This window comes from Oryza glaberrima, chromosome 11 (assembly GCF_000147395.1).
Source record: "Oryza glaberrima chromosome 11, OglaRS2, whole genome shotgun sequence".
Taxonomy (NCBI): domain Eukaryota; kingdom Viridiplantae; phylum Streptophyta; class Magnoliopsida; order Poales; family Poaceae; genus Oryza; species Oryza glaberrima.
The window spans coordinates 9445849-9517937 of record NC_068336.1 but is presented as its reverse complement, the minus strand read 5'-3'; the positions used below and the strand labels follow the sequence as shown (position 1 = coordinate 9517937).

General features: G+C 41.6%; 3 protein-coding genes and 1 pseudogene across 3 annotated transcripts; 2 read left to right on the top strand and 2 right to left on the bottom strand.

Moving 5' to 3' along the window:
• Positions 1-14405: 14405 nt before the first annotated feature.
• On the bottom strand, positions 14406-21079 carry LOC127753979 (protein NRT1/ PTR FAMILY 4.5-like). Its single transcript, XM_052279426.1, has 5 exons — positions 20784-21079; positions 18450-18667; positions 16151-16639; positions 15620-15744; positions 14406-15462 (listed from the first exon to the last, which is right to left on the bottom strand). Exons 1-5 carry the CDS (start codon positions 20872-20874, stop codon positions 14574-14576), a joined length of 1812 nt encoding a protein of 603 aa, XP_052135386.1. The 5' UTR covers positions 20875-21079; the 3' UTR covers positions 14406-14573.
• Positions 21080-31665: 10586 nt separating this feature from the next.
• On the top strand, positions 31666-33510 carry LOC127755671 (glutathione S-transferase T3-like). The gene is made up of 3 exons (XM_052281355.1): positions 31666-31799; positions 32351-32621; positions 32713-33510. The coding sequence occupies exons 1-3, from the start codon at positions 31666-31668 to the stop codon at positions 33508-33510; spliced, it is 1203 nt and encodes a 400-aa protein (XP_052137315.1).
• Positions 33511-34178: 668 nt separating this feature from the next.
• On the top strand, positions 34179-35668 carry LOC127755670 (uncharacterized; annotated as a pseudogene).
• A 12316-nt stretch (positions 35669-47984) lies between these two features.
• Positions 47985-49419, bottom strand: LOC127755452 (uncharacterized). Its single transcript, XM_052281132.1, has 2 exons — positions 48741-49419; positions 47985-48530 (listed from the first exon to the last, which is right to left on the bottom strand). The coding sequence occupies exons 1-2, from the start codon at positions 49357-49359 to the stop codon at positions 48451-48453; spliced, it is 699 nt and encodes a 232-aa protein (XP_052137092.1). The 5' UTR covers positions 49360-49419; the 3' UTR covers positions 47985-48450.
• Between the last annotated feature and the right edge of the window lie 22670 nt (positions 49420-72089).

The following is a 72089-nucleotide window of genomic DNA, read 5'->3' as shown; positions in this document are numbered from 1 at the left end:
CAGGCGCTTGACGGCAGGCACGAGCTAGACACAAAAGCCTTCATCTTCTAGGAACCCCTCTTCTGAGTTTGGGAAAAAAATTGAGCAAGATTGAGTACAACCACCGTACTCAACAAGACACACCCACAAGTGCAGAATAAATGCAAGGGAGTACAAGGGGATTTTAATATAAGGGGTTAGGGTTTGCAGTAAACAGCATTAAAAGACACTTAGTTGCTCAAAGCTATTTTGTAAATACGATCCTAGAGCTATCCAAAATTATTAATCAAGGCCGTGAACCCACACGAACCTACCTTAACCCAAGGCCTACGAGGATTCAGACCGAACTGGCAACCCGACCCTGGGTCCCAGCTCATCCCAAGCCAACCCAGGCCAACCATTCCACATTTTAGTTGTTAAGCAGGTTTTAAGAATTAAAACACTAACTTGGGTACATTGCTCGGCTTGCCCATAACCGAGGGCGCGGCTATTCGAATAGGTTATACTCTGATCAGAGGTGTACATCTTTACCCACAAGACATATCTTCCTCACGTGTAACCACGTGCCACATACCACCACGGTATACGGACGGAAGATGTGACATAGTTTCCAACCCATCCTAGCCATAAACAAGAGTACCAACCCAACCCCACCTACGGCCGGAACCTCCGGGACAGGTAGGCAGGACTGAGCCCCTAGCAGCAGGACACCGGCCCTGTGCCATGACATCTCGACTACCGGGCCGCAGCTCGTGTAGCCTTCATTTGCCCTAGAGATGTCCATCGACCCCCAACTTCGTCCATCTCCATCCGTGTATTTTTGTTTATAACCAGACTGAGCCACAAACTAAGCCTTACCCACTAGACATGTGGAAGTACGGTAGTGCTTTGCAACAGAGGCCTGAAGACCGGTCCTTATATGGTCAAGGTGCTACTATCAAAACCATGCACCCTGAGCCCAGCCTAAAACCATTTTGAGGATTTTGAATAGAGGGGGAGGGGTGAATCCAATTCCACAATAAATCAACCATTCCATAATGTCCAAGTGATATGAATATTCCCAAAGTCTAGAGTTATAAAACCACCTAATGTTGCCTAATTAATCAGCGAAGCATCTACCTAAATTCATACTAGGGGAACCTTGAGTAGAGTGCCCACTAGTTGGGGTTTTGTTTATTCTAGGGTGAACAAGGTAATAATATCAATAACAGTAATAAGGTCATAACAATGATAAATAGGCATGGCTAAATAAAACAGTGATAACGCGGGAATTTAAATAAAGCGATAATGCATTAATTTCAATCAAAATAATTTTATAAACTGGGATTCAATATGTTCAAGGATGATGTGACTTGCCTTGCTCGCTTTCCCAAACGTCGGCTTCAACCTCCACGAAGAGCGGATCTTCCGAAGCTGCAGCGTCTACACGACCAACGGAAAAGAAAAGGGCTTTTACTCTAATAAACTCCATATAACAAGCAGGAACAAAGCACAAAAATGGGTTCTTGACTTCTTAAGGAAAAATTAGAGACTTGAACGGCCCAATTCCGAGTTCAAATGGCCAAGTTATGGCCATTTGAAGTTTATGTGCTCTTTAAATAAATGTTTGCGATTTTCTTCATTTAAATTTTAATTTAAAAAATAGGGTTTATTGCGTCAGCCGAGGGGAGGGGGCGCGCGGACCGGATCCACGGGAGTGGGGCCCACGCAGCAGCCTCACGGTCCACGGTGGACCGGGTGCACCCGGGCTCGCACCGGCCGGCGCCGTGGGCCCCACACGTCAGCCGCGCCCGAGGGCGCGGGCGGCTGACGGCCGGGCCCCATGCGGCAGCCACTCGGCGCGCCCGGGGACGGCCATGCCGGTGCGGTCGGCGGGAGGCGGCGCGCCCGCACCCCTATAGTCGCCGGCGGCGGCCATAGGCACGGCGGAACGGTGGCCGAGAGAGGGGAAGGGAAGGGGGAAACGAGGCGGCGGTCCACGGCTCACCCCGAGGCGATGGCGGCGACGGAGGAGGCGGCCAGAGCGGAGGAAGGCGGTGGCGCGGCTCGGGTTGACGGGGTCGGCGGCGCTCCGGCGGTCGGCGACCGAAACAGAGGGGTGGACGAGGTCGGCGAGGATGCGGCGAAGCCGAAGGAGGCGGTGCCGAGGTGGGAGGCGGTCCGGGGCGACGGCGGCGGCGGACCGGAGCTCGGCGGCGACGGCGGAGGGAGAGAGCGACGTCGTGAGCTCGAATCCGGCGAGGAGGAAGGGCGGCGAGAGGCGGAAACGGACGGTAGAAGCGCGGGGAGGGTTTAAATAAGGTTGGAAGGGGGAGAGGGCGGCCGGGGAGGAAGGAAACCGGCGCGGCGTTCTCGGGCTCCATCAATGGCGCCGGCGGGATTAGGGGAGGGGTTTCCAAACGAATCCAAGGGAGAGAGGGAGGGAAAATTCGGGGGAAAGGGAGAGGGAATCGGGGGAAACATTTCCCCCCACATTAATGCACACGGGGACGGCGGGATGCGGCGGATTCGGTGGCGGCGGCGGCGCTTGGCGCGGGCGGAGCGGCGGGAGCGGCGGGAGGTCGGGGATGACGGGTGGGCCTCGCCCGTCAGCGAGGGTGGCGGGCGGGCCCGCCCGTCAGTGGCGCGCGCGCGGGGAGGGAGGCCGAATGGGCCGCGGGGGGAGAGGAGAGAGAGAGGGGGGGGGGGAGAGATGGGCTGGGCCGGCCCAAGGGAGGGGAGGGGGACTTTTAGGGTTTTTCTTTTTATAAAACTTTTTTCAACTTTGTTTATTTCTTAACAATTATTATTTGTGCTATGAAAATTCCACTAAAATTTATTTACACATTTTAGGCTTTGAGGAAATATACAAAAATCCTCTAAGCCTTATTTGACTTTTACTTTGCACATTTTAATTTTTGGAGGCTTTCACAAGGATTTTAATTATTCTAGGCATAATTTTAAAGGATATATTTTAGGGTCGTTTTGGGACGTGACATTGTGTTGCTAAATCTTCTAGTTCTAACAATGTGTCTACACAACGTGAAAAATATACTTGTTCTTTTTGTGGCAAAGATGAACATATTGTTTGTTTTTGTTCCAGATTAGCTCATAAACAGAAAAAGGAGAGAGAGATTGCTTTTGCAAAATCAAAGTGGCAAAAATCTGGGTTTCCCTCGAGGAAACCGGTCAGACCCCAGTGGGTCCCGCGGTCAGACCGGCGACCGGTCAGACCGGCTGAACTGCCTCGGTCAGACCGACCACCGGTCAGACCGGCGGTGAAGCCTCGGTCAGACCAGGCCCCGGTCAGACCGGCTGCACACCCTCGGTCAGACTGGCCTCGGAGGAATTTTTCTGAAAATCCTAAAATTGATTTTGTACGTGGATATATGCCTATTGGATCTACTGGTCGTGTGTCTCAGTACTGGATTCCTAAATTTTTATTATCAACTAACCCCAGTACTGAGGCTTCGACTTCTGCTTGTGTGGAGGCGTTGGTGGCAAGGAAGGAGAACGTGTGGATCATGGATTCCGGTTGTTCGTGGCACATAACTGGTGATAAAAATTGGTTCTCCCTCAAAAAGGCATCCAAGACTGAATCAATTATCTTTGGTGATGCTTCTACAAGTGCCGTTCTCGCTACAGGTTTGGTTAAGGTAAATGAAAAATTTGAATTGAAGAATGTCTTTGGTTGAGGATTTAAAGTATAATTTGCTTTTGGTTTCACAAATTGTTAATGAAGAGTTTGAGGTTCACTTTAAGAAAACTGGAAGTAAAGTTTTTGATTCTCGTGGTGATTCTGTGCTGAATATTTCTCGATATGGAAGAGTGTTTAAAGCTGATTTTGAAAATCCTGTTTCACCTGTGATAACATGTTTGGTTGCTAAGTTTGATAAAGATGTGATGTTTTGGCATCGTAAACTTGGATATGTTGGTTTTGATCATCTCACTAGGTTAAGTGGTTTGGATCTTGTTCGCGGTTTGCCTAAACTTAAGAAAGATCTTGATTTGGTTTGTACACCGTTTCGTCATGCTAAGATGGTTTCTACTTCACATGCTCCTATTGTTTCTGTGATGACGGATGCACCGGGACAGCTATTACATATGGACACTGTTGGTCCAGCTAGAGTGCAATCTGTTGGAGGAAAGTGGTATGTGTTGGTTATTGTTGACAATTTTTCTAGATATTCTTGGGTTTTCTTTATGGCAACTAAGGACGAATCTTTTCAACATTTTCGTGGTTTGTTTCTTCGATTGGATCTTGAATTTCTTGGTTCTTTGAAAAGAATTCGAAGTGATAATGGTGGAGAATTTAAAAATGCTTCTTTTGAACAATTTTGCAATGAAAGAGGTCTTGAACATGAATTTTCTTCTCCTCGTGTTCCTCAACAAAACGGTGTTGTTGAAAGGAAAAATTGTGATTTGGTTGAGATGGCTAGAACAATGTTGGATGAATATAAAACTCCTAGAAAATTTTGGGCTGAGGCTATTAACACTGCTTGTTATATTTCAAATCGAGTTTTGTTGAGATCTAAACTTGGAAAAACTTCTTATGAACTTCGATTTGGTCATCAACCCAAGGTTTCACATTTGTGTGTTTTTGGTTGCAAATGCTTTGTCTTGAAATCTGGAAATTTGGACAAGTTTGAGGCACGTTCTACCGATGGATTCTTTCTTGGTTACCCCGCACATACTCGTGGCTATCATGTACTTATTTTGGAGATTAACAAAATTCATGAGACTTGCGAAGTTTCTTTTGATGAGGCTAGTCCTGGTACTAGACCCGAAGTTGCAGGTACACTGTCACAGGTTCAGGGGTAGGATGGTCGTATTTTTGAAGACGAGAGCGACGACGACAATGTCGACGATGACGAGGTCAGCTCGGCCGGTCAGACCGGGCGCCAAGCCGGTCAGACCGCCGGCATACCTCCGGTCAGACCGGCGCAGGATGTGCGATCAGACCGGCCAAGATCATCGGCTGAGGGTTCTGTTGATGCAGATCTAGATGGTCCTCCGGAGATTACTACTTCGACCAGGACTGATACAGAACGTGGATCAACTTCAGAAGTCACTGCTCCTTTGCACATTCAATGATGACATCCGCCGGAACAAATAATTGGTAATATAGGTGAGCGGACTACAAGGTCTAAGGTAACGATTCATGATGTTTGTACAAATTCTGCATTTGTTGCTTCTTTTGAACCAAAAGATGTGTCACATGCATTAACTGATGAATCGTGGATTAACGCCATGCATGAAGAACTTGAAAATTTTGAGAGAAACAAAGTTTGGACTTTAGTTGAACCACCTTCTGGGCACAATATTATTGGAACCAAGTGGGTTTTCAAAAATAAACAAAATGAGGATGATTTGATTGTGAGAAATAAAGCTAGACTTGCTACTCAAGGTTTTACCCAGGTGGAGGGTTTGGATTTTGATTAAACTTTTGCTCCTGTTGCTAGAATTGAGGCAATTAGACTTTTGTTGACTTTTGCTGCTTCAAAAGGTTTTAAATTGTATCAAATAGATGTTAAAAGTGCTTTTCTAAATGGTTTTATACAGGAGGAAGTTTATGTCAAACAACCACCAGGTTTTGAAAATTCTGATTTTCCCAACCATGTTTTTAAATTGTCTAAAGCTTTATATGGTTTGAAACAAGCTCCTAGGGCATGGTATGATAGACTTAAGAACTTTTTGCTTGCGAAAGGTTTTACAATGGGAAAGGTTGACAAAACGCTTTTTGTTCTTAAGCATGGTGATAATCAACTGTTCGTTCAGATTTATGGGGATGATATCATTTTTGGTTGTTCAACTCACGCTTTGGTTGTAGATTTTGCTGACTATGCACAAGGAATTTGAGATGAGCATGATAGGTGAGTTATCGTACTTTTTGGGATTGCAAATTAAGCAAACACCTCAAGGTACTTTTGTGCATCAAACGAAGTATACGAAGGATCTTTTGAGAAGGTTTAAGATGGAGAATTGCAAGCCAATTTCAACACCAATTGGTTCTACAGCTATATTGGATCCTGATGAAGATGGTGAAGCTGTTGATCAAAAAGAGTATAGAAGTATGATTGGATCTTTGTTGTATCTAACTGCTTCTAGGCCAGACATACAGTTTGCTGTGTGTTTGTGTGCGCGTTTTCAAGCTTCTCCTTGTGCTTCACATTGTCAAGCCGTCAAGCGAATTATGAGGTATTTGAATCATACACTTGAGTTTGGAATTTGGTATTCTATTTCATCTTCTATATGCTTAAGTGGATATTCCGATGCTGATTTTGGTGGTTGTAGAATTGATAGGAAAAGTACTAGTGGAACATGTCATTTTCTTGGTACATCATTGATTGCATGGTCTTCTAGGAAATAATCTAGTGTTGCTCAATCAACTGCTAAATCTGAATATGTTGCTGCTGCTAGTTGTTGTTCCCAGATTCTTTGGCTTTTATCTACTTTGAAAGATTATGGTCTTACTTTTGAGAAAGTACCTCTCTTTTGTGACAATACAAGTGCTATTAACATTGCTAAGAATCCTGTTCAACACTCACACACAAAGCACATTGATATTCGCTTTCACTTTCTGAGGGATCATGTTGAGAAGGGAGATGTTGAATTACAGTTTTTGGACACAAAGTTGCAAATTGCTGATATTTTCACTAAACCTTTGGATTCTAATCGCTTTGCTTTTCTTCGTGGTGAATTGGGCATAATTCATCCTTTTGGCATGGTTTGAGGGGGAGTTTGTACCTCATGGTTTTATCAAGCAATAATATGACAATGAGAAAAATTGAGAAAAGAGAGCTTTGTTTATGCATATGGTATTTTCTTGTGCATGCTAGCAATATTTTGAAGGTTTATTTGTCTCTAGCATAGCTTGTGTGTATTCTAGTCTTTTCATGAGATTTAGATTTTGCTTTTAAGGGAGATGATGCATGACACTTAAATTCTATACTTGAATTAAGCAAATATGCAATGTTGATGCTAGCATATAGTTTGATTTATAAATGCTCTATAATATATGCTTTATTGAATTGTTATTCCTCAAATAGCTTTAATTGCTCATTGTGAAAAAGAGAATAAAAATATGAAAAAAATGAATACCGAATCCTTGGAAACAGTCTTGACGACAAGGATGTATTCGATGTGAGCAAAATAATGGGTGCCGAATCCCTGGAAACAGTCTTGACGACAGGGACGTACCTGGAATAAAAAAAGGAGAAATATGAGCAAAAAGACTCAAGAAAAGAAAAAGTTTAAAAATTCTCTTTATTATTTTGTGCTAAAGGTTATTTGAGAAAGAGTGATAAATGCAATAGGTATATGTGTTTAGTGTTTATTCTTCAACCTATGTGCTTGTTAAGATGTTGCATTATAAATCGTACGAAATCATGAATTTTGATTGTTGATTCAAGCTTAATTGTAAAATCTTTGGTTCCTAGTTATACTTTAATGCATGCTTGTTGTGTTATAGATGGGTTCATCTTCTTTTTATTGCAACACATGACTTGATATGCTATATGTATGCTAAGCTCTTAAACATTAATGAATATAATTCCTATGCTTGATGAGATCATTGTCAAAAGGGGGAGAAGAGATGAGTTTTGGAAGAAGCAAGATGAATTTTTGGAGTTGTTGAGAAGTGCATATTGGGAATTTCTTACTTGAATTTCTTTATTTTAAAAAGGGGGAGAAGTTTTCTTTTGGATTTTTGAGCACGATGTGTACATTTGTACGAAGTGTGCTTTTTACCATGTGCTTTTTACCACTTTTGTTTTTCTTTTTTCAAACACCAAAACATTTTTAAAGGGTTTGCCAATGTGTTCATCAAGGCGGAGATTGTAAAATCAAAGGTATTTTTTATTATTATTCTGTGATGAACAATTGGCATCGGAGATTATTGGTTTTGTTATTTGGAATTTATTCACGAAGTAGTTTTGGAGATGATTGGATTTACAGGTGAATCGCAGGTTCGTTATTTTATGTGGACCGGTCAGACCGGGTAGTGTGTGCCGATCACACAGACGTGTATCGCGCGGTCAGACCGGTGCAGCCCGCGGTCTGACCGGCCGACGCTGTGTCGGTTTCGGTTTCGGGTTGTTTGTTTGGATATCCGTGATTATTTCATGATTGTGACTTCTAGATGGATACTATATGTATGTAATACTGTTGTTTGCTACTAATGAGTCAAGTTGGAGATAGCTTGGTCTAGGAATATGGTTTCTTTGTTTGTTCCATGTGTAGGTTGAAAGTGCATTAATCCCCCTAGTGGGTTTTGGTGATTAATGACAAATGTGGTTAAGGGACTAATGAGTTCATTGAGTAACTTTCAGGTGCATTAGTCCAAGGTGTGGAAGATGGATGCTTGGAGACCCCCCAAAAGTATAAAATCAAAGCGGACCGGAACTCGAGAAGTGCATAGGATAGTTTATTTATTGCAATCGAGTTTTTAGGAAAAACCGTACTATTAAGAGGGGTTCCAGGTGATGCTCTGAGATATGTCAAGTGCTCTTAGTGTGAACCAAGTGTCAAAGTTTCTCTAGGAGTTATTTTTGCAAATACTCCATCTGTCCAAAAATGCAAGTCCGGAACTTCCTGTCTTCTAGGTCCAGAAGTTCCGGTATGATGAGAGAAATTTTCCTAAGTGTTATCCGGAACTTCCTGTCTTCCAGGTCCGGAAGTTCCGGTCTGTTGAAAGAAAATTTTCCTAAGTGTTACCTCGAAGTTCCTGTCTTCCAGGTCTGAAACTTCCTGTCTAGTTTTCAGTTCAAAATTGAGTAACGGCTAGATGACGTCACCTAGCCGTTATACATATACAGCTCGTTTCCAGCTCATTTCTTGGCCATTCAACTTTCACTTTTCATCCCTAGAGCTGTTGCTACTGAAAGGACCTTGATGTCGCCTAGAGGGGGGGTGAATAGGCGTTCCTAAAAATTATCACAACTTCATAGCATATTAGAGTGATGATAACTTTTGATTCAAATCGAAACATCCAGTATGGGATTGGAAGTTCCGGTCTCAATCGAAAAGTTCGGCGGATAATGGAATAAACACTAGCTATGAACTTGTAGCTCAAACAAACAAAATATATATGAATCAAAAGGTGACAAATAAGGTATCTAAGCAAGATATAAGGTCACCAACTAAATCAAATAAGCATACAAGTAGATCGGGTAAAAACAAGCTCAAGCACAATATCAGAGAATGCAAGAACGGGCAAACCAAGAGGGGAGACGCGCGATTTGTTTCCCGAAGTTCGGATCCACGGATCCTACGTCTCCGTTGAGGAGCCACAAGGGCCGGGCCTATTTCAACCCTTTCCTCACGAGGTTGCACAAATGCACTCCTTGGTTTCACTCTTGATTTCTTCCCTTGCGGAGGCGAAATCGAAGCCTTCACAAACTTTCCGTGGCACACCACAACCTTGGGTGCTCACCGGCAACGCCTAGCCGTCTAGGAGACCTTAGTCCCCAAGAGTAACAAACACAATCGAAGATTTGCTTGCTATGAACTCGAGTGCTCAAAGTATGGAGTGAAGCTCACTAGCTCTCAACTTCTCAATCACTCAATCCAACTCTTTTCCCTTCTCAAATCCCTCTCACAAAGAGGCACCACAAAGGATGGAGTGAAGCTCACTAGCTCTCAACTCCTCACTCTCTCAATCCAACTCTCTCCCCTTCTCAAATCCCCCTCACAAAGAGGCACCACAAAGGTAGGGAAATGGGGATGGCTATTTGGCTTTGGATGTGTCTAATACTCCCCAAGAGCAGCAGCCACTCAAAGGAGGGGTGGAGGAGTTTATATACCCGAGCCCCTCAAAAACTAGCCGTTGGAGGCCAAGACTGTAATTTTCGGAGTTTCCGAAAAGCATTTTCGGACAAGTCCGAAAACTTACAGAAGCAAATCTCAGATTCGCAGCCATTCTCGGAATGTCCGAAAATTTTCGGAGTTATACGAAAAATTTTCGGAGTTTCCGATAATTTTTTGGACTTGCCGAAAAGCACAGAGTAAAACGACTATAACTTTTCGCTCGGGAGTCCGTTTTTGATGAACTTGGACTCTATGGAAAGCTCACTCAGAGGACTACCCAACTCAACCAAAAACAAGGTCTAAAAACACTCAAAGGATAGGTTAAAGCTTGGGTTTCTCTCAAGGTAGCACTATGATAGGTCACTTTGAGCACCGAGACATACACAAACACCTCGACGTTGCATCCCTCTTAATAGTACGGCATTCCTAAACTCAAATGTAAATAAGAAGAGAACTACACCATTAGGAATGCCCTTTTTTTTCATCTTTCTTTCATTGTCTTGAGGGACGCTAATGCCGATACCGTTTCACCATATATTCTTCAAATGATTGATGCGGTTACTTGTAGCTTTAAATGGTCTCGAACGGTCCATCATGACAAAGCCGTCACTCGCCCTTCACCACCGGATTTGGTTCTTCGGTGCCAAGCCCTTTGCTTGCTCTTCACCGCCGCATGGTCCATCGCAACCGAGCATCGCTTGCCCTTCACCGTCTCGCCATAATAGCCACTTCGTATCACACATCTTCAATATCTTCACTTTGTCATTCTTGGTATTGTTAGATGTAATGATATCAGTTGAGCATCAACACCTTTGTAATCCTTGGGACCTATTTCTTTCATTCAACTCAATAAAATTATTAGTCCCAATGATCCGGTTGTCAACCTACACATGTTGACCAACCGATCGCATGTATAAAAGGATATGAATAAATGATGAGTATTAATCAACACCACAAGTGTCATATACTCAAATATATGTTCAAGTGTAAAGATCCCAATTAAATGAAGGTGAATAATTTGGATCGATTACATGCATAACTAAAGTATAGGATTTGCTCCCCCTAAATGTATGCATACAAAATATTTGTGTGAAGCGAGAGTATGCATAACAAGATATTAAACATTGAGAGCTTATCCTATATAAGAATAGAAGGCATTTATCAAATATAGACAATAAAATAAAAACATACCTTCATCATCTCCACGTTCTCAATGTAAATAGACTAAATAAGAGATTATACTCAAACAAAACATTAGTCTCACATGCATATGTCAATCACGTGGAAATATTATATACGAACATATCAATATGTACATGAAGAGAAAGAGTGATACATATAGCTTGATCTCCATGTATTTCATCCTTGTGATTTAGGTCCACCAACACTCCACTTTCATATCCACATGAGACTAGGCAAAGAAATGCTTATAAAAACATTAGTCTCACAAAATTGGATTTGTTATTAATCATCAAAACCAAATCAATGGCACTTGAACTTTCAGCTACCCTCTCCCAAGTGTTTCTTGCCTTCTCCACTCAATCTAGAGCCTAATTCCTGCGAGAAAGAATGATTGAGAGGGAGAGAGGAAGATTTGGAGATGTGTGAAGACTAGGAACTAGGGTGAGCACTTGGAATATCTCGTGGGCTGTCATCTCGGTGCTTATTACTCTTGGATATGATCTCTTAGACGGTTAGGTGTCGCCCGCGAGAATCCGTTGCATATTATGGATGTCCCGGGTAAGTTTGTGAAGGATTTCCTCTCCTTCGAAAGGGAACGAGGTAAGTTAATGAAATTCTTGTGCTGAGATTCTAGAGGTTTTCCAAGTAGAGCAACCTACACTTGTGGCGGATTTCTATAAGGAGGTTGAGTTGGATCTTGGTGGTCACTCAATTCTTGAAATTCGCCTAGGAGTGTTTGGGGTTGAAGGCTGTGGATTTCCTCTGGGGTTTTTGCACAAGTGAGGCAAGGGGTCAATAGAGACCCAGCTCTTTGGAGCTCCTCAACGGAGAGTAGGATCGCAAGATCCGAACTTCGGGAAAAAAATCTCTCTTGTCTCTTGTTGTGTTGTTTCTGTGGATGTTGCTGTGATCTATCCCCTGCTTAGAATACCTGTGCATCATCTTGTGAAGATTGGCTTAGTCTCTTGATTCGAAATTTGAATTTCATTCTTGTTCTGCGACCCGGAAGTTCCTGTCCTAAGAACACCGGAAGTTCCGGGCCTGGCAGGCCGGAAGTTTCGGAGTTCCTTACCAGGAAGTTCTGAGTCTGTTTGAATTTTACCGCTGCGATTTGTTTTTAAGTTTTCAGGGACAACCTATTCACCCCCTCCCCCCTCTAGGCTTCATCAGCACGTTCATAGGTGACTCGATGTCTCTAGAGAGTATTTGCGGTGATGGACCGTGAGTCGGCTTGGGGATAAGACGATGTCCGTGGTGGTTAGAGATCATGCGGGATACTAAGGCTAAAGTTGATGCACGTGGTTTATGGAGATTTCATATGGCATACGATGGAGTTATTATGTGTGTATGGGATGCGGAGTCGAATTTGGAAGGAGTCCAAATTTGGTACGATTGATTATGTAAAGTTTCTTTCTTGTACTAGACGGTTTGCTAAGGTGTTTAAGACTCCTAGTATGAGTTTGGTTCGTGGCTTTAGGCTTCCTACCTCGGGTATAAATAGAGGGGGAGCGTGAGGCTTCCCGGTATCGCTTTTTAGAGCAATTGGGTTGAGTTTTGAGTTAGGGTTTCGAGTTTAGTCGAAATTTTTGTAACGAGTGCTGTTGGTGCACTTTGTAAACACAGAGAGAAGTAATAAAGTTGTCATCCACTTTAAGAATTCTTCGATTTGTATTTCACCGGATTTCGGCGGTCCAACCGGCGACATACCGGCGGTTAGACCGGTGGCATCGCGGCGGTCAGACCGGTGGGAGCACGGCGGTCAGACCGGAGTCGCCGACAGGCGCGGCAAGCGACATCGGCGGTCAGACCGGTTGATTTATATCGGTTAGACCGGCGGCATCCACTCGGTCAGACCAGCAGATCAATCTCGGTCAGACCGATCTCCGTCGAATTCGAGGGTAACTTTTATTTCCGCTAAAAGTTTTCCGTTTTTGGGTATACCAACAATTCACCCCCCTCTGGTTGGCTTAGTTTTTACTATTCGATCCTACACAACGTGCTTCGCCCGGCTCCCACAAGTGCGATGTGTGCACGTCCCGTGGCCATGCTCGGCTCCTACGCCCGCGGCTCCCGGCAATCAGCTCCTGGAAGTTCCTATCTGTTGGTTCATATAATCGACGAAAGGTGGAGCCGTGGAGGGCAGCGATGCTCCTGATCTATGCTGATGGACGGATCTATGAGGTTGAGGTGAAATCTTGCACCCATCTTCTCCGGTGGATATTGATGGTGAAGCCAGAACGTGGACGATGGGAGCCACTGCCACCACCGGAGCACACACACTGCAGTTCCTGCCCCACCTGCGTGTGGCCTTGCCGGCCGGTGATGCAATATGTGCTTGATCATACTGGGTCTTTGTCCATCTATCATCGCCGTATGACTTCATCATCGTTAGGGGCGCTGTGTCCATAACTGAACGCCGCGGTCAGCGGGATGAAGTGTGACCGATGCAATCTGTCACCCATTATCTAAAGAAATCCATTGTCAATGCTGAGGACGTTAATGAGCAGCAAGACCTGGTAGTAATCTACGCAACACAGGAACCGACCGATGAGGAAAGGTGGCAGCCGAGCGACTGGGTGAGGGAATACCACGGCGAGGAGTTGAGACAACGCCGTGCAGATTGTAGGATTGTAAACGACCTTTTCCACTCCAAAAGGTAGTTAATGAGGTGAGGGCTCCCCACTTATATATTAGGTTTCTTGTCCTTCCACAATCAATGTGGGACTATTCAACATAGATGAAATAGTCGAGGGGAAAGATGAAATAGTTGACGGGAAAGACCGGAAGAATATAATTAATCCAGCCAAGACGACAAGTCAAGATCCTCCAACGGGGCGTGCCTCGGGAAGAGGATGTAGCCTAGGTGGGCGGCAACGACGCCGGTGTGGTCCGGCTCGTACTCGTCCATCAAGCCATGACAGTGTAGGTAGAAGTGGAGAGGAACGGCGGGGAGTAACTGCTCTTGGGCGCCGATCTCTGCTAGCCGCATGCGCACAGATCGCACTGGAGTCAAGTGGAGCGCGCTGTTTGATCCATAATTTATCCGCGCGTCGTCACTCCGAGGCAGGGCTGCAGACGACTGGGTTGGTAACCCGCTGCCCAGGCAAGGAGAACGGTGGCGACTAATTCGCAGCTGCACAGTGAGCGCGGCGAAGCAGAGTGCATGGCGGGGAGATTAATTGAGCATCATTTGTAAATTGAGCATTCAGTTTCATTTCAGTTGAAATAGACACCGAAATTGCCCCAAAACTCTCCCACAAATAAACTATCCCACAATTTCTTTGTTTTTGGTTGTTCTGTTTCTCTGCTTTCTCTGAACTTCGTCCCTGCTGTGCCGGACAGCTACAGGGCGCCCACAAGGTGTTCGACTGGTGTTTTTAGCTAACACGAGGTACGGGGAGGGGCGGATGGGTGGCGGCGGCGGCAACACGGGCGTGAGGACATATAGTTTTCGTCACACACAGTAGCTTATCCATACCATGGATAGACCATTTCTATTCACAATCTCACATGCTCTACAAGAATCAAGAATTCCAGAACATAAACCATTTTTTCCACCATATTAATTAATTCACACTGTCAACCACAATGTACTTTTTCTCCCACGCATACAGTTCAAAAATTACTCAGATCAGATTAATTTGAACCAAACTACCATTCGATGCAGCCTTCTTGTCCTCCTGTTCGTCAACAGCATCAGCAGCAGCAGCAGCAATCGTCTGATCATTCCTGTACACATACCTCCACGCAAACAGGAGGTACGCCATGAACGCCACCAGCTCGATGCCAGACACCAGCCAGTAGAAGAGATCGAGCCTGCTCTCGTTCAGGTTCGCCCCGTCCAGCCACCCGCCGCCGCCGCGCCGCCGCGTGACGCGGTTGACGAGCTCGATGAGCATGGTGTTGAGCCACGCCGCCATGCCGAGCATGCAGTAGAAGATGGAGCTCCCGATGGACTTCATCCCGTCGGACGCCTCGCTGGAGAAGAACTCGAGGAGCCCCACGAAGGAGGTGACGTCGACGACGCCGAGGAGGAAGAACTGCGGCGTCAGCCAGAACACGGACATCATCGCCGACGACGACGACGACGCCACTAGTCTCCTCCGCTTGACCTCGACGGCGGCGGCGACGGCGCAGGACGCCAGGGAGGAGACGAAGCCAACGCCGATCCGCTGCAGGTGGGTGACGCCGCCGACGCGGCCCGTGGCGCGGCGCAGCGCCGGCACGACGGCGCGGTCGTAGACGACGAGGATGGCGAGCTGGAACACGGTGGGGATGACGAAGAGCGTCGCCGGCGAGACGCGGATGGCGCCCATCCGGGTGTCCATGATGTTCCCCTGCTGCACCGTGAAGGTGAGCACCACGGACACCGGCATGTACCCCAGCGCCGCCGTCAGGAAGATGGGCACCATCCGGAGCACGATCTTCGTCTCCTCCACCTGCGACACGCTGCACACCGACCACGCTCCGCCATTGCTGCCGCCGCCGCGCACAATCGCAGCCTTGTCAAGGCACCTGCAAAACATCCGAACAACATTTTTCATTTGATTTGCTTCATTTGGTTTAGTATATTTTGGGGGAAAATGGAATTGAATAAATTTTGATCAAATTTGAATATTTTTTGCTAAATTAACAAAAAATTGACATTTTCGGACGATTTTGCGGAGCTTACTTTAATCCTCGTGTTCGCTGAAGAATCTCAAGGCCTTTAGCAGAGTCATCGTTGGTTGGCTGATACAGCTCATCAGGGTTCTCAGGCAACTGAAGATTTCTTTTCTTGAATGCTACCACCAGGACCTGGATTATGCAAAGTCAGTCAGTGTAAAGTGTTCTCAAAAGCTTCTGCTTTACCAACTTTGTTCTTTTATATGAAAGTAAAAGTCCATGCAAATTGTCAAATGTCAAAAATTTAAATGTGTAACAAATAAAATTGAGATTTTACTCCCTCTATTTCCTATGGAAAGATATTCTAGTTTTTTTCCAAAATCAAACTTCTATAATATTAACATACTATAAAAATATATTTAATCATAGATTCAATAAAACTAATTTGATGTTGTAGCCATCCCTATGTTTTCCTATAAACTTAGTTAAACATAAATAAGTTTGATTTAAATCAAAACCAAATCATCACATAATACAAAACACAACCAGAATACTGAGACTCTTGACGCATGAAAAATTCCCCAAAACATATTTATACCTGCAGGATTCTTGTGATGGGGCTCCCGGCCGGCACCTTGTTCCGGTAGGTGGGCATGCCGGCGGCCCAGACGAGGAGGCCGAGCAGCACGACGGCGCCGCAGACGGCGAAGCCGGCGTCCCACCCCTTGTTGTCCTGCACCCACACCACGGCCACCAGCCCGACGAGCGCGCCCAGCGACACGGCGAACGCGTACCAGTTGAAGAAGCTCGCCGCTTGCCGCTGCTCCGCCGCGTCGCCCTCGTCGAACTGGTCGCCGCCCAGCGCCGGCAGGCACGCCCGCACCGCGCCCTCCCCCACGCAGATCAGGTACAGCCCCAGCATCAGCAGGCTCAGGTTCGACCCGTGCACCGCCTCGCACGTCCCCGGCGCCGCCTCGGTCGTGGCGGCGGTGGCGCCGGCGCCGGCGCCTGCAGCGGCGCCGGCGAGCTCGCATGGCGCCGGGTGCAGCGAGGGGACGTGTGCTTGGATGGCGAGGAGGATGTAGCCCTGCAGAGAGGGGGAAAGCCACGCTTCAAAATGTATTTTTATTAGATGCTTGAAATTATTAGATGTTTTGACTTATTTTCTAATAAAATCCTTATATGTTTGATTTAAGTTTATCGATAAATATAGTTATATTTTTAACATAAACAGAAGTATTATCAAAATATTATATTTTACAATATTTAATGAAACTATTTTGATATAGATATTGCTAAAAAAATTTAAACTTTGTGAAACCCAGTGAAATTTAATTAGAAAAATGTTAAAATGATTTCTAATATGAATATAAAATGGAGGAAGTATGTAATTGTACTGCAAATAAAAAGAATTCCATTTTTTTTACAAGTTCCTGGATATGTCGGTTTAGTTGAAATTTGTTTCGAAAACACTAATTTCTGCAATCAAGAGTTCGAAGGACTTCGAAGAGAATGTGAAAAATTAAAAATGATGAAAGTGCATATAAGTTACCTGTAAAAATATGATTCTTTAATTACTTTTGAAAATATAAAAATCAATATTTTTTTAGTTGTTAATTTCATGATACAACGCATTCCAGTTTAAATATGTTTTCTTATGAAATATAAAATGTGGTAAATTAATTCGCCATATTTCCGGAGTTATGGTGAGCCCATGTCAAATATAATGCGCCTGTCCTTTTGGACATCCTAAATTACTTTTTTTTTTTTTTACAATTCGTAGTTCATGTCTTTTTTGTGTCGCTAGCTAACAAACACATCTCTTGATGGCTTTGGATATACTTTCCTTCCGGTTGTTTCTCACAGTTTAAATAATCTTATTTTCTGGTCGGGTTAATGGCCGGCCATGAGGCCATGATTATGATTTGCTAGGGCTAAATTTGATGTCAATTTTTTGAAAGGGAAACTAATTAAACGTCATTTTGTTATATATTATTAAACTGTAGCAACATATTATTAGACCACAAAATGACAGACCGCTTAACCAAACACCAGTGCACACGACATTGCACCAATAAAGCGACCAAACTTTTAATGTGCACATCAGCATATAAATCATTACAGTGACATATATAAATCATGCATGATATAGTCCATTTTTCTCTTTTTGCCCTTTAGAAAAAATTACTGGAGTTTACTGCACGAGCCTTTTCTTTTCAGGTATATGAAAAATAGAGCCATCTCAATATGTCGCATGTATGGTTCTTTCTGTCAGCAAGATCCCGTTATCACTAAGACTTCCCTTCCGAGTTTTCTTTTTCTAAAAAAAATAGGGCTGAAACTTTTTTGGTCCATTAAAATTTGGTTGAATATTATTTCAAATTCATTTTTCCCCTCAATCTGAACTTCCATTATACAATCAATCCAAACCCTTATCTTTTCCAATCTAATGGATCAAATCTCTATTTATACCATCATCATAACTACTGGTAACATAGTCACTACCAGATTTTGTTAATCGAATAATATAATATTTTTCGAGTTCTAATAGATCATATCCCTCCCATGTATTTTTCCATGTTCCCAAAAAACAGTTTTTGACTACTCGTGAGCATATACTCTTCCGCATTTTATAATCACATCTGAATTGCTCATATTTTCTAATGTAATATATATATCATATCTATCTATACTACCATATCAGATATAATGTACCATATATATCAATATTACCATATTACTACTACCTATATGATAGTATAATAAACTTCTTTTAGCAATAGTAGAACTAATAAATTAATTGTTGAGATCACTCCTACCAATAATAATAGTACTAGTGGTAAAACAATTATTGTTGTGCTAAAATTAACTACTACAGCAATAGTAGTAATACGAACCAAGATTTCTATTGGGGCGAAGAAGAGGACGGTGTAGACGCGCTTGAGGTATGAGTCGGCGAGGAAGGCGGCCGGGATGGTGAAGACCTGCATCATGGCGACGAAGCTGGCGGAGGTGGTGGAGGCGGCGGCCACCCCCATGTTCATCTTCACACTAAGGTAGCTCACGATGTTCGTCATGTTGCCGATGTTCGACACGTTGCTCAGCCACACAAGCACTGCATGCCAAATTGGGCATAATTAGTTGTATACAGATGCATGTTGGGACGATACAAGCATGGTTGTCTAGTCTTTCCATGTAAGATGCATATAAAGTTTAAGGAGAGAACTAATTTAGATAACTTTCCAAATATGCTTACGGCTTGTTTGATAACTCGAGGGAAGGGGATTGGGAGTTTACACGAGGAATTGATGATGAGATTAAGATGAGAATTTGATTTTTAATCCCAATATCTTGTTTGGTAGAGGTGATGGAAATTGATAGGGAGTTTAGTTGGAGATTATGTCATTAATAAAAAGGGATGGCTGAGATTTGCTTAGAAAAAGTAAAGGAGGAATTCCCTCCCAATTACCTGCCCCTACCCAGGTATTGAAAAGGAGGGAGTTCCTTCCTCAATTCCCCATCTCATCCCACCAAAATTCACATGTCTCCCAACCAAACAAAACTCTTAATAGCCTCATCCCTCTAAACTCCCAATCCCTCCTAAAAACTCCCTCCAACCAAACAGGCCGTTAGGAAAAGTGCAGGTGTGTCTTGAAACTAATCATTTTGACTGGTAGGTTGCTAAAAGCTGAAGTTTTCCCCACAACTTACATCAGGCTAACGGTTGAAATAAGCATGCATGTATCATTTGACTGGTAGCTAGGTTGGTTGCAAACAAAAAAAAATGTCTCCGTTGAGCTGAAGTCCCCCCACCCCCACATTACCAAAAGTATATTGTGCCCAGTGGCGAAGCCAGAACAAATTGAAGAGGGTGCACCACTCAACTGTACGTGTAGTGGCACATAGAATTTTCAAGCCATGGTATACAAAGCGTATGATGGAAATGTGATTAAAAATTCCTACTTAAAAATGTAAAATCAAGGGAGCCATAATAAAAGAGATACTCAGTATTGTAAGACACATCGAACCATTGAATAAGGGTGTGTTTTTGTGAGGAGAGGAAAGTAGAAGAAAGCGTATGATTAATTAAATATTAATTGTTTTAAACTTGAAAAATGAATTAATATGATTTTTAAAGTAACTTTTCTATAGAAGATCTTTGCAAAAACACACAGTTGGGGAAGTATGTGCGCAAAAAACAAGGGATTTTTCTCCATGCTTCAAAACAACGCACCCTAAAACTGGTGGAGTATGAGTACTACATATTAGAATGTGATAAAATTCAAAAGTCAGGGAGCTAGTGCCATAACTTCTCAAATTGAAATTTTAGTACTTAGGATCAATATACAATTACTCCACTTTCCTAAATCCCAATGTAAATCCTTAACTAGTATGTAGAACCATTAAAATAATAACTGAAATTGAACTCTATATTTAAACTTTAACTATTTAAGGTTTGAAGTGAAGAATTAAGGCAAATTGAGGAAATACGATGAGGAAGATCTATGCCCTTGCCTCTATGTCATTAACATAAGCACATACGGGAGATACACATGATCAGTAAAACGAAAAAACAAAAGAACATGCAACAAATTGGGCACCAACTGAACGCGTGCGGCCAAGTGACCTCGCGGCCGTGCGTCCGTCCTGCCGCGCTTTGGCCAGCCGTCGGGGGGTGCATGTAAGGGAGCTGAGGGGGGTGCACATGTGGTAAGAACAGGATATCAAGCACTGTAAACAGAAATGCAGGGTGCACCCCCCTCAGCCAATATAACTTCGCCCCTGATTGTGCCGAAGGTTGAAAGCATTAATTAAAAACCCTCTATGGTTATCCTAATCAACAATTGGCATGCATTAGATATTTCAGGATCAGATCACTGGACCATTATGGAAATCAAGAAAAGCGATTATCCAAAAAGAGAAATCAAGAAAAGCAGATTATTTATGGGTAAAAGCAATTATCAAGAAAAGAAATCACTTCACTTTTGCTTATGCTTTTCCTTGTGGCTTATTAGCAACCAAGTTTAAAATTAAGTTTATGGGTAAAACTTTTGTACGTGTCTTTCGTGATGAAAAACAAATACTATAAAATAAATTACAATGAAAAACCACAAAATCAACTTCACGATTAAGTTTTAAAATTCAATTTTTAGTTTATGAGCACAAGCGCAATCGAAACAAAAATTAGTGGGAGAAGGATCCAAATAACCAAAGCATAGAAGGAGCTTTACTGTGGATGTAGATGGACGCCCTGACTCCTCCATGCTTCCTGGTGTCCACCGGCCTCCCCCTCCAATCCACTAGCCCTGATGAGCTGCCCATCACCTCTACTCTCTCTCTCTCTCTCAACTACTGAATTAGATTGTGCTCTGCTCTGCTCTGCTGCTTATATATTTCTCCACATGCTTTCAGAGAATGATTCAGAAAGAAAGAGAGGAAGATGAGAGCTAATAATTAGCAGAGCAGAAGAATTATTGGTGTGCTATCAATCCCATCTGACAACGATACAGCATAAGGCAATAGCGTTTGCCGGTTGGTGCCTGAAATGGATCGAACAGTGAGCATATATATATATATATCCATGTCGCAGAGCAGAGAATATATCTACTACGGCAGAGGCTTCTTCAAGTAAGGTGAGAGCAAACTGTCATCAATTTTTTTTTTTGTCCTTTCTTTTCTTTCTGTAACAGTAGTGCATATCTTGCAAGGAGGATATTAATTATATTACCCGCATGGATACGCTAATAACCTGTCCAGGAAATTGAGGAAGGTCAGGACAAAAAAAAAGTTGCTTTTTCTTCGAATAATATTAATTGTATTATACGTATGGATTATGTTATTCGATGATCACCTGATCTGGTGGATCGAATCGTCAGTCATTCAGTTGTTTAGCCTAAAATGGACATGGGCGACTCCGGTTCATACAGCTGGCCACTATTTTTTAATAGATGTGCAAGACAAAAATTGCACGGAAGAATAGTAGATATGAGGGGTAAAATTGACTTTCTTTATTGCAATGTACTCCCTCTATCCCAAAACATAAAGCATAACATCTTTTTTACATGTCTCATAATATAAGACATGCATGCATAAATTAACTATCACCTCTTAATTACTTAAATTTGGTTTATTCTAAATTCTCTACAATTATGCCCCTCAATCACAGTATGGATGTGATCCAATCAATGAGGTGATTAAATTCTTTCTTGGTCTTTGTATTAGTAGTGGTTGAGCTTTATATTTTGACTTGGTGGGAGTAATTTAATTTATTTTATCAGCTTTCTTTTATCTTTATATAAGTTATTGTTCTCAGACTATTTATCTCCAAGCTATGAAGAGTTCAAGTCCATTGTTCCCCTTATTTTTCCTAACCTTGTATGTTTTTTAAAATCCATTTACCGAAACATAGTTACCCCGCAGCAACACGTGGGGTATTAGTAAATATATATTTCTTCCCTGCGAGCTACTCATTTTGTCCTAGAGGTTTTGAACTCGAAATCTTCAGCGGATTTTGCTAGGCCTCTGGTGAGATTTATGTTCCTTCTCTTCCATGGATATCCTTCTAACATGAGTGTTTCCGAGGATCTTGTCACTCCCTCCCCTCCTGGAGGTTGGAATTTTTCTGCCGGCAATATGAGCCTCTCTTGTTGTTTCTCGTAAAAAAAGAATTAAAGGATAGGCACATACTTTCTTATACTAGTTATGTAGTTATACTTTCTTATACTAGTTATGTAGTTTTCTTCCATTTCTATCACCCTCCCGAGTAGAAGAACTCGTTAGTTGTAGTTGTTCCAAAGGGACAAGTTGCTCCTCTCGGCTGACCGGAAATTTGGATATGATGGATCTATGTACGTTATATATATAGTAATTTCATATGGCATGGCATGTCATGGCACAAAAATTACTATTTTACTAGTTAGAGCTTAATTTGGATCATATTTATGTAGACTATCTTTGTTCAATGTTGTATATTCATCCCTTAATGGGTAAATGCAATACTTTTATAGACAAAATAGGTAATTTTTCGCCCGTGTGAAATATTGTTAGGAAAGAATAAAGGATCATAGATTGGATATTTATTTATATTCGTCATCCCCTACTAAGAAAATTTGAATTTTTTTTAGCTAAAATAGGTATTAAAATGCAAAAATATGTAGATATTTAGTTAGGAGGTGCATGTCACGTGTATTGTTTGAAAATTAATTTTTTAGATATTTGCATGGTTAATTCTAGTTATTTGTTATATATTTATTGTTACAACATTAGGTGGTGTTTGAATCTCTTGAAAATGAAGATGAAGATGAAGAGTAAGTGTTTTACATAAAACGAAGTGGTAATAACGTGTGATTAATTAAGTTTTAATTATTACAAACTTGAAAAATGGATTAATCTGATATTTTAGAACAACTTTCATATAGAAAGTTTTCGTAAAAAACGCTCCGTTTAGTAGTTTGAAAAGTGTGCCACAGAAATCCAAAACTTCAGCCAATGTTCTTAGAGGAAACGAACGGGGCCTGGTGGCAGGCGGAGCGTGTGGCCATCTGCGTAGATCCATTGAACGCTTACGAAAATGATTTTCATAATCGTGGTCACAATAAGAATATTAATCATCTCTTACCATAAAGTTATAGCCCACTAATTTCTTAAGCTTAATATGCAAAGATGTCATATTATTATCCACTAACAATTATTATATTTAAGCATCATGCAATCGTTATATATTATCTATAATTTAATATTTTATTAAATTTTAGAGGTTTGTAATGTAAGCATGTTAAATCATCCCACATAATTCACATAATATTTCAATATATCTCTCCATAATTTTTTTTATAATATTATATATATATATGAGTAAATTTCACAAAACTACAGGTATTTTTACCAAGTTGTCACAAAACACATATTTAAGGATTTGTATCACAAAACTACACATTTAGCACCAAATTTATCACAAAACTGTAGATTTTAGGTTAAGTACCACAAAAAATGCATATTTAATATTGAACTTATCACAAAACTACAACTTTTGGAGTTTAAATCCCTAGCACCATTGTTATGGTGGAACTATAAACATTATTACTTTGTGATTAAATTGGTTCTAAACATATAGTTTTATGATAATTTAGTTACTAAACGTGTAGTTTTGTGACACTTCATCTTAAATGTATAGTTTTGTGATAAATTTGGTGTTAAATATATAGTTTTGTGATACACCGAGTTAAATCTGTAGTTTTGTGATAGTTTGGTCATAGTATCTGTAGTTTTGTGAAATTTACTATATATATATATATATCTATATAGTTCATCCTAAATTAGTTTATGTTATTTTTGTTTTCTCTCGTTAAGTCATATCACATCAATTGTATTTAGTAGATTAATTTATGATTCAAATTATCTCTCTTCTTTTCTTCTCTCATTAAAGCATATCATCTTAATTTTTTTAGCCCTTAGATATAATTCTAGATTATCTTCCTTCTTTTTTTCTCTCATAAAGCCACATCATTTTACTTTTACGTATGAATCATCATTATACATACTATTTAAATTTAAATCACAACAACTTATGTAAACTTACGTTGTTTGAGCTATTTTACACATTACTTTTTACTTATTATTTTTATAGTAAACTTCTGCAGCAACGCACAGGGTTTTACCTAGTTATATTATATGCATGGATACATTAATAACCTGTCCAGGCAATTGAGGAAGGTAACACAAAATGGTTGATTTTTCTTCAGTTTTGGGGGCATATATTATGGTATTCGAGGATCACCTGATACGGTCGATAGACTAATCCGTTATTCTAGCTGTCTAACCGTTTCATATATACTGGCCACTATTTATTAGGAGTAGTAAATATGCTAGCTGTCTAGAAGAATAGTACATATGAGTTGTATAATTTATTTTCTTGGTTGCTATACAATTTTATATTATCTACTTTTTATATCTTGCATGTATTGATGAGTTATTCAAAGGCATTAAATAATTAAGATGTATGGTGGGGCTCGTTGGGAGAAGAGAAGCAATTTTCACCTTAGTTAATCATGTAAAAGCTAAAAACTATTGAGGTGAATTATTAAGACGAACTCAATTATTGATGGAGAGCAACGTAATTTATAGTATATATAGGATTACCTTTTTTTCTTACTTATCTTTGTTTTTATTTCCTAGATAGCTAAATAATTTTGTGGTCACTATTTGAGGGTACAAATAAAACTAATTCCCCGCAAAAAAAACTAATTAAATATTATAATATTGAAAAATAGATTTAAAATATTTTTACGTATTTAGACATAGAAGCTCAACAACTTAAGTATGTCACGTTAATTTATTTTTCCTCGTAGAGTTCTAGAAGCAGAGCAGAGGCGGCAACAGGTAGTAGCTGGTAGGAGGGGAAGGCTTGGCCTGCAACTGGCTAGCAGTACGTGGAAGGTTTTGGTCGGCGTAGGCAGCGCTGCATAGTCCTGGACTCTCTTTAGGGCGGATCCACTATGGAGGCTGATGAGTGGCGGGGTGGAGGAGGCTTAAGCCCGTGCACAGGGGAGTGACGGTGGGGCAGAGGGTACTAGCGATGTGGTACAGTGGTGGTCTTGCCAACGGCTAGCCTGGGCGTTGGCTAGGAGAGGGGTGCCGGTGCGGTGTGGCGAAGACCGCGTGCTGCTAACATTTTCAGTGGCTGCACATTCCGGCGTCGTAATGTTTGGGTTCTTTGCTCTGTGGTGCGGTTGTTGGCTCTGCGCCGATCGGCCTTGCATAGAGGCGGTTGATTTGGTGCTAGGTTCCCCTTATGTTTGTGTGGTTGGTGCATATATATAGTTCGTAGATGTGCACTCGTTGCACAACCAATCTGGACAGTTTTGTCACGTTTTCTTGTCAATTTTTTCTCCATAATCTTAATAACATTCGGGATGCCTCTTGCGGCCATTGGAGCGAACATATTAATTGCTCATAGTATGTTTCAGTAAACAAAATATTTTTTACAGGTACCTTTATACTTGCACACAATGACCAGTAGCATAAAAATGTAAACCCCCCCCCCCCCCAAAAAAAAAAAAAAAGAGTAAAGGACAACATTTGTTTACTCCTTCAACAAGCAGAACACAAAACAAACAATAGACAGAGATGTACATATATGCGTACACAATAAGAGATGGCCGGCATTGTCTATATAGCAGGAGCTAGCATATTTATTGTCTTGATTTGTTGTTCTCAGAGCCTCTCCAGCATACATCGACAGATCGACTATCATCTGCATCTGTCCATTTAAGAACCGTAACGTTACGCATGCAAAAATGCCTGTACGCATGTAACCTGCGATGAAGTCGATCACTCTGAAAGAAAACAGAAAAGGAGGCTATCTGAAAGTAACAGAAAAGGAGGCTCCAACGGCAGCTAGCTAGCAAGCCATCTGTTTCAGTACCAAATATCTTTCTTGTTATACAATTATCAATGCCCTCTCCGTATATCTTGTACCAGTGCTATTTTGGCTACTTACATGTCGGCAAAGCGATGAACAAGGAAGAGACAGAAGAACATGGAACAGAAACCCCATTGCAAATTAAGGAGTGTAAGGCCAAATGAGCCAGACAAAACTAGCTGGTGCATTTTTAGTTGCTACCTTTTTTTTCTTTATTGATAATACAAACCAAACAGGTACCACTTTGTGGCATCGAGCAATATGAATATATGCTTCTCCCATCCTCTTTCATTAGGAAGAGAGATGGTTCTTGAGTGTTAATTTGCAACACTGCCCTATTTGGAAACAGCCCATTTAAATCTTATTCTTGTGGACTTCTTTATCCCTTTCTTTACAGAGTATGATTACTTCACTTTAAACTTTATTTTTTGACATGATTTGATTCCGACATTTCCTTTGGCTGCTAGTTTCCCATAATTTAGTAAAAATATGAAAGACTGGTAATTCCTAAAAGGAACTAAAAGTTCTTTCATAACGTCAACCATAAAGTTGTTAGCTTTAATTACAAGCTCATTAATTTAGTAAATATTATGATCGAAGTCATACCTTTCTATCTATTATATACTAAAAGTCCATAAAACTTCCTACAAACGCTCCTAAGCCGCCATGTGGGAGTACTACAAACACTCCTAAAACGCCACGTGTCACTTTAATAAACAACTGGACCCACTATTTTTAATTACCATTAGAATTGTTTTTTCCACCTCCCTCTCCTATCCCTACAGGCCCACATTCAAGCATCCTTGCACGTACGTACAAACATACAAACGTACGTAAGAATCTACCTACACACTATTTTCTAAAGGAAAACAATAAAAAACTATTCATCGGAAAAAATAAAAAAAGAACATACATGTATGCACATTTGCACCCACGGTTGGAAAAGAAGCGATCAATCGTTACCCCTTTATTTTCTTCGATTGTTCACTACTTAAAATTTTATAAAGTATATGATGTATCTTATCTATAAAAAAAATAACATCCATATTACCTATATTTTAATTACAGAAATTTGTCATGCGGAACTATAGTCTTAATAATTACTTTCTTTGTGTTTTAATAACGGACAACTAAATAAGCTCCTAAGACACCAAGAAACACTTTAATTTAATAAATTAGAGAAAATCATATAAATTATGAAGACAAAAACAAAAAAAAACATTGATTTTAACTTAAATATGATCGACCAATTATTTTCCACTATTACATTTATCTTAGCAATATTTATGTATGTACACTATTGTTTCTAAATACCCCGATGAGCATAATTATAATCCATTAAACTTCCTACAAACGCTCCTAACCTACCATATGGTATCCTATAAACACTTTCGAGTCGTCACGTGGCACTCTAATAAAATATAGAAATTCGCTCATCGATTTTCATTTATATAATGAACCCATTATTTTAAATTGTTAGATCTATCTTAAGAAAAATCTCCCTCTGTCCATGCCTATGTGCGGCATTCTCATGAATGTACGTAACCTAATCTTCCTCTATTCCTTTCTTTTTTATATTTCCATGATAACTAAAATTATTGTTTTTTCTTTATGAGCCTAAAAATATCCATAAATAGACATTAACCTACTAGATAGCAAGCTTTTCCTCCGTACTCTCTTTATAGATCACTAAACATCATACGAATATTTCTAATTAACTACATAGCACTCTTAAATTAGAGAAAATAAAATAACAAAATATTCGACCATCGATTCCTACTTAAATCGGTTCACTACTACAAAACTGATTTTTCATGGCGTCAAACTTTCTTTTTCTCTAACGGCCATAAGTGAAAACCGCCAGCGAAATTTTAACAATGGATGAAGTGCTTAGGACTGCCAGCAAAAATAGGTCTTCGCTAGCGGCTGGTTTAAGAGGACCGCTAAAGTAGAAGTCTTTTTGCAAGCGGACCTCTTTAGTTATTAAATCAAATTTTCGTTGGCGGTTGCTAGCAAAAAGTACATAGAGAGCACCACTCACAAAAAGAAAACAATTGCGTTATTAAAAACCCCCACGGCCCCACCGCCCACCACCCACAACCCACCACCCACCGCCCACCGGCCACCGCCTCCCTCTCCTGTCCTCTCCGGTGCTGGGAGATGGTGGTGCGGGGGCGCGCAGGCGACGTTAAGGCGCCAAGAAGGCTGATTCGGCGACATGCACCAAGGCACCCATTAAAATGTAGCATATAGAAAATAATTAGCTGGTGCATTTTAGCATATATAATAATAAGTTGTAAAATATCTAGCTAATTTTACTACATACCAGAAAGAACTATCAAGTTCTAACTATTGTTGGCAAACAATAATATGGGCACAAGTGCCATTATTTTCACATAGGGATTTCCAACTTTTTAATTGTATGAATAATTATTTTCATCACAACTACACAAATGATTTTTGCGAACATTCTTTTCACATGTGGCTCAAATGTGCAGCCTCCTATGTGGTGAGCCTCTTGCCTCAGACTCATGGGTGTTCTTTGAAAATAATTTTTGCAATCCTTTTGCACAGAACTATTTTAGTGGAGTGCTTGAAACACAATGTAGCGTTCAAGTTTTTACACATAAAAACTAATTATGGAGCACTTAACCCGTAAGATAGTATTGAATCAATCTACTCCCTTCGTTATAGAAAAACATAGCCCACTTTACATCATGATGATATTTTATTCTTTCAAAATTTTTATATTTCTCTTTGTACAAGTCATATTAAACACACCAAGAGGCGAAGGTAATGCTAAATCAGTTCAGTAAATTCTATCCTTTAAAGTAGCTCCATGGGTTTCTCTGCAACCTGTATGTATAGGCCTCTAAGGTGGCAATATAAAATCAGTAGCCTTTCTTATAATAATATGATTAAAAGTTATATTTTCCAAATAAATTATTATTTTAAGATTCATGTTGACTATGTCTTTTTTTAAAAAATCATGTAGGGTCTCACATATTAAAAAGAAGCGCTATATAAGATATGTACATTTGATCAATTAAAAAGAGGGCTAGCAAGATGGTAAAAAGATAAACTTACGAGCAATAAAAGTTTCTCGATCGAGACTTCTTAAGGAAAAAGTAAACATTGAAAATTCAATTAAAAATGAAAAACTAACCTTACTTTAATTTCAACTTCTTTTGTTACAACTATTTCCAAAAAAAAAAAAATATGCATGCCTGCGCAAATGCGCGGGCTACCTTCCTAGTTGGTAAAAAGAACAAATCAAACATCACATGCTAATTTTGACGCGAGAAAGTACCTTATAAGCTTTTGTAGTTTTGAGGTGTGACTTGGTGCTTTCTTTAATTAAGATTTAAATGACACAACTATATTATTACGAAAGATTTTATCAACAACGTATCTAATGATTTACTCCCTCTAGACACCGACATCGACAAGCTATTGAACATGTAATATTGGCCACAAATATATTTTACAATATATTACGAAAACATATAAAATTATGCATTATTAAAGTACGTGGTTGTTTAGACAAATTCATAGATGATTTTTACGCTCTAAGTGTAATATTGAAAAGAAATTGGCATGCAAAGTATTTAATTAAAGTTTGACATAAAGGAAGAAGAAATGGAGGCTCCAACAGCAGCTATAGAGATCACTAATGTGATGTCTGATCTCTTAAAGGCAAGAAAGATGCACAGAGAGAAGAACTAAAAAAGAACAGAAGCAATTGCAGAGGAGTGTAAACTCAGGTCAACAGATGCAAGAATTGGAGTCAATTAAGCAACCTTATTCCATTAAAAACAATTAAGCAACCTTAAAATAGTTCACATTTCTTTGCGAATTAAAGTAAAAGAAAAAATGTCTCATCTCAATCGGATCATTGTGGAAAGTCAGTAGCTAGCGTGTTGAGTGCAATAGAATGCATATGGGAACAAAAGTGTTCATGGTATCTGTCCGTTCATCACCCATGTTCTTTTTATAGTTAAGCTGCTATCTGGCCTTGTCATTTTGCTTTGCTAGCTATATATATATATATATATATATATATATATATATATATATATATATATATATATATATATATATATATATATATATATATATATATTAAATTTGTTTGGTGCTCCATGGTGCCCGGGCACCATTGTTGAAATTGAGTATATACCCAATTCAAATGAATATGAATCTTTTTCAATTACTTAGGTATTAACATTAACCAATTTACTAACTAGTTCAAAGCAAGTTTGAACTGAATTTGAACTTGTTTTTGTTAGATTTTGATTCTAGTTATATAGCATCCATACATATAATTAGTTAAGTATGTAATCATGGATTGTGAAATAAAGTTAAATTTGAGTTGTTTTGTTGATAGGTATAGGTATGAATCGAATTATTATAACTAGGTATATACTCACAATTTGAAAATTTTGAAAATTTTGAGTGATTTTGTGCATTAGATACCATGGTGCCCGGGCACCATGGTGCCCCATATGAGAGTGTGTGTGTGTGTGTGTGTTGTGTGTGTGTGTGTGTGTGTGTGTGTGTGTGTGTGTGTGTGTGTGTGTGTGTGTATATATATATATATAGCTTGACGCTTTGGTTATTTAATTCTCTCATAACTTCACGATTATTATCACTGGATCTAGCAAAAACTGAAGTCACTGTCATGGCTAAACCAGATGTTATATATCTTGGAGGTAAGGGGCGATATATCTGTATTGCAAGTATTCCCAGAAACGGACGTGAATGTAATATAAGAGCATGCGTAATGTTTATTGCAGCTGGAAGAGGTCTACGACGAGTGGCCATATGATGAGAATAGTTGCTTGTGAAAGCTACTCAGGCCCGACCCTAAGCCAAAATTGTTGATGTTGAGGTTCTTTCAGCGTAGTTTATTTTTTAGCCTTTATTTTAATTTTATATCGCTAAGGACACGTATATATAAGTTTTATTTACAAATTATTTTTTCGTTTCCAAATATGTTGTTTTGCTTATTTCACCATTAAGCGAAACGATGGTCACCTAGATTTATAGACAAGGGTTGATTTATTTTGATATGGAGGGTATACGTTTTTACATTTAATGTCACGCGCTCGGTGACTTGCACACGGACCACCCTTTCCTACCTTTTTGGATCAGCTAATTAATGGTACTGATCAATGTAAGGGCAAGTACAATAAGGGCTAATCAGCCTACTATTAGCCCGTACACGTCATCACAATCCGAGCTGGATGAGAGATAAAGGAAAAGAGAGAATGAAGCGGGCGCTCATGCAATCGACGGCTCGGCGCGAGCAACAAGACGCATAAAGCAAGCGTAGAGACGGGATACCGGCCGACGCCGTCGACAAACCACGCGTTTTGTGGTCCTTTTGCATCCCGTGTGGCATCTCTCTTGTCCCCCATCAAAATTTGCTAGGGTTTGGCGGTAAATCCTATCGCACGGGAAAAAAAATCCCATGGCGGCAAATCAGATCCTCAAAGCGTAAAATCCTCTTGTTACTCCTCCAAATACCTTCTCTCAGTACTAATCACCCAACACAATCTTGCCATACCATGGGTTGATCGAAACGGGAAGTTGCCCCGCCGCCTCAAGCTTTGCCGGCATCCTTCCCATCTGGCATGTGGCTGGCTACTCCGCCGATGCAGGCCTCCTTTGCTGCCGGTGGCTGGCAAGGTATGGCGCCACCGCAGCCGCCACAGGCTCCATTATTTGCATATGGCGCCAATACTTCTGCTCCCCATCTGGCCCAGATGAAGCAAGGGTCAGATCGTAGTTCCATGGACGATTCCTTGTCAAATCTGCAAGAACGGTAAGCTTTCGATTTTGTTTGATGTTGCATTGATTTGTTCGACAAGCAAAGAGCACCTCTGCGCTTACTGTTTTTTTTTGTTGTTGCTTCGATCTTGATTAGCAAATTAAACATGTTGACTAATTAAGCTTGATTCTTGCCGTGTTGTAGTTTTCCCCTTAGGATCTGACCATCTGTGAACAACTTATTAAAATTATTTCCTGCTAATGTGTCAATGGACTCATGGTGTAGATCTGTTGCTTACTTGGTCATACTGAAGTGACTAAGAAGTCTTGATCAGCTAGCAATTTTTTTAATACTCTTGTTGTAAGCAACTACAAATACATGTGGATTAATTTATATAGCAAGAACTACTGCTACATATATAGTATAGTGCCTTATCAAATTTTATTGCACTTATGCACAGACACCCTGTGACCAACCAATAACTATTTCTATACATAGGTTAGTGACTAATGAAATTAACTAATCTACATATACATGGAGAATATTCTTAAGTTACTCCATAGGTTAGGAATATTTTTAAATTTGTATCTTTGCCTATTTTGCAGTGGTATGGACTCACGTCCACCTGGTGGATTCTTAAGTTACTTTCAGGATCCATCAAGTTTACAGAATCATCAACCTTCTATACCACTAAATTATTATGCTACTCAGCAAGCAGCACCATGGGCACCTTCACCTGCAGAATACCGAAGTCCAGTTACAAAATCAGGTCCAGGAGAACAACACCCTATCAACATTGATAGTGGTGGTGAAGAAACCCCCACTGTTAGGACTGAGAAGCGGTTGACATGGACACATGAAGAGGACATAAGGCTAGTAAGTAAATAAGGAGGATCAATCATGTATTCTCATTGAGTCATTATCTTGTTTGTAGTTTAGGACTAATCTTATTTTGTTTTGACTATAGGTGAGTGCTTGGTTGAACAACTCGAATGATTCGATCAATGGTAATTTCAAGAAAAATGATCGTTATTGGGGAGATGTTACAACTGCCTACAATAGCACCACTCCGAGAAATAGGATGAGGCAAGAAAAACAAATCAAGGACCGCTTTCATAAAATTAAGAAAAATGTTGGCCGTTTTTGCTGTGCTTATAAGGAGGTGAAATCTATCTATGTTAGTGGACAAAATGAACTACAATTGATGGAGAAGGTCCATGCAACATATGAAGCAGATTACAAGGAAGGCCAATTTACATTTCTGCATTGTTGGAAAGCTCTCCGTGACCAACCAAAGTGGCATGCTTACTTGGAGGAACTTGAGAAGCCAAACAAAACAAAGTCAGATAATGAAGTGGAAGTAAGGGAACTTACATCCACTCCTAATAGCCCTGAAGATATTAGACGTCCTGAAGGAACCAAAGCTGCTAAGGCGCGGCGTAATGGTAAAGACAAACGCAAAAGGAAGGCAAAGGTTTATCTATCGGATACGGATGATGAGATTGACAAGCTTAAAGAAGTTCAGAACATGGCAGATAAAGGTCGCGATGAGCTACTGGAGACTCAGAGGCGTGTTTCTAGTGAGAATCTTGAATCAAAAAGGTTAGCTCACCTGGCAGCCATGGAGCACAAGGAGGCGGTTATATTGGAAACATATCGGGCTCTCATGTTGCAAGATACAAAAGATATGCCTGATGATGTCAGATCTGAGCATGTGATGGCATTGAAGAGTATGAGGGAAAAGTTGTTTCCTAAAACTAACTAAGGTACTGTCACATTCCATTCTCTAATTAAAGCATGCTATATTTTTTTCTACTTGCTGAAATTTACTCCCTGCAAATTTATGAATGTTTTTAGCACAATTGAAATAGTTGCAAATAGTCATGTAAATAGGCTTGCAATCAAGTCAACAGTTGCAAAAAAAAATACAGTCAAGTCAACAGTTTGCAAATAAGCATGCAGTCATGCAGTCCCAATGTTCAATTAATAGTATAAATAGGCTTGCAATCAAGTCAACAGTTTGTAAATAAGCATGCAGTCCCAATGTTCAATTAATAGTAATTCAAATAAACATGCAGTCAAGCCATATGCATTCCCAATAATAGTTCAGTTATTACTTATCCAAATAAAAATGCAGTCAGCATGTCAACTTAGAAACTTTAGCCCATATATATCTACCTATATGTATATATATTGGTCTAATGGTGCTAACTATCCATCCCTCTAAAATTCTTTCACCACTTCTTTCCCATCCTTTTACCACTTCTTTCCACCATGTCTCCTGATGGCTCTGGTGAACTAGACCCTTCCAAAATTATAGAACAGTATATTGCTGAGTAGGGCATCATGGATTCTTTTGCTAGAAGGATCATGGCAAAGATCAAGACCAAGCTCAGAATTAGAAAATTAAGTAAGAAGAGTGTTACAAGGAAGATAATCAAGAGGGATCATGCTGATGCACACCATCGTCTCGTATCTGACTACTTCAGTGAAGACCCTCTCTACCCAGAGAGAATGTTTCGTACAAGATTTCGGATGGGAAGACCCCTTTTTCTACACATTGTGAGTTCCCTTGGTAGGTGGTCTCCTTACTTCACACAAAGGGTAGATTGTAGTGGTCGCCAAGGGCTCTCACCTCTGCAGAAGTGCACAGCTGCAATACGTATGCTAGCGTACGGTAGCCCTGCTGATAGCCTAGATGAGTACCTTAAGATTGGCAAGAGCACATCCCTGTAGTGCTTGGACATGTTTGCACGAGGAGTGATTGAGGTCTTTGGCCCAGAGTTTTTGCGACGCCCTACATGTGAGGATGTGGAGCGTTTACTTCAAGTTGGTGAGTCTAGAGGCTTCCCTGGGATGTTAGGTAGTATCGACTGCATGCATTGGAGGTGGGAAAAATGCCCGACGGCATGGAGAGGGCAGTTTACACGCGGTGACTATGGAGTACCAACAATTATCCTCGAAGTTGTTGCTTCTTATGACCTCCGCATATGGCATGCTTTCTTTGGTGTCGCCGGATCAAACAATGACATCAATGTATTGAATCAATCCCCACTGTTTCTTGATGTGCTCAAAGGGGATGCTCCTCAAGTAAAGTTTTCTGTGAATGGGAATGAGTATAGCACAGGTTACTATCTTGCTGATGGAATATATCCAGAATGGGCTGCCTTTGTGAAGTCTATTCATCTTCCACAAACAGAGAAGCACAAGTTATATGCACAATATCAAGAAGGAGCAAGGAAAGATGTGGAGTGTGCATTTGGGGTCTTGCAGTCTCGTTTCAATATTGTGCGTCGTCCAGCAAGGCCATGGAAACGGAAGAGTGTTGGGAGAATCATGAAAGCGTGTGTTATTCTCCATAATATGATAGTTGAAGATGAGAGGGAGGGGGTTATCATTCCTATTGATCTGAATGAGAACCCTGGAGCATCAATTGTTCTGCCTCTTGAAGTAACTACTGGTGATAGTCCATGCTTTTCTGATGTATTGCGCAGGAAGGCTGAAATACATGCTCGTGCACCACATTCCCAACTAAAAAAAAGACTTAGTCGAACACATTTGGCAAAAGTTTGGCAGTACTCGTCGCATTTAGTTATGGTAGGATATTAAGCATCCTGTTTTCACATTTTCCATTACAATATTGAGCATCTTCACTTATTAGTTAATTTATTCATTTATTTCAGGGACATGGTAAACTTTGGTGCTTTCTGCTATGGTTCTGAGAGGTATGCACCTGCTTTGTATAGTATAGCTTCCTTCTAGCTGCATCTTAGTTGTTTTACTTCCAGTTTATGTGCTGCAATTTTTATATAATAATCATGCTCCTGTTTTTTATGAACAATTCATGACGCAGGTATCGAAGATGCTCATTTTGGCTGCTTGTTTTGGCGGTGCTTCAGCAAGAGAAGCTACTTATTACATAATTTTCAGTAATTCACCGATTTTATCAAAACAGAACTTGTGTTCTAACTATCTACTCAGTATGTCGTTGTATGGGTCACTGTTATGGCCTATGAATGATGTATGGATCATTGTAATGGACTAAGTTCTTTTGTCAGTCTATGAACTAATTAGTAGTTTTGTCAATTTATGAACCTTCTTATGTTGATCCCGTATCAAGCTAAATTATTCTAAAGCTTGATTGCTCTTTCATTACTAAATTGTTTATTTGGAATGAATAGTATACACTATCGATGCTAATTTTTCTGTCATGTGATGGATCGTCGCATGATTTGTTTGTTTTATTGATTGAATAAAGTGTTGGGTTCACACAAGTAGCTACAAAGCCCATGTTTACAAGTGATCCTGCATAGCTTCACGTTTACTGTTTAAGCATTAAATGCATTATGTTTAGGAGGAGATGGCATAGAGACAAGTTATAGTATCTTACTGTAAATGTTGTCTTTTAAGCCTCCTATAGATGACGTGGAGAATACTAATAGTAAGATACTTACTATATTATTGCCCTTGCCCTAAGGGTACCCATGTATTATATTGATCTCGTGATACCTTTTTATGCCACCCAAAGTGTAAAAGATATTGGCATTATTCAAGTCCAAAAACTCATATAATATTTTTCAGAAAAGTTTTAGAAACTTCAAAATATGTTATATGTATAATGATACGAATTTCATTTATCATGATATTATCCTTCAAAGAGTAGTTAATTTGTGGTCAATGAGACGACCCTTGTTAACAGTGTCCGTTATTGAAGAACGGCGGGAGTAATTAATTAATTATCCTGATAGCTTGTCTAATGTCAGTTAAAAATATTTCCTCGGAAATTAAAGCGACCAGGTGAACTCACATACATATTAGTATCAAAAAATTAGTTGCTACATATTCGACACAAAGCAAACCGGTACCAATTGAGAAATATGGAATTTTACTTGTGCCATATATCATCTTCAATTACAATGGTAGAAGCTTCTTTTCCTGTACTAGCTTGTGTTATGCTAATTTGCAGTAGTCACTGCCCTCTTTGGCAACATTCCTCCTTCACTTCAAACCTTATTTTGTTAGCATGTTCTCGCTATCTCCCAGTCCCTCTGGCTGCTAGCTCTCACTTTAATCTGGCAAAAAAAACCGAAAGGAGAAGGAATGCAATTATGTTTTTCCCCGAATTTGTTCCCTGCTGCATAGCCAACTTTGCGACCATAAAAATCTCTCAACCATCAGCTTCTGTGACTACATGCATGCTAATATCTGATAACAGCAAAATGGTTGTTGGATAAATGCAGGTCCATGTTCAGAGTGTTTTCCTTTTTGCTTCTATAAGACGCTTGTATTTCTAGTAGGTGTGGGACGTTGGCCCTTTTGTCTGTACTGGTATTGTAAGCAGGAAGGGATATGCAGCTTGAATTCTTCTTCTTTCAATCGGAGCAGAGCATTTTGATCGATGTCTTTGGTCTGAGAAAATGTTCAGTCTTCTGAATTTTTGAGATTTCGATGGTGATAACAGACGATAAACCCAATGATTCTGGGACTATATATATAATATATATTTACCAGCAAATATTATTCGTCAGATATAAATATAGTATAATTTTAGTATATTATATTATAAACTTTCAAGTAACTCCTACATGTAAGTTTTGAAAATCTCACAATTAACCGCAATCAACTTATCACGTCAACGTAAACCATTTCCTAAACCACCGAAGGAGTTGATTTGCACCGGTTATTAAAGATAGGAGATACGTATGCCCGGGTTTACTGTCAAGGGCAATCAATGGCAAAACATGAGGAAGGCAAATAGAATTATTCCTACCATAATTATTTTATGGACTGGCCATAAAGATTTGCTGCATGGGCCATAACGATTTGATTTGCAGGGCCTGTCAAATCAGTGAAGGCTCCGTTTGGTTTTTGGATCTTATCTTTTCTATTTGTCCAGTTTTTAGTATCAAATCAATGCTCCTATCTGGAACTGCATGCCATGCATCCAAATAATGGGCCTGCAGTTCTCTCCCAAACAGCCCTCTGGGAATTTCACTATTTTGAAGTTTAAGGTTTAGGGTTTATACTTAAAAAAGATCTCTTCTCTTTGCCAATGTGATTCATATTACAATTTTCTTTGCATTCTGCTTTGTTTTCTTGAAGTGCTTCCTAATCCTTATTGACTTGTACGATAAAAAAAAATTTACGAATGCGCACATTATAGGATCGAGATGGCGTCGATCTTAAGGAATTGAATGATCATCGGATTATTTTTCAAGATAGAATGGATACAAACGCGTAGCTGAAACAAAAAACGACTGATACAAAAGTTATTCTAATGTTATTAGAACACTAAATTAAATATGCTAATCTCTACTATTATAAAAACTGAAGATGTTTTTGCCGGTATTTTAGTATGTCATCCGTGTATGAGTCGGTTTTTAAATTCGTTTGCTTTTGGAAATACATATCCGTATTTGAGTCGGTTTTTAAGATCGTTCACTTTTGTTAATACAGAAGGAATCATATAAGAAATATGTATAAAAAAACTCGCATGCTAACTTGAGACAATCGAACTCCTAACTGTAGCTCATGATTTTCTAAAAATATATATATCCAAGTGAACTCCCACAGTGAATTTCATCTTAACCAAACCATATAACAATAATAAGATTAAAATAAACTTCACCCATTATAACGCATGGGTATTTTTTCCAGTAACAAAAAAGACTACGTACAGTAGAATAACTTATACAGTGTTATTTAAACCGGTTGATACAGTACCAAACAGTACATTGTTTTCGGCAGAAGTGGAGATTTGATTAGGTAAGTTTTGTTAATTAGCAGAGTTTGTCAGGTGACTGGCTCTATTCCTCTTCACCCAGCTCTCTGGGCTGCGAGTCTGCAGACCACACCCTCCCATTGAGCATCAACACATCTAGGCATACTTGGGTGCAGCGAAGATGGCGGCGGTGAAAGCGAGGACAATGACAACCTCTCCATTAGAATTTTTTTTATTTATACATTTTTTTATTAAAATATTTACAAAAATAACTTTTTGTTTCAAAAATTTACAAATCTAATTGCCTGCCGCCCTCAAGAAGGGCGATTTTTAAAAATCGCCCTCTCAAAGGGCGGCAAGGGACCTAAATACAAATTTTTATTTGTGTTCAAACCCTTCCCACCGGTTTTAATTGCTTAAAAAATAATAATGCTTATTCGATACTCCAAATGATTTTAAATGGAAAAGTGATAAACTACAAAGTTATAGATCTCATCAAGATCTACAGCTTTTATATAAAGTTTATCTCCATCCAATGTCGTTTGAAATGTAGATCTGAGATTTTTTAAAATGTGTTTTATATTTTGTAACGAATATTTGGATATCTAAAACATCTTAAATGAAAAAGTTGTTAACTACAAAGTTGTAGATCTCCTTGAGCTCTACAATTTTGATATAAAGTTTTATTTCATCTAACTTTATATAATATAATTTTAAATTGTAAAATCATAGAGCTAACAAGTTATGCTGGAAAATTTGCATTTAGTTCCCTTGCCGCCCTCCTAAAGGGCGGCAGGCGATTAGATTTGTAAATTTTCGAAACAAAAAATTATTTCTGTAAATATTTTAATAAGAAAAGTATAAATAAAAAAATTCCTCTCCATTATCCGTCCGCTCTCTGCTTGGATAGTTAGGCCTTGGTTTTGGGTTACACAAACGTAGTCAAATAACAAAATAAATTACAGAATTTCATCAAGAAAATATGAGACAAATCTATTAAGCCTAATTAATCTATCATTAGCATATGTTTATTGTACCACCACATTATCAAATCATGTCGCAATTACGATTAAAAGATTCGTCATATAATTTACACGCAATCTGTATAATTGATTTTTTTCTTACATTTAATGCTCTATATATGTGTCAAACATTCGATGTGACAACGTGAAAATTTTTGTTTTGGAACTAAATAGGGCATAAGGTGTGTAACCGGCTAGACAACGAAATGGTTTCTTTTAGGTAGCGTAAGGGGTGAATTTCACGAAATTTCACTCCGGAATTTTTAACCTGGCTGGGAGCTGGGCTATTTCTGGCAAAATTTCGGTGCCCGGCAAAAAAAACATCGCTTTTGCAAAAAGTATTTGGGAACTTTTCATTTTCAATGTTTGATTAGTTATTATTGAATACCTATAGGTTTTGTTTCTCAAAAAAAAAAAAGAATACCTATAGGTTTTTTACATATAGCTCTCATGTGCTGGAGGACCTACCGGACCTCTTGGACCTGCTTGGCCGAGACGGCCTTCAAATGGACCAATACAAAAAGGAATAAGTTCATCTGAGGTCCCTTAACTTGTCAACGAATCCGATTTTTATCCCTCAATGCGAAAACCAGACACAAAGGGTCCCTCAACTATCAAAACCGGTATAGATTAGGTCCCTCGGCGGTTTTGAGGGCGGTTTTGGCTGACGTGGCGCCTACGTGACTAATTTGACTCGGTCTTCATATGACGCGGCATTGATGTGGCGCATACGTGGCAATTAGATCCAGAGAAATAATAAACTTCATGGGACCCACATGCTAGTCTCACATAAATTAATAAAAATTTTGTGAGGCCCACATGTCATTCACAGCGTCTCCCTCTCTTCAACTCTCTCCCCCTCTTCTTCTTCCTCTCTCTCCCCTCTCCCATCCCAGAGGCGGCGTGCGGTGGCCGAGGGAGGAGGGAGGCGGCCGGGCGAGGAGCGGCAGCTCGCTGCAGCCGGGCGAGGAGAGGCAATGCATGGCGCCCGGGTGAGGGAGGCGACACGCGGCAGCCGCGCGAGGGAGGCAACGCGCAGCGGCCGGGCGAGGAGGGAGGCCGCCCTCGCCGGCGACCTCCTCTGCCTCTTCCTCCTTTGGCCACCTTCGCCACCCGCTGTCCGGCCTCCTCGCTGTGCTCATGCTGCACTGGCTCACGGCGGCCTACGATGGGCAATACATCAGCGTCGCCGAGAGTCGCGGGTTGGGCGGGGGCGACGGCGCGGAGGAGGAGGTGGTCGAGGGTGGCTCGGAGGCCCGCCGCGACGGCCTCGTTCTGTGGGCGAGGCCGCACCACGCCTGGCTCTCAGCGGTGGCCTGACGGAGCTGCTCCTCCAGCTCGGCGGCGCGGCGTCGGGCGGCTTCCAGCTCGACCTCCTTCTCCCGCAGCCGCCGTGCCGCGGCGACCGACACCGAGCGAACCAGCGCTTGACACTGCTCAAGCCCGACGCACATCCGCTCACACTCCATCCGCACAACCGCATCGATCTTCGCGCTCTGCATGCACATCTCCGACACCAGCGCATCCCCCACCGCCGCAGCCGACGCCACCGACCGCCCACTTGTTGACGTCGTCGCCGACTCCACCAACCGGCTCACTGGTGCAGACACCTTCATCATCCCGGGAATCGGCAGTGAAGAGGAGGAGAGAATGGCGTGGCTGGAGGAAGACGAGGGAGAGGGAGACACACGTTGGCTATATAAAGCAATGCCTTGTTGTCGGCGGCGGCGGTGACTGGGGGAACGACGACAATGGCGGCGGCGGTGGCCGTGAGGCGGCACCGCGGCGCGAGGAGAAGCACGCGAATACGGCCACAGCCTTCGTGCTGTCGCGCACCAGCTCCACCTGTCGTGTGGCGTGCGAGGGGGGAGGAAGCCGAGGATTGTAGCATATCGACGTTGGCCTTGAGCGTGTGGAGCGGGGCATCGGCGGCGCCATAGCGATGGCGAGGAGCCGGTGGAGACCCGTGAGGTGTGGGCGGACAACCTTCAGGAGGAGCTCGCGTTGACCCGCGACGTCGTCAACGAGTACCCCTTCGTCGCCATGGACACGGAGTTCTTGGCATCGTGTGCCGCCCGCGGCACCGCTCTGCTCGCCCCGCCGCGCCGCTCCATCCGCCGCGCTCTGCTCTGCGTGCCGTCGCCCCATTTATCTACCTGCCTAGCGCTCCCATCGCCGGCCGCCGCAGCCAAGCATCCTCCCGCGCTGCCGACCTGTACGGGCTCCAGGTGCTCGCCGACGGCATCCAGCACAAGAGAGAGATGAAGAGAGGGGAGGTTGGGAGAGAGGAGGAAGCACAAGAGAGAGATGAAGAGAGGGGAGGTTGGGAGAGAGGAGGAAGAAGAGAATGGGTGAGGATGACATGTGGGGCCCACATGGGCCCCACCATTTTTAAATTTATTTGTGCATGAGACTGACATGTGGGTCTCATGAGTTTTATTATTTTTCGGGATCGAATTGCCACGTAAGCGCCACGTCAATGCCACGTTAGTTGAAGACCGAGTCAAATTAGCCACGTAAGCGCCACATAAGCCAAAACCGCTCTCAAAACCGCCGTGGGACCTAATTTACATGGGTTTTGATAGTTGAGGGACCCTTTGTGTCTGGTTTTCTGGTTGAGGGATGACAAGTTAAGGGACCTCAGATGAACTTATTCCAAACAAAAAGCACAATGGCCTTCTACAGGTTCCTGGGTTTGAGCGAAGAGTAGACCTACTTTGTGATCGAATGAGTCTGCTCACTGCCACTAGGGCTAGCTGACATTGGGCTACCCTGGCAACAAGGCCGTCCCTTCTGAATATGGAGTGATCCTTCGGAATAAGTTCACTTTGGATCCCTCTACTTGTCGCTAAGTCCGATTTTCGTCCCTAGGTCGCAAAACCGGGAACGATGGGTCCCTAAACTTACAAAACCGCGTAAAATAGGTCCCTCGGCAGTATAGTGCCCGGTTTTGGATGACGTGGCGCCTACATGGCTCCCTTTGACTAGATCCTCGTTCTACGTGGTATTGATGTGGCGCTTACATGGCAATTGGATCCCGGGAAAATAATAAAAACCGTGGGACCCATATGTCAGCTATACAAAAATAATTAAAAAAGGTGGGACCCATGTTGTCCCACATGTCAGCCTCCCTCTTCTCTCTATCCCCCCTCTCTCTCTCCCCTATACGGCAAGGAGAAGGGCGAGCGGCGCAGTGACGGCGCAGATGGTGTGACGGGCGGAGCGACGGCAGGCGGTGGGCGGAAGGACAGCGGGTGGCGGGCGGAGTAAAGGGCCCGCGGGTGGAAGTGGAGCAGTGGCGGGCGGTAGACGAAGCGACGGCGCCACGACGGCGGGAGGGTGGAAGAGGAGCGGCGGCTTGCCGCCCCACCTCGCTCGTCACCGAACCACCCGACGAGGAACACCGCACAGAGCACGTCGTCCATGTCCACCCCCGCGCCGCCGCACCTACTCCACAAATGGCGGGTGCTTCAGCGGCAGCGCCACTGCCGCGAACTGCTCCTCCAGCATCATCGTCAGGAAGCCGGTGCCGCGATGGACGGCGTGAGAGAGAACGGATGCCGAGGAGGCGTTGGCGACGTCGAAGCGGAGCTCGTGGGGCTTGCCGCCGGTGTGGGCGATGACGAACGCGCAGCGCGGGAGGACGTGGCACGTGGCGCCGCTGCTGCCGCTGCCCGCCGTCCTTCCGCCCACCGCCCGCCGCCCCTCTGCCCACCGTCCTTCCGCCCGCCGCCCGCCGTCGCTCTGCCGGTCACCCCCTCTGCGCTGCCGTAGCACCGCTTGCCCTTCTCCTTGCCATGTAGGGGAGAGAGAGGGGGGATAGAGAGAAGAGGGAGGCTGCCATGTGGGACCACATGGGTCCCACCTTTTTAAATTATTTTTCTATAGCTGACATGTGGGTTCCACAGTTTTTATTATTTTCCCGGGATCCAATTGCCACGTAAGCGCCACGTCAATGCCACGTGGGATGAGGACCTAGTCAAAGGGAGCCACGTGGGCGCCACGTCATCCAATATTGCCGAGGGACCTCTTTTGCATTGTTTTGTAAGTTAGGGGACCCGTCGTACCCGGTTTTACGACCAAGGGACGAAAATCGGACTGGGCGATAAATAGAGGGATGCAAAGTGAACTTATTCCTGATCCTTTCGCTCTAGACTGTTGGATGGGTTCATCTTGGAATTAGTCCCCTTGCTGTTTTTCAGTGACAATTAACCAAAATTCCGTTTAATTAACCAAAATAGTTAAATGTCGTTTCTCATCTTTACATCGAGTTTAATTAACCAATATTCCTCGTCCCTTATCTTGATAAAACCACTTAAGTTAGATTGCACGATACTTGAGGGAGTGATGTCCTAACGTTGACGGCCACTCACACCTCTCCTCCACCTTCGCCGACACCAAACATGACTTCCCTAATCCTGCAACGTGTTTTAATGCGCTAAACCACGACTGCTCCTACCCCCAAGGATTGCCAGCCGACCTCGCCTCTTCGCCAAGCGGTTGTGTTCTACCGGTCTACGTCGTCGGCTGCACCGGCCGCCACCACCCGTGGACAAGCAGCACCGTGGAACACATCCCGCCGCCAATGTTATCGCTGTCTCCTCTTTGGATCAACGGCGCGTGCCCAGCTATGCTCCCTCTCGGTCTAGCCCAACCATGTTCGCTGGGTAGAGATGCAAACGAGCCGACCCGCGAACCTACTTATATTTTAAATAAGGGCCAATTCATGGATTTACACATCATAGCTCGTCTTGTCGCGTCGTAGAGATGCAAGTGGATCAACTCATAAACATATTTATAGATCAAATTAATAGGTAATTAACCTATGAGTCAACCCACGGGTTTCACACTAATTTTGCCCATAAGTGGGTCCACGGGTTGGTTCGCTTGCAACCCTATCGCTGGGTCACTTGCACACAGTTCTGAGTCCGAGTAAAACCGAACCGGTTTGTTTGCCATGACATGTTCAGCTCGGTTCAGTCGGGATTCAACCGATTAATTTACCTCCAGTTCAAACCAAATCAATTCTTGTTTTCCCCTGTACCGTGTAGTACAGATGTTCTAAAAAAAATGTTGAACAGATGTTTCTATTTCTTAATCCTAAAAATAATAAGTGGTCTGCATATCTAGGAAGCTGGCTCTGTAGTAGTATTAGTATAAGCCATAATCAGTCCCCAATGTTAGGCACTGTTTGAGTTCACGGAAGATAAAGATTAAGCACGTGCACACAAAACGAACATGATTAATTGAGTTTTAATTATTTTAAATTTTTAAAATAAATTTATTAGACATTTTAAAGCAACGTCTATATACAAAGTTTTCGTACGAAATATACCGTTTATCAGTTTGAAAAAGCGTGGTAAGAAAAACCGAGGTAAAATATGTATCTTCATCAGAAAAGAAATTCTTTCCATTTATAAAAATGTCATGAGGTGTCTCAGAATGATAAAAGTGTTACATGTATTATACAATGTAAGGCACGGGTAATAGTAGCGTCATGTGGGCCATACTGTCTAAAGACACACATAGGAAACTCTACCCCCAATGAAGGATACTCTCAAATGGTTCTACAAAATCTGAGGGTACTTTATGAAGATATTGGGCCATTTTGATTTGAAGCCAAAATATGCCCTACCAAATTGTTTGGCACTTTAAATAGTATTTTGATAGTGTTTGGTTTGCTACCAATACAACATAAAAAATTACCAAAATTTTGGTACTAGCAAAACTTGCCTAGGTTTTGATATTATCAATATTTTTTTAGCATGGTAGTAAACCAAGCACACCCATTGTATCGCACAATGCGTGTCCCAACCCACAGAGACACAGAGTTATTTTCCTCTTCTACCCTTCTCTATTTAGCCTTTTCATCTTCTTGTTTTCTCCCCCACCTCGCCTTTTTCCTCTCGTCGCCGTCCCTCTCTCTTTCTCTCTTGTCGCCGCCTCTCTTCCTCTCTCTCGTCGCCGCTCGTCTCCGTCGTTCCCGTCGCCGCCTGTCTCCGCCGTTCCCGCCGCCGCCCGTCTCTGCCGCTCCCGCCGCCACCGTCTATGCCAGCAGCCGAATCCACACCCGTCGCCGCCCGTCTCCGCGCTTTGGCCGACGGAGAGCCGCGCGCAGACGCGCTGGTCAATGCTGAGCGGCACGAGGGGTGAGGTGGCCGACGGCAAGCGGCGGGTGGTTGACAGCACGAGTGCACGGGAGCAGGTGGAAGACGGCGTCGAAGCTTCTCTTCACCGCCTCTCTCCCAGATCTGGCACGCCGTCAGCCGGATCTGGCATGCCGGCGGCCGAATTTGGTCGGCGCCGCCACTATCTCTCCCGTCGCCTGTCACCGTCCACCACACTGATGAGGGCCCGCCGCCTACTCCGACTCCGCCCACCGCTGGCTCCGCCTCACCATGCCGAGGTGAGAGGGGCAAGAAGGGAAAAAGTAGGGGGAGGAGGCGGGGGACGGGGCACCGAGGTCGTCCAATGTGTTGTATCGATTTGTGGCTCAAGAAAAGGGGATTGGAGGAGGCAGATGCACCCGTTCCCCTTGTGGGGGTCGTACCTCCCTCTAGGGGCACGGCTAGCGGACGGGAGATGGACGGCGTGAGCGAGGGTACGACTTCAAGCTACGCATTGAACATGGCCTGAGTTTTGTTTGTTTGCTATGTTTAATATTTGAGCACTTGGTAAGAAATATTTGTTCAGAAAAGTGGCTTTCCAATGCTATGAACATAGCAAAAACGTACAAGAATGCAAGTTCAGACAACTCACTGACATCAAACAGACCTGAGGCACTTAGCTGTCCATGTTACTTGTCACGCGTAAACATGCTCACTTGTGACAAACAAAATGTACATGTTAGGCAAGGCTGGTAGATCCAGATGGTTCATAGTGTACATGAATCCAATTCATTGTGAAATGTTACTAGTTGCTTCCATTTCAGTGAGATATGAAATCCAGCAATCATTTCTTTGCCATTTGGAAACTACTTTACTTTCTTGGACACTCAATTTTGACAATCTCTGTAAGAACACCATGACAATTCTGTCAAATGTGTCAATCAGCTGCTTAAATATGGCATCCCTTCACAACTAAGGGTATAGAAATTCAATAATAACCTGCCTAATGTGACTATTTTGAACTGCTGAAGCATGGAAAGGCCTATTTAGTTTTAGTTTGTACTACCTTCATCCTTTATGACGCTGGTTAGTACCAACATCAAGTATATAGGATGGGCCATGTGAAGCAAGGACGACATGTTCTATCAGGAAAAATACTCGGTGCATGCTCTAATAATTTTCCTGAAAAGTGAAAATTGCAGATTTTCACAACGAACCGCAAAGTCTGACCTTCATATAGCGATTTGAGGATCCATTTTGATTTTCTATCTACTGGATTCAGAGAAAGCAGAAATCCTCAAACAAATAAGCATATACCTCAATCTTCTATTTTTTCATGTTTTGGTTGTACATTTTGTTATGTCTTTTGCAATGATTTAATATATTTTTGTCCCATTTTCTCCCTCGGTGCTCTTCTATTTGCTACCACTCCGTTATGGAATTGGGACTCTGTCACGAAGCAAATCATATTCCCATGTTTCTCGCCTACCATTAATCATATCATATATTGAATATTCAACCAATGTTCAAGTAGTACTGCAATGATTTCTCTTGTATTCTTTTTCGTGGCAGCTAATCTGTGGGGGTCAAAATTTCAAGAAAACAAACATTTAGTCAGACATAAGTAGTGTCAACTGTCCATATTCAATATTGGACGGCTCAGAAGCCATAACCTAACCTTCCAATGACACTTCGATTGTATTGCAGGCTGCCCTCTTCATCATTTTCCCTATTGTAATTTAGTGAAAATTTACAGTTTTTTGTAATTCGATTGCCTATCTCAGTGAAATTAGTTCAGATTGGCTTCCCTTATGATAATAGGGATACCTGACACAACTGCACAACAAGATGCGGGCACATTGTAAGTCTTCAAATTGTACTTTGTACAATCGCTCCACGATTCCAAATCAGAATGATCTACCAATCTGGCATCTACAGTTCAAACAAAGAAGACCAAATTGTACTTTATCTAACCACTATACACAACAATGACCGATCAACCTGAATCTGAAGTTACAAAATTTAATCAGATTTTATTTCAGATCTGAACTTTGGAGCACCAGAATGCAGATATGCACATGCAGAGACCGAAATCTCAGTGCAGCTATAATAAGTCAGGTTGCATTTCTTTTCTGAAAGAGTCAGAACAGCTAGAGATCCACGGCACAAAACTGCAGCCAGCAATTTTGGTGCTTTTCACACCTGACCAAAAGTCCTAAACCAATTGCATGATGATCGGGAACAGTGAGATTCGAATATTTAGTTTGACACATTCGAGTTGATTTGGTCCATTAGCCTCCCAACGAAGCAAAGTAGCTGGCACATAACAGGATAGTATCAAAGATGAAAGAGCAGGGAAAAGAACGAACACATATACAACTCAGCAAGGAATGCTAATTATTCTTTTATTTGATTTAAGAATACTTTTGTACATCTTGTTTACATGAATACAATTTGTTACATGGATCCATGATTCATATCTTTGTTTTTGTTTTAAAAGCTAAATCAAGGATTCATATGTGAGTTAAGGCCGCGCACAAATGGCATAGTCTGCATCCATCTTAGCTTTGCTTGCTGATTACAACCATCTTGGAATAATTCCAAATCCGCGTCGACAAGATTGAACAATATGAATTCATACAGGTTCACCTTCTGCTGCTGATAGCGACGACGGCGATGATCCGATGCGATTCCGGGGCAGTTTGGCAGAAGGCATATGGCAGCTTGTGATCAAAATTGAGATGTACACGTCTCTCTCTTGGAGTTTTGCTTGCAGATGCCTCCATGGATGGATTGAGATTGATTTTTGCTTCGTCTTGATGCTGTTTGGAACAATTTGATGTTACTGTTTTCAATTAGCTGCAAAGCCTGACAGTGCACGCGACCGCCTGCGCCCAATACTTGAGCCTCGCCTTCACCTCATCTGGGCTGTCCCCTGAAAGAACACATCAGGATCAAATGTTCAGTCACAATTCAAGAATGGAATGAGCAAGTACAAATCAGATTCGTTCTCTGATGAACTGATTCTGTTTAAGATTGACATGAACATGATAATTTTTGGCTTTTATCATATCTGAATCGAAGAACAGATGGTGATTGGGGGAAAAGAAGGGGGGGAGGACCGGGTCGAACAAGTTGTGCTTACCAGGGCTGGAGATCTTCCAGTTGGCGATGGGCTGCGCCGGGGAGGAGGGGGCCACCGGAGCCGGCTCCGCCTCCGGCGAGTGGTGGTGTTCGTCGAGGAAGCGCTGGCTCATGGAGTAGCAGAGCTCGAGGGCCGGGAGCGTGCCGCAGAGCTCGGGGATCTCGTCGTAGCTGAACCCGAACCCCAGATCCACGCACCCCTTGAGCTCCTCCAGGTCGTCGTCGGTCAGGCTCCTCGCCCGCCCCACGCCGAGGCCGCCGCCCTCCCCGCCAACGCCGGGCGCGTCCTCCCTCGCGGCGGCGGCGCCCGCGGCGTCGTCGGCCACCACCACCGGCCTCGCCGCCGCCCGCCGCGGCCACGCCGCCTCCCACTGCGCCCCGCGCCACACGTCCTCGGCGCCCGCAACCTCCTCCTCCTCCTCGTTCTTGGCGGCGGCTCGCCGGTGCGCGCGCGGCCGCCGGTTCTTGTGCCTCCGCCTGCGCGCTGGCGCTGGCGCGGCGGCGGGAGGCGTCCCCGGCTGCTGCAGAAAGAAAGAAGTCGCCAGGGAGGCGTCGTCGGCCGACGCGGCGGCGGCGGTGGCCGGCTCGTCGTCGCGGTCGGAGTCGGAGCTCCACGTCATCGCGTCGTCGGCGGGTGGTGGTTGGGCTCTCGCCGCGGTGGCTGCTCTGCTGTCTCCGCGTCGCGCTCTCTGGGTGAGGAGGAAGAGAGAGAGGCGCGGGTTTATATATGCGGACGCGTTGGTGTGAGAGGGGGTGGATGGGTGTGGGGCCTACTTGGGGAGTGTGGGGTCCATGGGGCATGTGGGGGATGCGTGACGTGGCAGCGGCGGCCGCGGACTGGGGCTTGGCTTGGCTCATTGGCTGGCTGTCTCTCTACCCGCGGATTTCAAAATAAATTTTCTGGTGCCATCGCGTGCAATATGTTTTCGAAGAAATTCCGGTAAAAGTAAAAACCGCGTGTGTTGTGTTCTCTAAAGAAAAAAAAGGTTGTGTGATGACACGCTGAGTTTTAGTTGGAATTCAATCGAAGCTTGTTAGGATAGGATTTTCATGTGATTTCTTTTTGGAATGGCTAACCATATGTCAATGTTAACACATTCTGAAATCTTACCCATTTTAGAATACTGAATATGTTTCGTGATTTGTTCTTTCAAATGGTTTTTCTCCAACTCCGATGACCTCTTATTCTCTGGCGGTAGCGACTAACCAAACTTAAGTTGAGAACCTACAAATCACGTTTCCGGGATTTGGGTAGGGTGTGGGTGGAGAAGAGGGAAAAAGGGGAGGTTGCCAGGCTTACAAACATACATGGCTGTGGAAGGCGGTGGGCGGGTAGCAGGACGGAGCTGTGCCGCCGAAGCCACGCGGGTCGACAGTGGGGCGGTGGGTTCATGTTGGTGGCAAGCAAAGTAGAGCGACGAGTTAAGAGGCAACGATCGGTGATAGCAAATCCAGTGATGGGGAGTTGTCGCAGACGAAGAAGATGGCTGAACAGGGGCAGCTCACTACCACGGATCGAGGAGGACTAGAGCAGGAAGGGATGGACGGACTCAACAGCGTCGTTGATGCCTTCCGGCTAGCTGACGACATGAGGCATTGAGCGTTCAGGAATGCGACATCGAGGAAAAAAGAAACGAAAATGAAGGAATTAGGGTTTGATGATCTGCATACTCAAAGCAATCCAATGATTCAAAAATTGTAAGATTTTGAGACGTGTTATGTCAACTTTGTAATAGTCCGTCCCTCTTTTTAATGATAAATTAATTAAGTTGCTAACATAAACTGCATAAGGAGTGGATGTGCCATTTTTTAATAAAAAAAACTTATGTTTTCGACTCTTAATATGGTGGAGATCAAGGTTGACTTATTTGGTTAGGACGATTGTTTTGCAAAAACAAAAAAAATGAATTTGGAATATTTTGCAATTGCTAGCTTTCGTTTTCTTAGAGGGGACCATATCTGCATACAGTACAATATTATTGGAGAAAAGTATTGTTCTCTTGTTCTTTTCCTTCTTTTTTAGCCAAAGATCTTTTTTTTTGGGTTCCATATGAATAGTATTACTTCTTTTATCTTTTATCTTTTTGTATTTTTTTTGCTTTTGGAAACAAAAGTAGCTATTTCCTTACCATGCGTTGATAAGGCATAACAAAAATTAAAATATTTTAGTTCCATAAAAATAGTACCTCTCAGCTGTAATTTTTCAAACGTTTCATACTTCATACCAACCTAAAGGGAATATTATTGTTATTATATGTTCACCAGCTGGCAATTGAAATGTGGCTTGGTTTGAAACCAAGAGGGGACATCCAATATTGGTTCGACAGAAATACGACTTTCTAGATAGCCCCAGCTAAAAAGAAAAGAAAGCAACATTGCTGGCCAACTAAACCAACGACTTGTTCCCACGGTCATTGTCCCTCTATAAAACTAACAAAAACACCATATTAAACTATAATCAGTCATGATCTCGTGCCTTGCATGGGACACTGCTAGCATGATCAAGTTGCCAACATAACCCCTAAATTGAGCTTCCTTAATTTGATGGGTTTAATTAATTAATTGGCAACTGACAGGCACACACTGCAATAAACAAGTACAGTTTAACAGCACCATTCACATAGAGCTATTCTGACATGGCATCACTACCAAATACTCCTACTAATCATCACTTGACCTGCCTGATCTTGAGCCTCTCCAATGACATGATTTTGTCAGTAAATGTACATAAACTAATATTCATCTCATATATATTGTGCTTCTCCAATAACATATTGGAGTATTGCTTCCCTTTAAGTCGGCAAATTTGGCTGAATGTGCACTGTAAAGCTGCACTACACTGCAAAAATGGAGCAGGAAAAAAGTCTTTGATCCTCTACATGCAAGCTGCTCAAAAGGGGACAGCACTAGCACAGCCAGAATCCAACTCGATCAGGTGCTTTCATGCAGAACTCTAGCTAGCTACTACTAGTAACTTTTTAAATTAATTAAAGCAAAGTTATGCTCCATAGATTACTGCTGATCCTGCTTTGTGGGGCACCGCATGCACTAGCTTATGCAGACATATGATGGTGTTTACTTAACTCGATGACGATGTTTATCAAAGCAGGAGCACATAATGACACAAAACTTCAATCTGGTCAAAAAAGGCAAAAAAGAAAAAAAAACTTTCAAACCTGTGTAGGAGAGCTGAACTGAGAAATTACTGATCCATATATATAGACCTAACTAGATGGTATTTTTGAGAAATTACAACAGGCTACATCATATTCATTCAGGAAAATGTTGGCAGAAATTAAGAAATTTAAAAGTGTTCTTTTTGTTGGATACATATATGCAGGATTAGCAGCATGGGCATCACATGGCAGATATCCCAGATCTGATCTGATCAACACGGAAACATTGGCGTGAAACTTTCACGTTAAGTAGGCGTGGAATTAACTGGGAAAACGAAAAACATGTTAATTAAAAGATTTGCAACTTGATGCAAGTTGCAGTACATGAAATATAAAGCGCAGTTAGGACAATATTGAAGCATGGGCATATAGTGGACCACAAGCTGTAATGCTTGTATGAAAAGTTATTAGCGACCGGTTGATGGGCCTACCAACAGCTGAATAATTAAGGCTGAACCACTGTTCCATAACGTTTGGTCTACTTGCTCATAGAATATATATTTTCGGGATTTGAGTGAGTTAGGACATTGGCTATTTTTAAAATTGATCGCTAGTTGAGCCTGTTAATTGTATAAGAAGTTATAATCAGAAAATAATTGGGGGTTGGAATTATGCTCTAACTAGGTAGAGTTCATTATATACCAGGAGGTTTTTAAAAAATGGGGTTTAGTATGATAATTGTTGTAGCAACCATGTCAGCAACTCGTGGTACAATATATTATATATTGGTGTGGGACGGGGACAATATGTTGTTAATAGGTTGATGAATTTACTACATATAATCAATTTTCTCAGTATTTTTGAAGCGGGTAGAGTAACCACACTTGTGAAAATTGTATTTTCGCATGCGTGTGGTTAAGCCGTCTGTTTGAAAACATAATTTTGAAAAAAATAAAAAGAATCCAAAAACCCTAGAATTCTTCGTTGTCATTGGTCAAAACTACCGGCGGATCCACCACTGCTGGAGAAAGGTTCGCAACCGTTTTTAGTCCTGGTTGTGCAACTGGGACGCATAATCTCATCTTTAGTCTCAGTTGAAATAACCGGACTAAAGATGCATACTAAGTCAAAACAAATGTGTGGGATGTGGAATTCGAACTCAAAATCTCTCACCTTAGCCCTCACGTGCCTTACCATCCCACATACTACACACATCTGGCTTGAATAGAGATGCTTTCTTTTTAAACTAACCTTAAAGGCATCTTTAGTATAGATTGGTAACACCAACCGAGACTAAAAATATCCGTTAGTCCGGGTTGGTGTCACCAACTGGGACTAAAGATCAATTTTTTAGTCCGTGTTGGTGTCACCAACCAGAACTAAAGAGGACCTGACATGGCCTGACATCTATTAAACCATGGTTAAAAATGATCTTTAGTCCCAGTTCCTATTCGAACCGGTACAAATGTAATTTTTACCTCCGAGCAAAGATCAGTTCTCTAGTAGTGCACACGCATGGGGGCAGAGAGGCAGCGGGATCGGCGTTTTGATGGGAAGCGGAATCCTCCCCTCTCGTCACCACCGCCAGCGGATCCTCACGCGTGGGAGGGGGTGGGGCCGCTGGAAATAGCGGAAGTAATACCCCAAATTCGCTGTAAATCATGTCCACTAGTGAAAGTGCTGTGAGTGAATTCATATGTAGATAAATTATAATTCTATCACGTCCCAATAATTCCTAGTTCTAGATCTATATATATACGTGTCCGGAGTTGCGATGACTACATATAGTGTGCCCACTTACATGCACCTTAACATATACAACGACACTTGCATGTGCATAGTACCTTGCAGTGTTATCATCCTCACATGCGTGAACCTGCAGAAGGATCCTGTTTCTCTTTGCACATGCATATAAGCATGGGTTTAATTATATGGGCATGAGAAAACAAAAGCGCCCAGGTGCATGCAGTGTCCTATCTAATTATAGTTAAACAGTCTACAATTAAAATCTTAGCACTTTTTGTAAAGGTAATTTTCACATGGCATTTGAAATGAAGAGTTCTACAAAAAGTGCTAATTAAGATTTTGGTTGTAGACAATATATTGTCTAGAGATATTTTTGAGGCGCCTTCAAAATGTCTAGAATATTTATAATTACGCTAAAACATTATAGACATGTTTGGCATTATTAAATTCATCTTGTAGACGAGGCACTTTTCCAATTGATATATATTTTAAGTAACTGGATATAACTAACGTGAGGGGTATATAGTTTTTAGCAATGATAATAGGATGAGATGGTAGGTGCATTGAAAATAAAAATGATGTACTTAAGAGGTCTCTCAGGGATCCGCAATGACAAGGGATGGTATTTTTTCATATTGATTTGCTACAAAGTGCCTTTACTCTTTTATAGACATAAAAAAAAAGCCTCTACAAAACTGCCGTAAGGCACCTATGAGTTATTTTATAAAATGTCTCATTCTTTTCAGCAACATTTCACCAAAATATACTTATAAGCCATTTAGAATGTCTCTTCATCAGTGTAAAGGTATTTTTTAAAAAATGGCTAAAAATGTATTTATAAGACATTTTTGTTCTAGTGACATCGTGAATTCTTGAAGCTTCGTTTACTGTAGAGAGTTTTTGGAATAAGGGAAACTTAGTATAGCCTCTGTCAACTTAGATACAGTGATCTGACACCACCATTACTGTGGCCTCTGTCAACTCGATCATCAACAATATGAGGATCTTTTGCACGGTTCCTATTGGTTAGCTGGCTGGCTGGCTTGCAAGTAGTTTGCATCGAAGAATAAAAGTGATTATTCACTCCAGGACGGATGGATTTGCTGGCTGGCTGGCTTGCTAAATAAATTGAAGAGATCGATGGTAGTAATTAACTCCAGAATGAATATTCCAAATATTGTACCACCAGCCAAGCTGATTCTTGAGCCCCGGTCAAATATGCGACCCTATAATTGACATGTAAGACATGACGTAAAAAGTATAGCAAATATATAAAAGGAAAAAAGTACGAATTACCCCTGAACTATCGCGGTTGACTGAATTACCCCCGAAACTCCAATACCGGATATTTAACACTTTGAACTTGTAAATCCGAACGAATCACCCTACCTACTCGATCTGGAGTGGTTTTCAGCCTACGTGGCATACACGTGGCAATCCTATTAGAAAAAACAAATAAAAATTGGTGGGATCCAGTTGTCAGTGCTACAATTTTCCCCTCCCCTTATCTGCTTCTCTCGCTGACATGGTGGAGGCGGTGAACGCTCCATCGTCCTAGTCGCCGTCAGCATCGTGCCCGTCCAAGATGTTGAGATGATGACTAGCGCCGGCGGTGTGGAAGCAGCTCTGCAAGCTAGAGGCGGCGACGGTGGCTACCGTAAAGCTGGAGACTCGTGGCGCCGGCGACGGGATTTGCCCCCACTCCCTCCATTCTAGCCAAATCCACCAGCAGCGGCATCGAGCTCTATGTGCACCCATCACCGGTGGTCGCACGGCCCCTAGCTCTGTGTCCGCCCGTCTCCGCCAGTTGCACACCTCATCGCCGCCTTTGCCATTGCAGAGTCGCCGGCAATGCGTTCGCCTTCGTCGTCGCAGAGTCATCGGTGGGGGAACTGCGGCGGCGCCCGTTTGCACACGCGCTCCGTCCTCATGCGTCATGGAGGAGGGGCACCTCTAGCTGGGCAGTGGCCGCAGCTGGGTGGCTCCAGTTGGCGGCGGGCATGGATGGGAGCGTGAACTGGTCAGCGGCGGGAGTGGCGGGGAGTGCCTCTAGGCGGCGAGGGGAGCGGCGGGGAGGAAGCTTCGGTCTGTGGCGAGTGGCCCGCCGCGCCGGAGCCGTGTTGTGCGCCAGATCCCGCCTCATCGAAGCCGAATGAGGGTCGGCAGGCAGTGGAGACGTGCGCTGTTAGGTCCCGTCTCCTCTTTCTCCTCTTCCCTTCTTCCCCTACTCTCTCTATCTGTCTTGGGCATCGTCGGTCGCTGGCACAGGTCGAGCGGCAGTTGGTGCGGCGGCGTGGGGCGCGGGGCGTGGAGGCGGGAGTGGTGAACTCCAGGAGGAAGCCAGAGTGGGTGGCGGCACGGTGTTGCTGCGTATTGCCATCGCTTGCCATCTTCGGCCTGCGCCGGCGGGCGCCTCATCCTCGGCCTCCCGCCACCTGCCTCGGTGCGCCAGATTCAGGGTGCGAGGGGAAGGGGCGAAGAGGAGGGAGAAGAAGGGCAATTGGGCTGACAAGTGGGTCCCATATATTTTTTTTTGTTTTGACTGACTAGTCTGCCACGTGTGCATCCACGTAGGACCAAAACCACCCTGAATCGCCCTACGGGGGTAAATCGTCTGGTTTGTAAATTTTAGGGTTAAAAATAACAGGCAATGGAATTTAGGGTTAAACATTGGACGTTCGTAATTGTTGAGGAGGGTAATTCGTGCTTTTTTCCTATATAAAAATATAAATAATGCTTGAAATACCTTAATTTAATAATAAAATAACCGAATAATTCACTGTGCGCATTCTCTTAAAATAAAGCAGAAAATCCATGATGTTTCCATACCATTTTCATTAGAAAGATGTATTACGTTAGGATCTGTAGCTCAAGATGAATCATGCCCATGTTTTAGAAGTTCCTGGATTGTCTGAAATCATATTTGTACCAAATGTTTGAATATCATGTTCATCAAATTATTAATTGAACGTTGTCGGTGCATTGGTCGGACTAAATGGCCTTAGGGGTATTTTAATACAATCTTATTATACATATATTTCACATCTATCATGATCCATTGGTATATAAATAATACGAATGATTGAATGTTATGCATATTAAAAGGTCAACAACGTTAAATATTTAAAATCAGAGGTAGTACATATTTAGCACTAGTGTCCACCATTGTATGAATATGGTGGTGATGTGTGGCGTACGTACTGTGTACGTCGAAATGTGTGGTGTCTAATAAAGATCCAACAATCAATCATAAAATGTACAGTATGAGATTTTTTTTTTATGTCTATAGTAGCTTGATAAGATGCTTATAATTAATCCAGAATTTGCACTCTTCTTTGATGTAACAACGAAGCTATACGTACCGCGGGCTGAATAGGAGCAGTGCTTAATTGATATTGATTGTATACAATAAGAATGATTAAAGAGGACAAGTAGGAGTCAAAATGGATGAAAATAACGGGTGGAAAATATCAAGGATCTTGTGAAGAGAAGATATCCTCATTTTTATATAGTGTATTTTTCTTATAAGAAAGTAATAGTAGTGAGCTAGGTTGATATATACGGCACGCTCCAGTATAATGTGGCTTTCAGCTGATAGGTTCCGCCTTAATTAACTGGAAAGGTATGGTCAGAAATAGAATTAATTTTAATACGGCCTGTACGTTACTTAATTCTGATTTGAGATCGATCGAGAGATCGACAGGGGAGAAGTGAACGTGAAGGAAGTGACCAGCCGATGTAAAGGAGACGTGTACGTTGTGTTATTACCAGTAATGAAGTTTAGGTTGATCAGTGTGCATTAATTATTAAAAGAAAATCTTGAAAGACATGCTGTAGCTAGCCAAATTACAACAATGTGAAAGTAATAAAATATCACTTTAATTCAGCGCATATATAATAAGAGAAACCACCGAGGTCATAAATATTTCACTAGAAAAACTATATAACGAAAAATTGAAGATATTTTCGTTGGTATTTTGGTAGGTTCATCCGCGTATGAATCGGTTTTTAAGTTTGTTCGATTTTGAAAATACGAATCTGTATTTGAGCCAGGTTTCAAGTCCGTTCACTTTTGAAAACACAAAAGGAGTCGTATAAGAAATCTCTTTAAAAAAACTCGTATGCTAACTTGAGATGATCGGACTCCTAATTACAGTTTATGATTTTCTAGAAAAATATATATCCAAGCGAATTCTCACAATAAATTTTATCTTAACTAAACCGTATAACAATAATAAGATTATAATAGCCTTCGGTGGTCTCACGGTAATATACTGGTACTGTTACCAACGTTGACAACGTTATAAATGGTTCTACTACTACATTAGACTTACTATTGACAACGTTGATATCTGCTGGATCTATACGAAAGATAAAGCTAAATGAAGCTGAAATCATATGCGTGAGTACGTGTCAATGTATAATAAATAAATTAACCTAAAGTTAGACGAAACGTTAGCACAAATAAACTGTATACTTGCATCCATCAGTCAGAGAAAAAAAAATATGTTGAAGCAGTAGGTTCCACGTAGGCGCCACAAGAGACGATCCGCAACGACTTGATGTTGACGAGCACCAAAGGGCATCGCAGCATCTGGAAGGAATCCATCCTACTGGAGATGCGAATCTAGCGAACAAAAGATATGGCACCAATGCTAGCTAGATGCTGACTCAGCTCTAGACCCACGGAATCTGGTTCCCTTGACTATAATTTAATCAGCCACGTCGTCACTTCGATTTGTTCGTCATTAGCTACTCCAGTTAGGTACTTAGGTGGTGTTCGTATCTATACATACTTAAGATTAAGATAAAATTATGATAGAAACACAACAAAACCATTAACGCAGTAAAACAAACGTGAAAATTACATTTATTACATATTTCAAAGCAACTCTTGTATAAAAAGTTTTTATATACGATTTAACAATTTAAAAAACATGCTATAAGATAAAGTCTATATCTTAATCAGACGGGGACTTAATTTATTTGAGCCACGTATAAGTCTCTATTCATTGAACTACTAGTATTAAGTAACTAAGCCAAGATGACCAGGTTAAGTGAATGGAGTAGCTTAGCTAGAGTAGATGCAAATGCAATGCAACCTATACTCACTACTCAGGGATGTGCTAGCTATAGCTGGCTTTCACGTACACACAGTGGCAGAGGACGGAAAAAAATCTAGGTATGGCGGTGTGACCCATAGACTAGCGCGAAGCCCCCGATCAGAAATAATGTAATCTGGGTTGAACTCAGTTATACCTTCAAAATTCTCTTCAACACGTTCTTCCCCAAGCTCTTGGACAACATGCTCCTCCATCTGTCCCTCCTCCTCCTCCATCTTTACTGCAACATTTTGGCTTCCATTAGTACTTGGGCATGCACTACGAGAGCCCCAGGTCCAATAACTCTTCAAATATGCAAAACAAATGAAACAAATGCAAAAATGTTCTAAAATTGTCAACATTTGAAGAATATGTACCTCTTTGTGAAGACAATGCTTTCCTTTTCTCTTTCCATCCATTTGAACTTTTGAAGAATATGTATCCTCTCTCGGTCTCTCCTCTGCCTGCCTCACTGGCTCTGTGGCTCACTGCTTGTTGCCGGCTGCCCTGTTGCGTTGGCCGCCTGCCTCCCGCGGCCGCACCGCAGCACGCCCATGCCGCCGCGCCGCTGCCTGGCCCTGGCCGGCTAGCTGCCACCTGCCTCCCAGCGCGGCCGCACGCCTGCCTACCCCGCCAGCTGCCGAGCCCCCACCGGCCATCGCAGCTCCCTGTCGCAGAGTCACAGTGTTGCCGTCGGCCGTCGGCGCTTGCCTCCTCAGTCGGATGCCCGGATTGGATTGGGGAATGGGGAATGGGGAATTTTGGAGTTAGGGTTTCATGTTCAACAGGTGAAAAGGCCCATATACACCATAAAAAAAGCCCAATTGGTTGGCCTGTTTGCACGTGGGCTGTGGGCAGGATTGGCTTCGGCAATCGGCAGTTGAATGCCTCGCCGCCGGCTCGGAGCGATGCCGCCATCGCCATGTGAGTCACCGCCCTAGGACCTGGGATTCGCTGCCGGAGGGTTGGGGGGGGGGGGTCCGGCGGGAGATCAAGGTATGACGAGCGCCATACCTTGCCATACCGACTCCTCCGCCCCTGCGTACACGTAGATGCTGACGTGTCAGACTGTTCTCGTTGGCCCTCACGCCCATGACAAAATCGCGAGGAGTCAAAAAAAAAACACGCAGAAAAACAATAGGCTGCAGATGACACACGAGCAACACACGCTATATTCTACTTCCTCCGTTTCACAATGTAAGTCATTCTAATATTTCCCACATTCATATTATTGTTAATAAATCTAAATATATATATATATATATATATATATATGCCTAGACTTATTGACATCAATATGAATGTGGTAAATGCTAGAATGACTTACATTGTTAACCGGAGGGAGTAGGAGTATAGTAATACTACGTACGCAGCTGGCCGGTTTAGTTTGCCGCGGGTTAGCTAGGTTAATTATTGGATAATTAAGTGGACTGGTTGGAACATATCTGAGTGAGTAGTTAACTTTCTTGGTTGGTTGGTTAATTTTTCCCTTCCAAAAGTTCTAAAATTTCACCATATTGTTTTAGACTTTTGAGAGGAGTTTCGTGTGTTTTCATTGGAACCATTACGGCTCTTGAAAAAGATAATAACTCCGCAACAAACGAGATCAAGTCACTCCGAAACTCCTAAAATTAATTAGATGGTTTTGTGCGATTCTTTTAACTGCATAATAACTCGTAAAAAAAGTTTGCAACAAATAGTGCCAAGTATAATAACTCCCAAACGCACGAAAGTTACATTGACTTTCATGACCTAACAGCATTTTCACAAATTAATCACGTTTAGAAGTCTTAAGTTTTCTACATATATAAATCCACTAAAAGAAATGATAATTGAACCTATACAGTAAAATTGTTGGCTCTGCAAGTGCTTTCAAATGTTTCATTAGAACATTAGAACTCGTGAATGATACTCATCCATTATAAAATATAAGTATTTATAGATTGTTTAATAAATAAATTAGGGACAAAGTTACTCTCTTTTAGTCACCTCAGGGTTAAAGTTTGATTTTTCAATTGCCTAGATTTCTCTACCAAGCACCTGATTGAGAAAGGCTGCGTTCATACCTTCAAGTTCCCAACCCCTCTCTTTTGTTTTTCGCGCGCACGCTTTTCAAACCGCTAAACGGTAAGTTTTTTTAAAAAAATTTCTATACGACAGTTGCTTAAAAAATTAAATTAATCTATTTTTAAAAAAATAGCTAATACTTAATTAACCATGTAATAATATGTGCTCCATTTTACGTGCCCCTCTGGAACGCAGCCTAAATGGATTTCCATACATTCAAATAAGTACACGGAACTATATGTTGCACATATTTCGAATCTTAGAACTACTTATATTTTGGGCTAAGGGAGTATATTGTTACGTACGTTACGTAGTGGTTGAATTTTTTTGAGAACTTTTCAAGAGATAAGCTAGCTAGGTGTACTAGCTAGTGTATTTATTTATACCTATGCTTATATATATACTGTTGTGGAATTTTGGAAGCCGGCCCTCATTACCATGGGACAGGCGTGCAATTTTGTGGAATCCACGAAGACAAAAAATATGCCTTCCATTCTTAAATATGGGGAACGACACCATTGTCTTGCCCAAGTACTTAATTTTTATAAATTATAAAATGAAGACACGTACTGTTTTTCACGAACGCGTAAAAAATTGCACGTCAATGTATTAGAAAAATGAAGACATTTACATGAGAAAAAGGAAAGAAAAAACGGTTAATTACAAAGATTAAAGATTGTATTATATCCAGTCTAAAACTATGTCCTTGAGCACATCATTCATCTCGTCACTATTTATTTTCACACTTTGATCAGATCATTCGTCTTTTCTACAAAATATTAATTTGCAAATAAAGAAGATATTGTTAAAGTGTACAGTGTATTAAATATAATTATGAATTTTTTTCGTTGATCATAATCTAAGAGTAATTAGGGGTAAAATGTTAAACAATAAGTAAAAATCAATATTAATAATTATTTGAAAACAGATTTAGTAATTGAGGTAAAAAAAGGAGAAACAAGCAATCAATAAATAGGACATCGACATCAATGATAAGGCACAAACATACGCCGGTGCATCGTGTGGCCGGATAGGTTAAACGATATGTACCTTCCACCTACTCACGTTCACGAGACGTGGCTGCTGGTTAAGCACACAATCTAAAATTAACTTTTTTTAATTAACCTCTTTCTGTTGGTTGTGTCATCGCAATTAAGTACTAGTATAATTATGTTTTCTTCAGATAGGTTATTGATTCATATCTGATCATCTACAGAACAATGAACAATCGTACATATAACATTTTTTAAAAAGAAAAAGAGGGAGTGATATAATTATTTTGCTCATAAAAAAAGATGAACGGAAGAAAACAAAGAGAATAAAATCTGTTTGACATGGCTCGAACACAACATAGCTAGAAACAAATATAAAGACCAGTGTTATTAAAGATCTAGCGAGTATATTTTGTCTATGTCCCTCAATTATTTGGGCAACCTAGGAGATGGGTTCTGTGTTCAACTGTTAAAACATGCCCTACGTACTGTCTTCAGAATATAAATACTTCATGTCTATTGTAATTAATATGACTAAAATTAGGATTATAGAAGTCAAGTAGATAGGATTCAGATTAATCATGACGAAAACAACGGGTAGAAATATCAAGGAACTTGCAGCGAAATGAAGCTGTATTGTCCTCATTCATGGCATTTACATGGAAGTAGCTTAATTGGTGAGAACGATACATACCGGTACGGCACAGTACTCCAGTATATAATGCATAATGTGTAAATTTCAGGCTTTCAGCTGATAGTTACGCTTGACTTAATTAACTGGTATGACGGGAGCAGAAGTATTCCTGTAATACATATTACTCCAACTAATCACTTGTAATTTGAGAGGGTATATAGTGTAGTGTGGAAAGGAATTAATATATGGATGTGATTAAATTGGGAGAGCTATACTCTTCCTTCAAATTAACGAGAATTGAAAAAAAAAACATCTGTACACATATATGAATGGGACTTTGTTTAACGCTAAGATCAGTGTCCATTTCGCGGTACGTAATGTTAGGTTTTCCTAAAATGACGTCCATTAATTGCAGCAGAATTATGCTTTGTATATTTGAGAAGCCGATAGTTAGGCGTCGGCCCAGCACGCAAAGAAGGATTAATCGCATCGTGTATGCAATTTGAGACCAAGATTTTACATCTTTTGATACTGCCTTAAAAAAAGATTCACATATGTACTACTAAAAAAAAAAACAAATATGGAACGGTCCTATAGTTGACGATTTGCTTAAAACCTAAACTTACAAGACGTTTTGTGTCCAACTGAGCCCTTTTGGCGAGAAAAAAATCTATCTATTATATACTAAAAGTCCATTAAACTTCCTATAAACGCTCTCAAATCGACAAGTGGCACCCTATAAACACTCTCAAGTTGACAAGTGGCATTCTAATAAATAAGATAAATCCGACCATCTATTTTTACTTAAGTTGATGGACCTATTTTTTGATGGTTAGATCTATTTTGTAAATAAAAAGGAAAATCCAAAACTTACGTACAAACGTACGTATAACAGTCGAACAGTGGACTTAGATCTATTTTGTAAAAAAAAAATGAAACGAACGTACAAACGTACTCCCTCCGTTTCACAATATAAGTCATTCTAGCATTTACCATATTTATATTGATGTTAATGAATTCAGATATATATATCAATATGAATATGTTAAATGCTAGAATGACTTACATTATGAAACGGTGGAAGTACGTAACAATGATATACGTAGTTCCGTCTTTTCCTTTCTTTGTTATTTTCTATTTCATGAGAAAATAAAACCAAAATTACTTTTATTAGCAAAATAAATCACAAATATACCAACTACTAGGTCTAGCAACTATTCCTCCGTCGCATTAAAATCTTACGAACGCTTCTAAATCGCTACGTGGTTACGTGGTGCTATTAAATTAAGAAAGTACTAAAAAAATCTTAAACAATAAAAAGCAAATTACCATCGATTTTTACTGAAATTGGTGAACTTAGGTGGTTAGATTTTCAATTAAAAAATTCAAAACCTCTCTCCCTCCCTCCCATTCCCATGTAGTGTATACTTAAATGAAAGATAATCTTAGAAATTTCAGAAAAAATACTATTATATACTAAAGGTTTATTAAACATCCTAGAAATACTCATAAGCCACCAATTGACACCTTACAAATACTCCTAGGTCACCAAGTAACACTCTAATCCGAATTCTTAAAAAAAATAAAACATTCAACCATGGGTTTCAATATAAACATTTGACACACTATTTTAGATTGTTAGATTAATCATTTAGCAAAATATCCCAACCCTCCCTCCCTCCCTGCCATGTACAATGTGCGCCATTCTTTTCTCTCTGTTTTTTTTATCTCCTTAACAATTAAAATTGAAATTATCTATATGGGAAAAAAAATATAAATGGACCTCCATCTATTACTTATATCCCGTTAGGCATCTAATGACTTTCTGCCAACTTAATTTATTTCTCTTAATATATATGTGAGAGCTACGTACCTATACAAATTGACCTTGATACTTTTGAAATCATCATTTTAGGAGATAAGATACATCATATGTTTTATAAAATTTCAAATACTGAACAACTAAAGAAAACTTTATAAAATTTTGATCGCTTCTTTTCCAACCGTGGGTGCAAACATGCATACATATATGCTATTTTTTTTCTGATAATAGTTTTTTTTTTCTTTGCAAATAGTGCACGTACAAACGTACGTATAACAGTCGAACAGTGGACTTAGATCTATTTTGTAAAAAAAAAAATTGAAACGAACGTACAAACGTACGTAACAATGACATAGGTAGTTCCGTCTGTCCCTTTTTTTGTTATTTTCTATTTCATGAGAAAATAAAATCAAAATTACTTTTATTAACAAAATAAATCACAAATAGACCAACTACTAGGTCTAGAAACTATTTCTCTGTCGCTTTAAAACTTTAGGAACGCTTCTAAATCGCTACGTGGTGCTATTAAATTAGGGAAAGTACTAAAAAAAATCTTAAAAAATACAAAGCAACTTACCATCGATTTCTACTTAAATTGGTGGACTTAGGTTGTTAGATTTTTTCAATAAAAATTTTCAAAACCTCTCTCCCTCCCTCCCCACCCCCGTGTAGTATTAAAATACATTCAACATTTTATAAACACCTCTAACACACTATATGACATAATTAAATTAAAGATAATCTTAGAAATTTCAGAAAAAAAACTATTATATACTAAAGATTTATTAAACATCCGACAAATACTCATAGCCGCCAATTGACATCTTACAAACACCCCGAAGTCGCCAAATAACACTCTAATCCGATTTTTTTTTAAAAAATAAAACATCCAGCCATCGGTTTCAATATAAACTTTTGACACACTATTTTAGATTGTTAGATTAATCATTTAGAAAAATATCCCAACCCTCCCTCCCTCCCTGCTGTGTACAATATGCAGTATTCTTTTCTCTATGTTTTTTTATCTCCTTAACAATTAAAATGAAATTTATCTATATGGGCAAAAAAACACAAATGGACCTCCATCTATTACTTATATTCTGTTAGGCATCTAACAACTTTCTGCCAACTTAATTTATTTCTCTTAACATGTATATGAGAGCTACATACCTATCCAAATTGACCTTGATACTTTTAAAATGATCTTTTTAGGAGATAAAGAAATATTTTTAAGAAAAATGATCATAGCTTCCGAATTACACATATGATATATGAAGTCACTAATCATAACATGTATTCATCTAGCAATATAGACAACAGGTTAAAAATAAAGTTTATGGTTGGTTGAACACCATACTGAAAAGCATGTGGGTTGCACCTAGAAATCTTAATATTGAAACAACCGTGCAATGGTCTTAGCAATAAATCAAGTCAGTTCCATATAGGAATTAAATACCATGTCTATTTTTATTTTTTTTTGTTAAACTTGCTACAATACATCGTAAAGTCTTGACGTAGAACAATCTAAAAACATGTATTTGTTATAAGACCATCCACTTTAGTGATGATTCGCTAAATACACTATGACCATTACTTCAATATTTCATGAGAGAAAATTTAGAGCTTATGCCTTTACCCCATGCCAGATTATATGCACTCACTTATATTTCCATCCTAAATTGCAAAGATTAAATCATTTCAAGGATGCATCATTGAATGAAAAAATCCAAAAGAAAAAAATGCAAATTAAATAAATTGAAAATTGAACAAATGTTGATAGATTTAAACCCATACTTAATATAAAATTCAAACATTTTATGAGGACTATTAGAATGAAAAAGTATATAAAATTTTAAAATACAGTCAAACAAAAAAAAGTGATATTATTTGATTTGTTTTGTGGTTGTAAGATATCCTTCTGGAGAGTTAATATACTATAAATTTTCTAATAAAACATCCCCCATTGTTTCGACACTATTTTCTCATCAATCCAAAACCGCATGATCTCAAGTAATTTATTTTAAAATTTATACTCCATCCATCCACAAAAGTTACACCTATTACTTTTGTCACCAAGACCAAGGAAAAATTAAATCATTTTGGATATTACAAAATCAATGAGTGAATACAAGCATGCAACCAATGAATATTTAGATGACTCCTTGGGTTCTAATAAAACATTTAATTTATCTCTTCATTTAAGTCTTGAATGCATAAAGACTACAAATAGGAACAACTTATTTGAAAAAACTTAAATGTGAAATAGGTGTAACTTTTGTGGATGGAGGGGATATGTTGCAAGGGTAATTATAAAAAAACTGCCTTCAAAGCACACAAAATAAGTTTAATTTTAGTTTAGAATATAATGCAAAATATTTTAATAAAAAACCACCCTCACATAAATATTTACAATAAAATTTCACTCATATTATATAAGAAGGTGCCTGCGCATGTGCGCGGGCTACCTTTCTAGTTTTAAAAAAAGCACATATAGCTACTTATTTGTGGCCGTTCTTACAATAAACCGGCACTTGTGCGGATTAAACCGAGCCAATAGCCATAAAGCATCTTTTAAGTCTGTTCCCCCCTCTCTCCCTCGATCCTATCCACTCAAAACCCTTTTCGATTCCTTCTCTACCGCTAGTCTCCTTCGCTTTCTAGGCCCGTCTCCTCCTCTCTCGCCACTTCCCTTATCCGCATGCGATGGCAGAAGGCTGCTCCCCCCTCCCTGGTGTGGCGTTTGCTGCTCCCCTAGGGCACAGCTACTCCCCTCTCTGGCATGGTGGTTGCGGCGGCTCCCCCTCCCCAGTGTCCACCTGCTTTTCCCTCCGCAGCGGCAGCTACTCCCCACTCCCCGGCTGGTGGCAACGGTAACCAGTGCGAGGCTCAATGATGGCTCTCCTCCCCTCTCCGAGGTGTGGCTCTCAGATTCGGTGCATGTAACTCTTCTGGTTGATTTTTGTTGTTGTCCTTGTGTTGATCTGATGATGATTTATGGATTGTCTTTTTTGTGTTAATCCAATAATTGACAAAACTTGCATGGATTAAACTTCGGTTCATGTGTGACTTGTGGACTAAACCATGTTGTGTTCATGTGTTACCTGTGAATTGAACTTTGTTGTTGTGGATTGGGGCCGGGTTCGGAGTCGAGGGTGGTGTCGAGGGATAGCTCAAAGTATCGGCTCGATGAGTCGTTTTCTTTCTTTCTTTTTTCTCGTGGAATCTTGTTGGTGCCGGTTCTTAACTTGATATGGGTTCTGGCTCTCATCTGACATGGGTATTGGCTCTCTCATCGGTGCCATTTGAGTGATGTCGACTGAAAAATCTGACCCCTATGAGTATTTTCCAACCGACAACAATGTGCATATCTGTAGTAGTGATATAATCAAGTAAAATCACAAGTTTGAGATGTAATACTAACTTCGTCCCAAAATAAGTACATCCGCGTCCAACGTTTGACCGTCCGTATTATTTGAAAAATCTATGAAAAAATTAAAAAAAATTAGTCACACATAAAGTACTATTATTGTTTTAACATCTCATAACAACAAAAATACTACTCATAAAAATTTTCAAATTAATAGGAAAAAGTACGATTTACCCCCTGAACTATCACGGTCATTCGAATTACCCCCTAAACCACAAAACCAAATATTTTACACCATCAAGTATTCATACCGGTCAAATAACTCCCCTGAGCACTGTTCTTAGCGGTTTAGACTTAACCTTTTACACGTGGCGCCATCATGGCAATCCAGTCAGCAAAGAAAATAAAAAAATTCCTTGGGCCCACATGTCATACATATCCCTCAACCAAATCCATCGAAGTCCCCTTGCTCTCTCTCTCTCTCTCTCTCTCGCTCGCTCGCTCAGATGGCTGGCAGCGGAGGTGGAACTCGCTCGGGCAGGTAGCGGCGGAGGCGGAGCGAGCTCGAGTGGCTGGCAGTGGAGGCGGAGGTGGATCGAGCTCTGGAGGCCGGCGACAGCGGCGAAGTGAGCTCGGGTGGTCGCGGGCGGCAAGCTCAGGCGACAGGCGGTGGAGGTGGAGGCGGAGCGCATCGTCTGTGCGGCCTCCGTCCCTGCCCGCTGCCATCCTCGCCCCCCTCCGCTTCAGTCCGCTGGCTCTGTCCTTGACTGTTGCCGTCCTCGGCCCCTCTTTGTCGCTGCCATCGGTGAGTGATGGAGTTGAGGGGGAGGATGGAGCTTGCAGCGGTGGCACAATGTTCTTGATCCCTCTCCCCCCTTCTCTCTCGCTCGCTAGATCCACCGGTGTCCATTGACGCCGCCCTCACCCCCAATCTCCATCGCACCATCCCCATCCCCATCCCCAATCTCCCCTGCGCTATTCCCGTCCCCAAGCTCCCTCTCGTTGTTCCCGCCCCCAACCACCGTGGCACCACTTGACTGGTAGCTTGAGTGGCCGACGGTGGAGGCGGACGCGGAGCGAGCTCGGCAAGCCAACGGCGGAGACAGAGTGAGCTCGGATGGTTGGCAGTGGAGGCGAAGGTAGAGCGAGCTCAGGTGACCGACGGTGGAGGCGGCGGTGGAGCGTGTCATCCGCATGGCCTTCGCCCTCGCTCGCCACCGTCCTCGGCCCCTCTTCGTCGCTACCGTCGAAGGCTCGCCTCCGCCTACACCCGCCTCTGCCTGGTCCGCCTCCACAGCTGTCTACTCGAACGCCTGCACGGAGAGAGAGAGAGAGTGCGACGGGATAGAGAGAGCGACCGGGGAGGGAGAGGTATGACAAGTGGGCCTAGGGAGTATTTTTATATTTTTTTTTCTAACTGGATCGCCATGTTGGTGCCACGTGTGCAGGCTCAAGTCAAAACCGCTCAAAACAGTATCGAGGTGGGTAATTCATCCTGTATTAAAAGTTTAGAGTGAGCAATGTGTGGTTTTCAGGTTCATGGGGTAATTCAGTCGACTGTGATAGTTTGGGGGAGGGGGGGGGGGTAATTCGTTCTTTTTCCTAATTAATATGTGTGGAGTAATTTTAATATATAGTGGATCATATATTTACGTGTAAAAAGGACTACACAAAATAAATTGCTGTTTAATTATAGAGTTCATCTAGTTTTCTAAACTCTTGAAATATATTTTCACGTTTTGGAAGTTGTCTTATGTATGGTACATGTTTAAACTGCTTCCAACACACAGACGCCATATTGAGATGTCGTATATGCGGACGGAGCAGGTTAGTTAGAGTCTATTTTAACACACATGTTAAATTATTTTAACACATATGGTGGAGCAACCGTTTGTAGTCCCGGTTGTCCAACCGGGACTACGAATCCGGGACTATCTTTAGTCCCGGGTGAAATAACTGGGACTAAAGATCGATCTTTAGTCCCGGTTCGTGTTACCAACCGGGACTAAAGATCGATCAGCCACGTGGCCGGCCAAACCATCTTTAGTCACGGTTTGTGTTACCAACCGGGACTAAAGATCGGTGCACCATTTTTTTTTCATGGCCCTGTTTACTGCATGGTTGGTTATATATATATATATATATATATATATATATATATATATATATATATATACACATACATACATACATACATACATACATACATACATATGTTACAATACATATATATGCATAATATATAGGCATATATATATATGTGTGTGTGTGTGGGTGTGTATAAATCATATATTACACACACATATGTATAATTTAAAGCACTTAACATTTTATGTGCATATATATATGTTACCAAAATATATATTAAGACAAAAGTAAATGTGTACATATATAAATATATATATACATGCGTGTATAGTACAATTCTTTTGCTCGGTAGCTATATATAGCTACGACTTCGACGCCGGCGTTATTTCAGAAGAGGAAGGACCGACGTTATGAATTGTCGATCCGTCGTAGTAGAATTCACCGTCGGGATTAAGGACTTCTTCGTTGATGAATCGCATCAGTTGTTCTTGAACAGCCGTGATAAAATCCTTGTGTGGGAGATTATCCCTCATGTGAATACGCTATCATTCGAAAAATAATGACGTATCAATATATGAAATTAATAAACAACTTAACAAATCGATACGCAATGAACTTTTGAATGGTTTATGTATACGTACATCGAGCTCTCGTGTTGTGCATATTTGGTTTGATAGGCAGTGGGCATACTCGCATACGTAGTAGCCGCATAAGTTAGTTCTCTGGTCCTGCTTTGCACACTACATGAGAAACGATGAGAGATTTAATATACTCTTTATATTAACTATAATTAGAGATTCAATTCAATATAATTTTGAATCATGCATGTACTCACTGGAAAATGAAACCTCCGTCCAAGTTTTTCTTTCCAAGTCCCGCGAACCAATTGACGGAACCGATCCCAAGCCCTACATATGCAGTTGCAAGCTATGATTAATTATTACCTGAGATCAACATAATAGCAATAGATTCCCCGCGACTTTGGAATAGATGGCATTATATTACCTGTCTATCAGTTTGAAGACCTTGTCAAAAATCTTCTCCTCTTTATTCATTGAGTCGTACACAGTGACTATGCATGCGTCCAAGTCGAAGAATAACAGGACCCAGTGAAATCTGGAATATGCGTGAGATGAGATATATATGATCGAAAATGTGCATGCTATATGTATGGGAACTAAATTTGTTCGAACGACAATAAAAACTCACTCTGTGTTGTATGGCAGTAGTATGTACGTCTTGAAATGCTGCTGCGTTAGGAGATGGACGAGATTGTCCTCTGTGTCTTTCTCGTACTTGTCGATCATTTCGGTGTTGGTTTTCCAAGGGTCGATGAACCCAGTATCGTAGACCCTCCGTCGTCGGGCCCTTTGAATCTCTATTCTACAACGATGAAAGGAAAGTATTATTGCTTACATATATGCCAGGAGCTAATTATTGAACGAAACAAATCAAACTCAAAGATACTCACAAAATCCATGCGCTCAGAAGAGAGACGTCGAGGGCGTCCAACTGGTACAGATCGAAGAGATCCTTGAAATGGATCCAGAGAACATCTTCTCCTTGAAAGAAGTCAGGGTTTCTGATTCTCGCTCCAAACATCTCTCTACCCTTGGCGCTCATTTCCATGTACCGTTCATGGAATTTGTACATCTGTGTCGGTAGGGACTGCAGCTGTTCAGGTTTGACAAGCGGTTTACCGAGTTCAAACTTGTATGCCACTTCCGCCTTCGGGATTGGTGCGCCTCGAACCAACTGATCCACAGTTAGACCGGTGTCTGCAATGAATTCCGTTATGCCAAAATCTTCGCCGATCACCAACAGCTCGACCTCTTGGTTTGGTTGTTCTCCAAACTGAGGGACTGGTTTGAACTTCTTGTGATAGGCTCTCTGACGTGTTTGGTCATAGTCCGATGTCTGTAACGCCTCCTTGTTTGTTGTGGACATTCCCTTGAAGAAGTTCTTCACGCTCGGGTCAATAGGTATCTTCTTTTCAGGACTCCGAGGCTTGAGTTGCCTCTTCACCTCTCCTGCCACATAAGCATCAAGCTCCTCTTGGCTGCAATCGTACGGTGGCTCCTTGTTTTTGGTGGCGTCAACTTTCGCCTTCTTCGTTGCCCTTGTGCGGGCAGGCGGTAGAGCTTGGCGAGACCTTGTCTTGGGAGGTGCAGGCGGACACGGTGGAGGCGGAGGAGGTGGAGGAGCCAGAGGAGATGGTGCAGCAGGACGTGGCGGAGGAACCGGAGGAGATGGTGCAGGAGGAGATGGCGGAGCCGGAGGAGATGGTGCACGAGACGCCGCTTGTCGCCCAGGAAGGATGATGTACCACTTGCGCCATAGTATGATGGCGTGGCTTGTGTCTCGTAGATGCGTCTCGCCGTCTCCTCCTGGGTAGTCCAACTCGAGGTCCTCGTAC

Excerpts from the sequence above, each read along its gene's own strand:
- LOC127753979 (XM_052279426.1), bottom strand. The coding sequence starts at position 20,874 with ATGGGCAGCTCATCAGGGCTAGTGGATTGGAGGGGGAGGCCGGTGGAC. Across the intron at positions 18,668-20,783 it reads GGCGTCCATCTACATCCACA|TGCTTGTGTGGCTGAGCAAC; the intron begins GTAAAGCTCCTT and ends TTTGGCATGCAG. Across the intron at positions 15,745-16,150 it reads CCATCACAAGAATCCTGCAG|GTCCTGGTGGTAGCATTCAA; the intron begins GTATAAATATGT and ends TGCATAATCCAG.
- LOC127755671 (XM_052281355.1), top strand. The coding sequence starts at position 31,666 with ATGGCGCCACCGCAGCCGCCACAGGCTCCATTATTTGCATATGGCGCC. Across the intron at positions 31,800-32,350 it reads TTGTCAAATCTGCAAGAACG|TGGTATGGACTCACGTCCAC; the intron begins GTAAGCTTTCGA and ends CCTATTTTGCAG. Across the intron at positions 32,622-32,712 it reads ATGAAGAGGACATAAGGCTA|GTGAGTGCTTGGTTGAACAA; the intron begins GTAAGTAAATAA and ends TTTTGACTATAG.
- LOC127755452 (XM_052281132.1), bottom strand. The coding sequence starts at position 49,359 with ATGACGTGGAGCTCCGACTCCGACCGCGACGACGAGCCGGCCACCGCC. Across the intron at positions 48,531-48,740 it reads CTGGAAGATCTCCAGCCCTG|GGGACAGCCCAGATGAGGTG; the intron begins GTAAGCACAACT and ends GTGTTCTTTCAG.